The sequence below is a fragment of the Chenopodium quinoa genome, unplaced genomic scaffold (genome assembly GCF_001683475.1).
Source record: "Chenopodium quinoa cultivar QQ74 unplaced genomic scaffold, ASM168347v1, whole genome shotgun sequence".
Lineage (NCBI taxonomy): Eukaryota > Viridiplantae > Streptophyta > Magnoliopsida > Caryophyllales > Amaranthaceae > Chenopodium > Chenopodium quinoa.
In genome coordinates, this window is record NW_018744062.1 from 75,104 (window position 1) to 147,192 (window position 72,089).

Consider the following 72,089-nt stretch of genomic DNA (forward strand, 5'->3'; position numbering starts at 1 on the left):
CCGTTCAGGAGGCCACAAAAGAGACTAGCAGCGATGAGGAGCCCACATATAGGATGGGTTCCATACGACGCCTGAGTGCTATGAGAATGATAGCACCTCAAGGAGAACCAGAAGTCCGATATCTTTCGGCAATGCGAGTGACGGAGCCTGAGAAGAAGGCAACATCGAAGAAACAAGCTCGCACCAGAAACCCAGAGAAGCGGGAGATGAAGCCCATGGAGTTGGCAACATCCCAGATACACACCCGCGAAAACCAGAATCAGTCACAAGGTTCGAAGCAAAGAGCGACGAGCCCAGAGACACCAAAGAGACACCAAAGAAGAACCTCCCAAGAGGGAGGAAAAACAGTGGTTGAGCAAACAACGCAGGGCGCGTGCAAGGGATTACAAAGAAAATGGTCACCCAAGAGGCACTAGCCACAACTTGAAGCTTTCCACCACAGTCTCAAGGAAGCAGCTCCCCAACAGATGATGGTGGAAGCAGCTGTCCCCCTTAATTCAACAGATTCCACTCCCAGGAGGAAATTTAGAGATGAAGCTCTCAACAAGATGTTCAAGCCGAGCGACTCCAGAGACAAGCTCCTCGTCAACAAAGAAGATCCAGCTCAAGAGTCAGATAAGATTCCAGAAGATAGCCGCACCAACGGCGCATCCGAAACTTGAGATAGTTTAGGGTTTTCTAATTTTGATTGTAACTTTTGTAAGTTAACGAGGTCGTCGACAGCTTAAGTGGGGGAGGATGTTAGAATCCAACTCCTTTTGATGTATTAGATTCCATTTAAGTGCTTTCCTAGAGTTTAGGTTATGTTTTCTTAGCTTGAGGTCCCATTATTGTGTTACTGTCAGATCAGTGTTCACTAGGGATTCTCCTTGTATGTCATTTAAAGCTCTTTAGAGGGCAAATGATTAATGAAATCTTGAAGCCTTCTACCAAGTGTTGCCTTGCTTTTATGCTTGTTTGTTGTTAGACCTTTATAGATATTGTGTCTTACTTGCATATTAGCTCCCCTCCAACCCAACTTGATGCGCTAAGGACTCGTGGTTCGGACCCGCTTGTGCCCGCTTTGAAGTATCGGCCGTCACAAGCCCCGACCACCCGCACTCCGTCGCCCAGATAGACGTGAGTGCTCCTGAGATTTTATTGCCCGCTTGTGTTGCTTTGTGCTCACAAGCCCCTCTTCCGCTCAAGGCTAGCGTTCTTGCCGCCAAAAGGCTAGAGCACGCCGCACGTTTCGGGGTCCAAACTCCCGGACCGTGACAGTTGGTATCAGAGCCGAGGCTCAAACCTCGTCGCAAGCAACCCGTGTAGGCACCAAGGAGGGCTACACGAAGATGGAATTCGTAGAAGAAAGGCTCGCTTGGCTCGAGGAGAAGGCGGACAAATGGGCCGAGCTCCAAGTCATTGTACACGAGCAAGCCGAGCAAATTGTGAAATTGATGGCTGACAGAGATGCCCTCCGCGAACAATTGCAATTTGTTCAAGGAAAAGCCGACGAAGCACTTGAGAAATGTGCTACCTTAACGCGCGCTGTGGGCAGAGACGCACTGGGTGTTGGTGCGGCGAAGATAAAGCCGCCCAAACCTCGCGACTACAGTGGCGCTAGAGATGCGAAAGAAGTTGATAACTTCCTCTTCGACATGGAGCAGTACTTCCGAATATGTCAACTAAGTGACGATCAGAAGGTGGATACTGCCATCATGTACTTGTCCGAAGATGCTAAGCTGTGGTGGCGCACCAAGCACGCAGACATCGAAGCAGGAAGGATCAAGATTGATACATGGGCGGAGTTCAAAGAGGAACTCAAAGAACAATTCTACCCCGTCAACACAGCGTTTGTTGCACGGATGAAGTTGCAAGAGTGCCGCCAGAAGGGTTCTGTTCGCAACTATGTTAAGGAATACTCGGCGATAATGTTGGACATCACAGACATGAATGAGAAAGATCGTGTGTTCAACTTTGTCAACGGGTTAAAGGAATGGGCGCAGCGAGAGATTTTGAGGCAGAATATTGATACCCTCGCTGCTGCTATGTGTGCTGCTGAGAGATTGATGGACTACTCAGTCGGGAAGCGTCGTCAATCCGAGAAGGATTCAAGTGGGACGTCAACACGCTCTAACAGTCCGTCTCCAAGCTCTCCAAAGGGTACAGAGAACGGCTCACGAGTATCGTCCAACACCATTAATAAATATCATAGAAGAAGTGGAGGAGGTGATGCCCAGAGACAAACATCTACCCCCTCCCACAACTCAGGAAACTCGAGGGCCGGCGCATCCTCGGCAAACACAAGGGCAATAAACTGCATACTTTGTCGAGGTCCACACAAATGGTGGGAAGCATAAAGAAGAACTTGACAAGATCCAAAAGAGATTGTCATCCATGTCCGTTCAGGAGGCCACAAAAGAGACTAGCAGCGATGAGGAGCCCACATATAGGATGGGTTCCATACGACGCCTGAGTGCTATGAGAATGATAGCACCTCAAGGAGAACCAGAAGTCCGATATCTTTCGGCAATGCGAGTGACGGAGCCTGAGAAGAAGGCAACATCGAAGAAACAAGCTCGCACCAGAAACCCAGAGAAGCGGGAGATGAAGCCCATGGAGTTGGCAACATCCCAGATACACACCCGCGAAAACCAGAATCAGTCACAAGGTTCGAAGCAAAGAGCGACGAGCCCAGAGACACCAAAGAGACACCAAAGAAGAACCTCCCAAGAGGGAGGAAAAACAGTGGTTGAGCAAACAACGCAGGGCGCGTGCAAGGGATTACAAAGAAAATGGTCACCCAAGAGGCACTAGCCACAACTTGAAGCTTTCCACCACAGTCTCAAGGAAGCAGCTCCCCAACAGATGATGGTGGAAGCAGCTGTCCCCCTTAATTCAACAGATTCCACTCCCAGGAGGAAATTTAGAGATGAAGCTCTCAACAAGATGTTCAAGCCGAGCGACTCCAGAGACAAGCTCCTCGTCAACAAAGAAGATCCAGCTCAAGAGTCAGATAAGATTCCAGAAGATAGCCGCACCAACGGCGCATCCGAAACTTGAGATAGTTTAGGGTTTTCTAATTTTGATTGTAACTTTTGTAAGTTAACGAGGTCGTCGACAGCTTAAGTGGGGGAGGATGTTAGAATCCAACTCCTTTTGATGTATTAGATTCCATTTAAGTGCTTTCCTAGAGTTTAGGTTATGTTTTCTTAGCTTGAGGTCCCATTATTGTGTTACTGTCAGATCAGTGTTCACTAGGGATTCTCCTTGTATGTCATTTAAAGCTCTTTAGAGGGCAAATGATTAATGAAATCTTGAAGCCTTCTACCAAGTGTTGCCTTGCTTTTATGCTTGTTTGTTGTTAGACCTTTATAGATATTGTGTCTTACTTGCATATTAGCTCCCCTCCAACCCAACTTGATGCGCTAAGGACTCGTGGTTCGGACCCGCTTGTGCCCGCTTTGAAGTATCGGCCGTCACAAGCCCCGACCACCCGCACTCCGTCGCCCAGATAGACGTGAGTGCTCCTGAGATTTTATTGCCCGCTTGTGTTGCTTTGTGCTCACAAGCCCCTCTTCCGCTCAAGGCTAGCGTTCTTGCCGCCAAAAGGCTAGAGCACGCCGCACGTTTCGGGGTCCAAACTCCCGGACCGTGACACTTGGGCAGCTTCACGAATCAGCAGGGGAGCTTGCAGTAGGACCAGCCCTGTCAGCACTCTGACAACGTACTAATTGCTATCACGAACAAAATTAACCCAGTCCCTTGCAAATCCACCGCGTTGAAGGATTTTTGCTCATAAATAGTCATGTTCCTACAGTGCCAAGAAGCCCACGCAAGAGTAGAAATTGACACCAACTTACTTCTTGAAACGTTCTTTGACAACCATAAAAAACGCTCCAAAAAATTAGAATCAAGGGCTTGTTGAATATGAGTAAGATGATGACTGGTAGCCCAAATTTCTTTTGCAACATTGCAATAAAAAGTGGCGTGGATAATGGATTCCTCCAAATAATTGCATATAGAGCACACTTTATCAGGAAGCCACGCATCGCTCCATACCTTAATATTTCTGCCATTTCCTACTCTCCATTTAAGGCCCTCAAGAAGCAACTCCTTTGCACCCCACATACTCCTCTAAGCGTAACTTGGATCAAAACCGATACTAGCCTCAAGAACATCACAATATTTGAAATATTTTGCTTTTAATATTGAATGGATAAGCGTACCCAGATTGTGATGAAGCCTCCACATTTGTTTGGCTAATATGTCTTTATTAAAGCATTTGAGGTCTCGGAACCCCATCCCACCAAAGGCCTTTGGTTGAAAAAGGAGCTCCCATTTTTGCCAATGCATCTTACTCGCAGTCTCAATCAAACCCTACCAAAATCGAGCAAGCATAGCATGAATTTCATCAATTAGGCCATCAGGGATCTTAAAGATACTCATCATGTACGTCGGAATGGCTTGTGGAACAGCTTTAATGAGGACTTCCTTGCCCGGTCTAGACAACAATTAATTTTTCTTTCCACCCTGCAACGTTTTCCATAATCAGTCTTTCAACAAAAATAGCTTTCTTCGATCTCCCAATGATAGCAGGCAAACCCAAATACTTCTCATGACGTTCAACTTCTCGAATACCCAAAATATCAATAATTTCTTGCCTTCGACTTCGACATACCTTTTTACTAAAGAAGACTTCCGTTTTGCTCAGATTGACACTTGTCAGGATGCTATCTCGTATTTGCTAATAATATTAGCAATAGTTGAGCATTCTTGCAAACTAGCCCTCGCAAAAAGTATACTGTCATCAACAAAAAATAAATGGGAAACCCGGGGAGCATTCTGGCAAATTCTAGCACCATGGATAAGCCCAGCATTCTTCGCCTTGGTGATCAAGGGCGAAAAAGCATCCACAGATAACAGGAACAAGTACAGAGAAATCGGATCACCTTGCCTTAACCCCTCGACGGAACCACAGACCCAGCAATACGACCATTGATCTTGAAAGCAAAGGAAACACTGTTAATGCAACACATAACACGGTGAATCCAATTTGCCGAGAACCCCATCTTAACAATAACTTGCTCCAAGAAAACCCATTCAACATGATCTTATGCCTTGCTCATATCCAGTTTCAAAGCAATGTTACCCTCTTTCCCTTCCCCGCCACGTTTCATAGCATGAAAAATCTCAAAAGCTACAATAACATTATTAGTGATAAGTCTCTGCGGGACAAAAGCGCTCTAATTGGGGGATATAATATCACCCAAAAAAAATTAATTTATTTGCTAGCACTTTTGACACAAATTTATATATGACATTGCATTTTTAATACATGTATAGTGCTAGCATTTGGGAATTAGCTATGTTTGTATGTATATATATACTATATACATATATACATATATATACATATATATATATACATATATATACATATATATATACATATATATAATATATATACATATATATACATATATATACATATATATACATATACATATATATATATATATATATATATATATATATATATATATGACACATTACGTTAAACAAGCATAAGTAGTAAATCGTTAAATTGACGATATAATGATAAAGTGGATGATTTCAACCACCTAATGTGTCCAAACAAGGTGTATAAGGATTCATGGGAACAAAGTACCACCACCTATTTACTTTTTGAGTCTAAAACACTTACAAAAAAAAGTACCACCACCTATTTACTTTTTGAGTCTAAAACATTTAAATTATTTTTTCAATATTAAATGATCTGTGAGATTAGATAAATTTATAGGTTTCTTAACGTGATGTCGAAACCTTTAGGGTGATACAGTTAATGTTGTTTGGAATAATTTATGACTATTAGCCGGTCACATAAAAGTCAATGATAGCCTTGATTTAATGAAATAGCGTAAGTTTTAAATGGTTAAATAAATAATTTAAAGACGAAGCGGGTTGCAACCATCCAATTGGTCTCCCGAATCAAAGTGTCCTGGGGGGTTTTGCATAGGAGGCAACCCAAATTGGTGTTTTTTTTTCCAGGTTTGAAAAGTTTATATACCAAACTAAAATCTATAATCAATGAAAATGGCCATTATAGTGTTTTCAAGATTTGATGATGAAAATTCACTGGTATATAAGGGATGGATCCCAAAATCATATAATATTGTAAGAATTATTAGTTAGTCACATATAGGGTCATGGAGGCCTTAAGTGAATGAAAATAGAGGAAAGTTCAAACCAATTCCGAAGTCGAGTCCTAAATTAATTTTTGTATTTACCTAAATTGTTTTTTCAAGTCAATTAACTAATTGCCAATGTTTAAATTCATAAAAATATCATCAAGTTTTATCTATCATGTATTAATTTTTTATTGCATGAATTGTACTTTGCCAATAAAAGGCAAAGAAGGGTATTTTAGACCTTCAATAGAATACCAATACTTTTTACTTCCCCTCTAAACTTATATAATAGAGGGACATTTTGTCAAAATTTACCTAATAAAACCCATATTTTGTGATAAACTACCTAATAAAAAATGTTGTAATAAACTACCTAATAAAGATAAAACGTTGTAAAAAAAAACTACCTTTAAAAAGGTAAAATATTGTAAAATACTACCTATACCAGATTTCCACTATTGACGGGCCTTAAGATACTCTTGAAACCACCACTTTCATTCCCAAAACTAATACAACTTGCTTGAAATCGCCTCCACCAGTCCTAAACCACCCTTCAACCCCCAAATGACCACCTCTACCCCCAAAAACCAATATCCGAAGCACTAATTTACCCTTAATTACCAATTCGAAATATCCTCCAACCGCCCCGAAAACAACCTTACCACCTTGAAAACCAACCTTCACGGTTGTTTCCGGGGTGGATTAACGTCGTTAAATTAAGTCGACGATGGAAATTCGGTCAAAAGTAGAATCTTACAACATTTTACCTTTTATGGTAGTTTCTTATAACTTTTTTTTAATTAGATAGTTTCTCACAAAATTTAGGCTTTATTAATTAGATAGTTTCTCACAAAAAAGTCCATAGATATATGGCAAAATTGAACTCAATAGTACAAACTTTTAACAAGACGCATGTAGTAGCATGAACTTTGACTAATAGCTACTCCCTCTGTCCCACAATACGTAACACAGTCAACATTGCACACATGCATGCCAATGCACTAGTTTGACTTTATTTTTATATAATTAAATATTAATAAAAATTATTAATATTATGAAACTTTTTTTATTAATTCCTATGTAACAACATATTTTATGATAAAATATGTTTTTTTTTTTATTATGTGATGCGGTTCCAAGGCATCAATATTGTTATTATAATTATTTTTATTGTTATTTTTAGTTTATTATTAGATGACCGAATTTATTAGGATATTTTTGTTAGTTTAATTCGGTTAGTATAAGATAAGCTTATCTTTAAAGATCATATTTGCAAAATATTATCTTTACAAGTTAGATTAGTTTCCTAGTTAGATTAGAATTTGTTTTACCGATTTTTAGGCTAATTATTTAGCTTATAAATACGTGATGGTGTTTAACGAAAAGTATGATTGATTGATTTGAAATTTATAAAGTTTTACGTAAGCTTGTGCTTGTGTATTCTTGGCCTAGTTTAGGTTTTAAGCTCGTGTTGCTTAGCGTTTCTTGACCGAGACTCAAGATTCCAAACCTTTCAACTGCGATTGAAGGTTATATCCATCAAAATTCATATCAAATCCCAGCAGCCACACCAATTTGATATGAATTTTGATGGATATAACCTTCAATCGCAGTTGAAAGGTTTGGAATCTTGAGTCTCGGTCAAGAAACGCTAAGCAACACGAGCTTAAAACCTAAACTAGGCCAAGAATACACAAGCACAAGCTTACGTAAAACTTTATAAATTTCAAATCAATCAATCATACTTTTCGTTAAACACCATCACGTATTTATAAGCTAAATAAATAGCCTAAAAATCGGTAAAACAAATTCTAATCTAACTAGGAAACTAACTCTAACTTGTAAAGATAATATTTTGCAAATATGATCTTTAAAGTTAAGCTTATCTTATACTAACCGAATTAAACTAATAAAAATATCCTAATAAATTCGGTCATCTAATAATAAACTAAAAATAACAATAAAAATAATTATAATAACAATATTAATGCCTTGGAACCGCATCATACTCCCCCTCTTGAAAAAAACTTGTCCCAAGTTTTAGCAAATCATGGAACCAAGATATCATCCAAATTAATCGAACATGAGCTAAAAGAATAAGTCTCCATCCAACCACGTCATGCTTATATTTTACACCAATGAATGCACCACAAACTTCAATTGAATGCTCCAAAATTTTAATTGATGACACACCTTTGTCAATGCAATCAATATAATGGAAATAATACGTGAAAATATTTGTATCCCAATTATCACCATAAAAGGAAGTTGTAGAAATTTGACTTTTTGCTACCAACTTAGATAGTTCAAATGTAACCTCCTCGTCAACAAAACTAGACAAATATACACTTTTGTGCTCCATAATTTCTTTTTCTTCTACTAGTTGTTCATGAGATTGCTCTAAAATTGGATTTGTAAGATTATCACTTGGTAAAGATACAATCTTTTCCTCGTATATAGCCTCAACAATTGGTTGCTCTAGTGTCTCTTTCTCATAAGACATATCTTGTACACCACATCTCACGTCACGAATTTGAAAACGAGCATCAATTCTATCCAAACATTCATTCATTTTCTTGATTTCCATCATAAATGCTTCAAACCAACTTTTATTTTCCATGTTTATGTCGATGAGAAAACACACAAAACCAGTCCAGAAATTGATCGAAAGTACGAGGACCAAAACCCAATGAAGACCCCTCGAAAAATTCTGAAATTTTGTATACTGCTATCCCTATATGTCTATAAGACTCGAACGAAAATTCAGCAAAAAATTCCCAGCCAAGTAATCGCAGTTTATTTTTTTCTCACCAATGGCAGATTAATTTGATTTTTGACCAGGTGTAAAGAACGAACCCAGTTTAATAGCTATGCTTCTCGAAAAGTTCTCAAATCTTGCAGGTGAAAACTAGACAAAAAAATTAACCAATTTAAAAATAAGAATCAACTCAAAATCTTTAGAAACGAAGGAGAACCAAGTCGATCAATATGACATTCGAAACTGAGTTTTTTGACACAAATTGTCAAACTCGTCCCTCGTCAAACAGCAGTCACACCAATTTGATATGAATTTTTGATGGATATAACCTTCAATCGCAGTTGAAAGGTTTGGAATCTTGAGTCTCGGTCAAGAAACGCTAAGCAACACGAGCTTAAAACCTAAACTAGGCCAAGAATACACAAGCACAAGCTTACGTAAAACTTTATAAATTTCAAATCAATCAATCATACTTTTCGTTAAACACCATCACGTATTTATAAGCTAAATAAATAGCCTAAAAATCGATAAAATAAATTCTAATCTAACTAGGAAACTAACTCTAACTTGTAAAGATAATATTTTGCAAATATGATCTTTAAAGTTAAGCTTATCTTATACTAACCGAATTAAACTAACAAAAATATCCTAATAAATTCGGTCATCTAATAATAAACTAAAAATAACAATAAAAATAATTATAATAACAATATTGATGCCTTGGAACCGCATCATTATGTTAGTAAAAATTATGGTCAAAGCTAATACATGAATAGTGCAAAAATATCCAACGTCTCATGTATTCTGGGTGTCTGGGACGACGGAGGGAGTATAACAACACAAACTTATTTATTGGAAGCAAAAAATATTGTAAATGAAACTTGACACCTGGAGGGAGTATAACACACAAACTTATTTGTCGGGAGCAAAAATTATCATAAATGAAACTTGGCACCAGATATTTTGTCAAAGACAGGGTATATAATATTGTAAAAGTTTAATTTGTGTCAAAGAAAAAAAAAGTATATATATTGTAAAAGTTGACGAAGTATGATAATTAATTTGTCAAAGTAAGGTTGTAGTAATTCTTGTAAACAATGGCAAAAGTAAACGTCAAACTGAAACTTAAAACTAAGGAAGAGATTGCTTTTTTTAGGGTAGAAGTAATTAAAATGAGGGAAGAAAGAGATCAGATTACTACAAAGTAGGAAATAACAGGCCTAACTAACTATCATATTCATATATATCTAGAATAATATGTAAAGAAAATCTTAAATTGGTTAATTTTGAATTTAAATGATAACCATTGTTAAGGAGAAGGAAAATAGCCAGATTATCCTAAGCAATTCATTAGGGAAATACCTTTCTTAATCGGATATATGCTAAAAAAAGACATTTGAATTGCACTTTACAAGCATAACCATTGAAACTAGGACGTGTAAATAATATTTCAAACATTATAAAAGAAGAAGCAAAAATAGAACAACTTATTACATAATTATTTTTTTGAGATAGTAACTTGAAGACCTTATATTGTTTTAATATCCTTATATTTTATGTTTATCCTTTAGTCTACTTTAATTTCTTCCATGGCATTCTCCTCGTTGCTTCAATGGTGCTTGATCTTTGTACTTTTCCGGTCGGCATTCGCACAATTGTCTGAAGACTACTATGCATTAACATGTCCACAGGTTAACTCTATTATTAAAGATGAAATGACAAACATCTTAAGGAAAGAACCTGGCATGGGTGGATCTCTTGTACATCTTCATTTCCATGATTGCGGAGTTAGTGTAAGTCTAAGATCTTAATTTGGTTATATATATACGTAGCTTGTGCATACAATAAGTCTTATATAAGGATCTTAATAGTGGTTCTAGGTTAAACAAGGAACACTTAATTGATCTCTCCATGCATAAGTTAGTGTGCTTATGATGTCAAGATCCTCATTATTCTTATAAAAAATCAATGAGGATATGATGTCTATGATACATTCAGATGTAATTATACATCCTTCCACATTCTCCTCCCCACAAACACATTCGAGGGAGGGAAAATGTAGAAATGGTGATCGATCCATTGCTTGTTTGTATAGGGCCGGGTTCAGATCTTGTTAATTCGAGTTTAGGTTGATTCAGGTTTTATTTTGGGTTGGGTCGCTTTATATTCAGTTGACAATATTCTAAATTTGATAAAAGTGTTATTATTAAACATATGGTTTTGTTAAGGTTCAGTTAATATTGAATGGGTCAAGTGATTTCAAATTGTGTTAAAGTCATGTAATCAAGATCAAGTATTTCGAGTTGAATGATCCACTTAGAGTCGATTACACCTGATTTAGAATATGAAATTTTAATTTCTTACACCATGAATTTTTCACGAAATAATAGGTGATATAATGGTCCCCTTTTTTTTTTTTTTTTTTTTGTGAGGAAACCATACAAAACCAAATGTTACCATTATAGAGAGTATAAAACTACTTTAATTTTGAAGTTATTATTTTTGTTAGTCAACTAAATGATTGCAGTGTTAACTTGTTGTATAATTAGGGATGTGATGCATCAATTTTGCTCGATGATACACCAAGTGTGGCTGGGGAGAAATCTGCCGCACTTAATCAAAATTCAACATGGGGATACGAAGCCATTGACCAGATTAAGGCCCGGGTAGAAAAAGAATGCCCAGGTATTGTATCATGTGCTGATATCTTAACCGTGGCTGCTCGAGACTCAATTGTTGGGGTATTGTTACCTTATAACTTCTTTATTTCCAAAGTTAAGTTATTTTATTGAATTTTCTCCTTGATTCAGTAAATTTTTTGAATTGATAATGAATTTTCCAGCTTGGTGGACCAACTTGGACAGTACCGTTAGGAAGGAAAGATTCGCTTGAACCACATAGATTTATGACTAACCTCTTAGGTGCTCTCTTTATTGGGAATTTAGAAACACTGATTCTTGCCTTTAAACTAAAAGGCTTCTCAACTGAAGAATTTGTGGCTTTAACAGGTTTTTTTTTTCTTTTATTCACTTGGGGAAATTCCTTATCTAAAATAATCTGTCGTTTATATCAAACTTTTTACGATCTTCTATGTGATACTCGATATTAATATAAAAATATAAAAAGGTGTGTGTTACAAGTATAAATAGAACAATAAAAGTGTGTTTTTATGAAAATGTAGACGTGATGTGAGATATTTACTCAAAACTATATCGAAAGAGACATAAACTATTACGTTTTGGCTAATGTTTATCTCAAATACAGGCTCTCACACAATTGGTAGGGCAAGGTGCACAACCTTTCGAAAACGTATCTACGAGGAAACAAACATAGATCCTAGCTTCGCGAAGGCAACGCAAGTACATTGTCCTAGGCAAGGCAACGATGGCGATCGTATACCAATCGATTGCACCACTCCATACGTGTTTGACAATGCATACTTCAAAAACTTGATGCAACAAAAAGGTCTTCTTGACATTGATCAAGAGCTATACACCGGAAAGGGTGGGCCCGCGGATGCCATTGTTGCTAATTATAGTGCAAATCAAGATAACTTTTTCAAGGAATATACCACAGCAATACTAAAGTTCGGACAAATAGGTGTTCTTACCGGAAACGATGGAGAGGTTAGAATTAATTGTAGGAAGGTCAATGCTCCGAAAGCTTGAAGCTTGCTATAGAATGTTCAAGTTCTTGTATTTAGTTAATACGAGCCTTTGAACGTGTGTCATGCACGTGTTAAATATAAAAGAAAACATGTATGATTATTACTTGTATGATTGTAAATTTGTAATTTCAATCATCGAAAAGGTGTACACAAGTTACTATCTCTATTTCTATTCAAAAAAAAAAAAAAAAAAAAAAAACCCTATATTTGGTGATACGTACTTTAATTTATTTCAATATGTTTTATTATGAAACTCTATTAACGTTGAGTTAATTGCTCAAATACAACTTATGCATACTTTAATGCAAGAAGTGAATTAAGCTATTAAGACATTTGCAATACATGCAATACATTAAGGGGCCATTTGGTTCACACGGGGTAAATGGAATGGAATGAACATAGGGAATCAAAGGGAATGGAATGAAACCCTTTCCATATACTATGTTGTTTGTTTTTAAAAATCAAAGGCAATCACTACCACCATTGCACAACCGCTCTTTCCCACTTCTCCAACCACTCAACCGCCCAGCCACCACCTCACCGCTTGTTGCAGTACCTCCCCCATCATCACCGCCCGTCTTCGCACCCTCCCCACCTCTCGCCGCCCCTCCATTCCCCTCCAGAAACCTTCCCCCACCCACGAAAAACCCTTGAAACCCAGCCTCATCCCCTTATAATCGCCGAGTGTCGCTTCCCTTACCCTCGAAACCCTATCCGCTAGGGTTTCGAGGGTAAGGGCAGCGACGACCGACGATTTTAAGGGGACGAGGTTGGGTTTTTGTGGACAAGTTACGTTTTTCCGACGAGGGGAGAATTCTTCTGAGGGAGGTGCGACGGGTTCCAATTTGGAGAAGGGAAGGTGCAGAACCTGCCGGTGAGGACTGGGCGAGCTTCGGCGAGATCCGACGAGGTGGCTGTGAGGTGGGGGTAAGTGGGTGTTAGTGGCTTAGGAAAGGGAATGGAAAATTCTAGGGGGGTGGGGAATCAAGATAGAAGGATTTGGGGTAAACTTAAAAATAAAAATGGGTAAAGGGAATAAAAAAAATGACAAACAAACAACAAAAAAGGGAATGATGCATGTTAAGTCCCTTTCCCTTTGATTATTAACCCCAACCAAACGACCCCTAAAAGACATTAGGTAGTATATCTTTTAATCTTTATGCAATTACATTAAAACACGTTATATCTTTTAATCTTTATGCAATACATTAAATGATGTTATAGGAGTATCTTTTAATCTTTTATAAATCCTCCCCGTTGAATAAGCAAATTATGCTCCTTTTCAAAGTTTGTATAAGAATAAACTTAGCTGTCTAAAAAATAGGTTATAATCGTCAAAGAATATAAAAAGCAAAATACTATACATCTTATATATGAAAAAGGAAAAATTGACAATAATAATCCCAACTTTACCTCATTAGCCCAAAATAATCCCAACTTTTGATTATTTTTTAATAATCCGAAGTTTAATATCCATTTGCTTTTAATGGTCCCAACCGATTATTTAACTTCTTATAACAAGTTAGCTGACATAATTGGTCAAAAAAAAGAAATTTTAAAAAAATTATAAAATAAAATAAAATTCAATTAATTAACTAAAGACCACCACCACCTCCAGCAGCTCCAGCCACCCTCCGGCACCACACTCCCTCCGCAATACCGACGGCCAGATCCACCACCTCGCACCGTCCGGCAATGTCGCCGCCCTTTCCTCTACTCCTGATCGTCTTCCGCCACTCCAAAACCCCCGAATCCTTGAGAAAAAACCTCTCCGGCCGCAAAAACCCCCAATTTCCACCTCACCCATTCTCGGAAACCTAGCGAAAAGAGGTTTCGAGTGTTATGGGAGGGGCGATGGGTAGTTTAAGTGGTGGGGAAGGATTTTTTTAAGGATTTTAAAGGGAGGGAAGGGGTTTCGTGGTGGGCCTATGGTGGTTCAGGGCGACGGCGGGGGCGGGGCAGGGGAATGGGTCTGGGAGCATTGGGGTGACGGGTTGCTGAGCGGTGGGTAGGGGTCGGGGAGGTGGCTGGTGCTAGTCGCTGGTAGGTGGTGTTGGTTTTCATTTTTTTTATTTTTTTTAAATTGGTAGTTAATAATATTAGTTCAGATTTAATTAGCAACTAAATTAAAAATTAAACTCATTTTGACCAATCAAGTAATGACACATGTACATTAAACTTTTTTTAAAAAAAATTACCTGTTGAATAGGTTAAAGGTCACTTGGGACCATTGGAAGCAAATTGATATTAAAGTTCGGATTATTAAAAAATAATCGAAAGTTGGAATTATTTTGAGTGAATGGGGCAAAGTTGGGATTATTCTTGTCAATTTTTCCTTTGAAAAAATAGCACATACCTTATAAATGATTTGAAATGTAATCGTATATAATTACCAGAGCCATACAAATTATCACATTAATTGTGTCCTTAAGAAAATTGAACTTGCTTCCTCTCTAATACCAAAGGTTGTTGAGAAGATATATAGAATGAATTCTGTTTCTTATAAAATGGTATTCTAATTATAAGGAAACGGCAAACAAACTAGATTAGATTAGTTGCTACTATATGTATGTATTTAAGAGAGATTAATTCAAACTGAACACCCAAAAAAAAAAAAAAGGAACAACAACTATGTATAGAAAATGAAATACTACATGAAAAGTTGCAAGTATACAGAAATAATAATACAACCATTGGAAATAACTTATGAAAGGTTATAAATTCCAATTACAACAACTAAAGTACCCATATAAATTCCAATTAATCATACATATCACACGACAATACAACAAAACTACATATTTTTATCTGAAAGATACATTCTTCGATTCTTCACTAACACAAATATTATTTAAGAATAAATCATCAATAATCCCCCACATTAATGAAGAATCTCATTTACAAAAATTGAAATCTAGCTAAAAATTATTCCCACAATAATGAGAAAGAGGCATCATGTAAACATCATGCATGATATATATTATGCAATAGAGGTTACTCAATGAAAAACAAGTTCATTGAGATTATTAGTCAAAGACTTTGAACTACCCTAAGTGAAGTCTATCGAGCTTACTCAGTCAATCAGTAGTATTTTTCAACTTTAACAACCACCTTTTAAATTTAAGCTTGGACAATAGAAATTACACAAATATTTCCTTAAAATAGTTTGATCTCATGTTCATTCATGTCCGTTTTGGCCAAGGACACTCCCGATTCTACAAGTGTCTTAGAGTATTCTCATAGAAGTGGCCTGTCCTCACACTCATCACATAGGTCACTTCTAAACCTCTCAATAGAAATTATTAAAAATATAAGACAAATATATGTATAATAATAATAATTATGCTTAAATGTAACCTTTTTCTGTATGGGCACCGTATAGCTCTTAGGAATGGCCGAATGGGTTAGAATTTTGTACTTTATTGTGCTTTTACTATTATCATAACTTGGTTGTCCCGAACCTAGATCTTGGGAATCTCCATTCAACTAGGTTGGGTAAGCGCTACAATAATTTAAATTATTGACAGGCCTTAACCGCATCTCCTTGATGAATTATCTACTAAGTGTTATGAAATATTGTATGGATATCCATTATCCTCCTTTATCATTTCGGAATGTTCTAGAACTAGGGTTTATTGTTAACTAAGCAAACCCTAGTTATACATATATATATATACATATATATATATATATATATATATATATATATATATATATATATATATATATATATATATATATCCCCACTCTATGGAATAATATAGACTGATCTATTCTCCCTAATTTCTCCTATTTCTCTTTAATTTTATAACACGTTTTCAGCACCAAAACTCTAAACCATTGATTAAATTAGAATCCAATCTGAAGAATTTTTTTTTTCTTTGGCCACATGATTGACGAAGCCTCGATGGGCTTGATCTCGTGCTAATGGGGGCTCGTTTACATAAATCGGCATATTATGCAATTAATACAATCTTTAAAAGCTTTTAGAATTTGCATCATCATTGATCTATCTTTGCTGGCGCCAAGTGTCGACCATAAACCCTAGTTTTGTCAACTAATCATTAATTAAATAAAGAAGCCCACTTGCTTTGATATTGTTTTTGGTGGGATTCATATTAATTTATCCTAAGGATTGAGAAATTTTTATTTATTTATTTGAATAAAGAACATGGTGACTGCATTTATCTCAATGAAGTAGTGTCACAATTGAATATTGAATCTGTCACCAATTATGGAGGAAAATATGTATTTCCGATCCTGCTTGTACTGTACAACAACTAGCGTGTAATATTCTCGCGGCCGAAGCTTTTGTTAGCTCGCTGATTTTTGGTGGACATTGTGTCATCAAACTCGTCAAAATCCTTGTTATAGGCACCCTACATCAATTGAGAACGAAGGCACAATGTTGTGTTAAACGTGCTCAAAATCAGGGAAGTCCTCGACTCAGAGTTATGTTTGGCTTTAATTCTAACTTGTCTAGTTAATTGTCTACCTAATATACTGTATTTATTATTATGTGCCCCTCTACTTTGCATAATAATTTGTTATTACGAAATTTTGTACTGCTATGTGGGCTGGGTGAGTTAGATTTTGTGAACTAGTGAGTTTGAGATGGAAAACTTTCACGACTCATTGTTTTCCAAGCTAATGTGCTAGTTGAATGGTAGAGTTGCATGTTTTATTACTTCGGCTAATTTGTTATCCCATCGATTCATTGTGTTTTATTATGGACTTTGTTATATGTATTATCCTTCATAGAACATATTAGGGATATTATTCTAATATTTGGAGTATAATCTAAGTTTTATCTTATTTATTTCCATATTAGTTTATAAGGATGATTAGTTATTATTGGTGAATTTAGCCTTTTATTAAACTTGAAATGTATATACTTGTTAGAGGTGTAACATTTATTTTTCTTGATACAGATAGTACCTATTATACCTCCATGTTTGATAACAGAAGTGAAAAGCTCGGTTCAATAAAATACCAGTAAGCAAGGTTATACAAAGGTTAGTTTGTAAAAAGGAAGTTTGAACCTCTATTTCTTGAATACTTGTGATTATTTATATGGGGTAGTAAATCTGTTTTAGTGATTTATACATAATATATGTTATTTATCCAAGATGTTAGTTATGATTTTCTTATTCACATGTCATATGCATATTGTGATGCATAGGGTTCTTTTAACTATGAAGAGCATAACGCATAAAAGTTATAAAACTATGATTGATGTGTACACTGAATTATGCACTACATAAGTTTATATATGACCTTGATATAGTGAATTCTGTGAAATATCTAAGTATGTTTTTCTTCATTTTGCTGACATGGCATATATGTTAACAACCTTATAAGTTGATATTATCATAAAATGTACTGACATGATTTCTATATTGAAAAAGTTATTGATGTATGATTAAAATAGATTATATATGATATTATATGCCTACATGAAGTTGGATTATGGGAATGATGTGTAAATTGAACATAGAATTCTGGGACATTTGGGAATGAACATAGAGTTCCTTAAGTTTATATGGGTCCTTCTAGAACAATTTATAAATGTCTAATAGTATTTGAAAGTATGTTGACTGGATTATTCTCCGTTCACAAAACTAATGTGTTCTAATATATGTCATTCGAGACTTATTACCTCATTTTTGGAATGAATGAGAAATCTCATGATTATTAAATAAATAACAAGTATATTTGTAAGTTGTTTTCTTGATCATATATAAGTAATATAACTTATGAAAAAGTTCATAAGTATTTGAGCAAAGAATAGTGTTATGAGTTCAAGAAATTAATTAAACATGCTATTTTGAGAAAATTACTTGAAGAATGTATTATGCCCATAGTTTACAGAATTTTCAACATAAAGATTAATATAATTTGGCAAGTGGAACAAGTAAGAGTTTTATAAGAATATTTTTCTTTGCTTGATACATGACATTACCAAAAGAATTTATGGCTGAAATGCAAGGGACTTCAAGGATGTTAGATGACTTAATTTATTTCATATCCCCACATGCAAGTATTAGGGGGGAGATACTATTCATTTCTTTATTATATGTAATCCTTGCACATAAATTGTATGATATATTGATGGTCAGTAGTGCATACATTAGTATTAATATCAATGTCAATAATTTATTTAATAAAAGCGACCACATAATATTACATATTAACAAATGACACCATCCTGAAGATGGATGTAAATAAATGAATGTCATTGATCATTACTAGTTGTAAATGCTCCAATTAAAATTATTGTCCCAGAAGGACATCGATTACTAATGAAACCTAAAGCACGGCTGAAAGCGTTGTAGTCCAATAGATTAAAAAATAATAATAATAACAATAACAATAATAAGAACCTTCGAAAAAAGGAATTGAGCAACTATTGACAATGACAAATTTGAGGAAATGATAAATCCCATTACATTTCGAAAATAAAATTATTTTTAGGAAAATCAATATGTCTCATGATTATATAAAAGTCTCCAAAACAGTATGAAATATCCAACAAGATTAATTAACATGTATCAAGATTATAGTCAAAACTCCAGCAGAGTATATATAATTAATTATTGGATAAAATATTAGTTGATTGTCTTGCCAATTGTATAAAGAAACACATGTTGGTGTTCTAATATCACATCACATTCATGGCCATGCATGAAATAAGTTTAATAAAGTGATCACTAGTGTTGGAAAACTGACCAAAGTTCAAATCTAGAGAAGTGATTGGATGTGATAATTAAATTAGGTCATCCGGGTTTAATAAATTCCCGTTATGAAAACCTGAAGTTTCATTTGATATGAAAGAAATAATGTGCTAACGCTCTCTCATGTTAAATATATGAAATTAATTGAATGGCAAGACAAAACATTGACATTGAGCTATATTTAGATTGTGATTTTTAATAGTTTGTGTAAAAAGAAAAGTTCAAGAGATAATATATTGGTTTTTCTGAATAATTGGTGACCAGAAGTTCACTAGAATAATTATATGTTCAAATATTAGGTGACCATAAGCTCACCACGTACAAGTTATATGTAAAAATTTTAAGTAACTAGTATTACTACCAATGTTTTCTAGTGATCCCGAAGATCACCACCTAGTGAAATTACAAGAAAATTTATATTTGTATAACAATTCTCTTGATTGGGCTATTGTATGTCAGCACATAAGGAATAGAATAAGAAATTAGCAACTACACAATTTATTACCCCCTATTAATATCGATCTCTAGAAGAGAACAAAATTTCATTATTCTCCAGAAGAGATAGAACTTTGTTGAATATATATGATTATCCTACGAGATGAAATTTGTTGCATATGAAATTATATTCTAAGTTGGTGAAGAATTGCCCCAACATTATTTGAGTTATTTTACCAACTTAGGGGGAAGAATTGAAGTAAGTTGGCAAAATTATAATACTATAAATAGTTGATCCCTCTAATGATACTTTGTAAAGTTACATGCCAACTTTTGTATCAACATATGTTGCACATCTATGATTTGATTAATATACCTTTATGACCCATCTAGAGGAATAGAGAGATATATTTTGATTATGGTGATAATGATATTATGTGCATACATTAAGATAGATCTTGTCAATTTACTTTAAATCACTGCACCTGAAGTGTAGTTTGTATGATCGGTTCCAATATAAATATGCGATATACGGCAAGATAGTGTAGTTGATACTTTTAAAATATAATAATAGTATATTAATACCATAGTGTGAGAAATACCCTTAATGTGTGGTATGGATATCTGAATTATTTTAATAGATGGCCTATTATGTAAGAAAAGTTATGATGGAACCAATGAGAAATGCATTCAGATATCATAGTAAAATAGCATGCGAAATATACGTTATAGGAATTTTACAATACCGGCACACAATGGAACCGATAAATAATATGCATATGCATGATATAATGGACTAGTGAATAAGGGATCTGGAATATATGTCCATTTTAATGTCGACATAATGATAATAATTAAAGTTTATCATGGACCAAAAGTCAATGAAATATGGATTTTAAAATTCACACTGTACAGTGTCTTGCATTATTTAGAGTCTTATTATGTATGTTCATGTACATGTGTGAGTCATGGGTTAATGGATTATTCATTGCATATATTGAAAGTTGTTAGATGCATTACTCATTATATATATTGTTTTCTATATCTCATATTGATGCATTAGTTTTATACAATAATTGTGGTATATGTGAACGTCTGTTCAAAATATAATATATATAGTATGGCGTATTTGTAACTTTGAAGGAAAATTACAAAGAAAAATTTATATGTTGTGATGAAATTATTGAAAACGTCGATTTAATAACATGTCATGAATCATGTAAGAAGAGTTCCTGAAGAACTTATATACGACGTATTTAAATAACCAGCCCTACAAAATTTTGAATATTACAATTATCAAACTCTTGAAAATTTTATGTGACTACATCATTGACATCTCAACATGAAGTTTGAGTATATAAGAGTTAGTGAGATTTACTATTTGTATTCGTAGAAAAATTATCGTGTAGGTTAATTATGAAACGTCTAAAGAATATCAATGGATCACTTATGCGTGACAATGTTTTCTTATGGTCCAAAAGAACCATGATTAGCATATATAATTACATCTGTTATATTATAATTCATATGAGAAGAATGATATTAACAATATCAAGTTTTGTCATCAAATTATTACTCGTATTAATGAATTTTTGATCAAATAATGATCATCAATATTTATTATTAACGACTTCCAGAAGAAGTCATAACCGCATAAGTTTAATTTTTAAATCAACTATTAAACAGAGATTTGAAATAATGATATTAGAGATAAACACATGTATGGTGAAATGAAGACACTTCACATGTTCACGTGAAGCCTTGAAGAATTGAAGATGCAACTTCAGCTTAGGAGAGTCGAAGATCAACGAATGATACTTTACTTACTACATATGAGAAGATATCCAAACATAGTGGATTCATCATTGCGGCACTAGAAGATCTCAAGTTATGTATTCATCAGGAGGAGAAAATACGCGCTGCACTCTTTTTCCCTTGACCATGGTTTTGTCCCGAATTGGGTTTTCCTGGTAAGGTTTTTAATGAGGCAACATCTCGAGCGTATTACGAAGAATGATGTACTCTTTTTTCTTCACCATGTTTTTATTCCACAGGGTTTTTCGTAGTAAGGTTTTAATGAGGCAGTCTTCGATAATGGACATCCAAGGGGGAGTGTTATGAAAAATTGTATGGATATCCATTATCCTCCTTTATCATTTCGGAATGTTTTAGAACTAGGGTTTATTGTTAACTAAGCAAACCCTAGTTATATTGTATATATATATATATATATATATATATATATATATATATATATATATATATATATATATATATATATATATATATCCCCACTCTATAGAATAATATAGACTGATCTATTCTTCCTAATTTCTCCTCTTTCTCTTTAATTTTATAACACTAAGTCATTTGTGTTGGAAATTTTAATATAAAGTGAAAGATAAGAGTATATAATTCATTCATTGCTTTCTTACTTAAACAAAACATCACTGCCTTGCCTTATATAGGCCAATATCACGTATAAAACAAAGCTAAAAAATATGGCAACTAATAATTAGTAATAGGAGCATGACTCCACTAACAAACCCACTATCTCCTAATATTTCTCAACAATAAACATGAAATTGACTAATAAACAAATTGACCCACTAACATACTCCTAAAGCCTTTAGGCATGACCAATTACACGTAACTACTACTCCTAATAAATAGGCATAACTATTTTGAATCAATCACACAACAATTTGTTAATGGTTCCACAATGTTATCTTTTTTACCTCTCTATCATACTTCCTCCATTTCTTTTTATTTGACACGTTTCTTTAATCACGTTTGACAATGCACATATTAAATCATTAATATCTTTAATTATCGATTGCAAAAATTATAAAAAGTTGATATTATAAAAATATACATTGTGACTAGAGATGGCAATGGATCGGATTCGGATCGGGTGGAGCTTCGCCCGCATCCATCCATTACTTTAATCGCTCCATCCATATCCATCCATCATCCGCTTCACCTATCATCCATATCCGTCCGTCCATCATCCGCGGATGAAACGGGTGGAGCGGATGATTAATGGATAAGTATTAAAATGGAAAAAAAACTCACATAAACTCTAAATTCGGTTATTTGTACTATAATTTTTTTTATTTTATTAATTAAAAATGAAACAATAACAATATATGTTTGAAAAATTAATTTGCAACATAAAAAATAAGTAATTTTCTTGCACATTTCATATTTTATTATTAAAATTCTTAAATTAAAAAATCTAATATATGTTAAATGGGTGGGTGGATGGTTAGCGGATGAAAAAAGTATCATCCACATCCGATCCGATCCATCACCCGCTTCATCCGTCACCCGCTTTTCATCCATTTAATTCGGGTTTTCGTCCATATATTTATAGCGGGTGGAGCGGGTTTGTGGATATCCACTTAATATTGCCATCCCTAATTGTGACGAATCTAACAAGATTCCACTTGACTGTATTTTTCCATGCATATAAATCACAAAACATGATCAAAGGGAGGTGTGTGAATAGTGCTAAAGTCAAAACGTGTCAACTAATAAACACAAAGGTAGTAATAATTTTCCATGAGAATAGTTCTTTAATGGAATCATGTCTAAGACGTATATGTCTAGGCTTTCTGTTATACATGAGTACATGACATTTCTTGCCCTTCAATTCCTTTTTCTGCTTGACAAATGAAATTATATCTAGGTTTTGGCCAACTAGGAATATCTTCTAAAAAGTTTCGAATCCACTCATCAGCTTCTTAATCAGCTTATAAATTCGAACTCCATGGTGAATCAAGCCATTATACAAGTTTGCTTAGATGTCTTTCAAGACATCGCCCCTCGACCTAGTGTAAATACATATCCAATGGTGGATTTCGAATCCTTGGGGCCAGTACGTTATCCAATTTGCATCACTATATTCTTTAAGAGTACAACACGATATTTAGTGTAATGCAAACAAAAGTTTTGTGTTTGCTTTAGATAATCCAATTCACATTTTTAATGCTTCCTAGTGATCTCCTTTGGATAAACGACTTAATTTGTTAACAACAAAAGCTATATCATGTTTAGTACAATTGATGATGTACAATAAACTACCTAAAATACGAGCATATTCTTTTTGAGATACACTTTTATTTGGCGGTTGTTCTAGACAAGGTGTTGATCCCATTAATATTTATGGTTGTGTTCATAGAATTTATGTCAAAATTCTTAACTAATTCCAAGTTAAGCTACTCGGAGCTTATATTTCTGCCTCTAGAAAGTTTTGGGTCAACAGTTTATCATTTTCATGAAATATTATTTTCGTTCTTTCTTTTGTGAAGTATTAGACTACGTATTACGTACATGATACATGTACTACATTAATATCTTAATTGATAAGATAGACTTGCTAGCTAAGATGCATTGCTCATATTAGTTGTTTATCAAAGATTACCTTTTTTTTTTTGTTGAGTCAAAAACCCAAAAAACGTTAAATTTGACAAGTTCATAATTAGATTAATGCTAAATAAAGGGATTTGCATTGCACTTTACAAGCTTGGTCATTAAATATAGAGTGTGTAGATAATTTTTAAACACTATAAAAGAAAATACAAGTTTAGATCGATATAACATTATTATTTGAGATAGTAACTTAACTTTTTTTTTTTATTATTATTATTATTTTCCTTATATTTTTTTATGTATAATCTTTAGTCTATTTTTATATTTTTTTTCCATGGCTGCCTACTCGTTGCTTCAATTATGCTTGATCTTTGTAGTTTTCGGATCGACATTTGCTCAATTGTCCGAGAACTACTATGCAAAATCATGCCCCCAAGCTAAATGCATAATAAAAGATGAGGTTAGGAAAACCTTAAAGAAAGAACCTGGCATGGGTGGATCTCTTCTTCATCTTCATTTCCATGATTGTGGAGTTGGTGTAAGTCTATCATCTTAGAAGTTAGTGTTCAATTTTTCGTTATATAAGTTGTGCACAATAAAGCTAATTTACTAGGAATCCTAAAATTGGTCCTAGGAGAAAAAAATATGTGAACAAAAATTAATTGATTTTTCCATGCAATATTGATTCATGTCAATATCCTCGTTATTACTCTTTAAAGTTAGAATTCTAATCATAAATTAAAGTGATGTCTATTATACATTTGAATGTAATTATTTAATCTTCCACACTCTCTTTAATACACGACACATAAGAAGGGTCATTTTTGTCAAGTTTAGGGGAATGTGATATATTATGAAATTTCAAGGTGACATACGAAGTATGTACTTAAGATTCAAAATCTTTAATTCCTTTCATCAAATCATCCTATTATTAAAAAGAATGGTAAATTTACTTGTTTATTTAGCAAAGAAAAAAAAATAGCATTTTGTATCATTAGTTTTTTTAAAAAAAATATTGCAGCTTAATATATTTGTTTAATATATAATCAGGGATGTGATGGATCGATTTTACTCGACGACACACCAAAGACACCCGGGGAAAAGTCTTCATTAATAAATGTAAATTCAACTTGGGGATACGAAGTCATTGATAGGATCAAAGCTCGACTAGAAAAAGCATGTCCTGGTATTGTATCATGTGCTGACATCTTAGCAGCGGCTGCTAAAGACTCTATTGTCACGGTATGATTATCATAACTTGTTGCACCTTAAGTCCTTGATCTTCGTTTTTTTTTTGTTAATTTATTGATAAATAATATGAATTATTTACTATATGATGAATCTTCTAGCTTGGTGGACCAACATGGCCATTACCATTAGGAAGAAGAGATTCAACTGAACCACATAAAGCGTTGACTGACACCTTAGGTGCTCTCTTTAATGCGAATTTACAAGCTCTAATTATGGCCTTTAAACAACAAGGCTATACAACGGAAGAATTTGTGGCTTTGACAGGTAAATTCCCTTCTTTTATTCACAAAAAAAAGGAGGCAATTTTATTTGCTTATCTAGTATTCAGTCCATCCTATGATATAGTGATTTATTCTTTTCTTTTTCTTTTTGTTTTGGAAGCATAGTGATTTATTCATTTTACTATAGTACCATTATTAATTATACCTTTTTTATTTACTTGTAGAAATTACCATATTTTAAAAGTTTATATGTAACTTTTTACATTTTTTTTTTTAAATTTCCCATGTAAAATAACCTTGTAAAAATATTACACTTCTTAAACTACGAAACATGTCTCTTGTGAAAAATGGTAAGTGATTCTATATAATGAGATGAAGACAGTATAAACATTGTAATGATATGATACAAGTGATGAGAGATTGTGAAATTTGACTAAAGTTGACTAAAGTCATAGATTGTGAAATTTGACTAAAGTTGTTTCTTTTTTTTTTTGGTGCAAGACTAAAGTTGTTTCTTGAGTACAGGTTCTCACACAATTGGTAGGGCAAGATGCTTAACCTTCCGAAAGCATATCTATGACGATAAGAACATAAATCCTGCCTTTGCAAAGGCGATGCAAGCTCATTGCCCTAAGGTAGGAAACGATAGCGAACGCATGCCAATCGACTCCACCACTCCATATGTGTTTGACAATGCATACTACAAAAACTTGTTGCAACAAAAAGGTCTCCTAGGCATTGATCAAGAGCTATACACCGGAAAGGGTGGACTCACAGATGCCATAGTCGCGAATTATAGTTCAAATCAGGATTTGTTTTTCAAGACATATGTTACAGCAATAACAAAGTTTGGACAAACTGGTGTTCTTACTGGCAACAAAGGAGAGGTTAGAACTAACTGTAGGAAGGTCAATGCTCCAAAAGCTTGAAGCTTGCTATAGATGAATGTTCAAGCTCTTGTAGATAGTTTATTCGAGTCTTTGAACATGTGTGATGTATGGACTAAATATAAAAAAGAGTATATGTAAGATCAATCGTATGATTGTAATTTTAATCATGGAAAAAGGTGTATACAAGTTACTATCTCTAATAAAATACTTTATTCCAATATATGGTTTTGGACTAATAAGTTTTACTATGCTATATGATACTATATATTCGAGTTATATTATATATATGCTAAATTTACTATAAATTTAGAAGACATAATCTTTCTTGAACCCGGCATCTACTCAAATAAGGGTTTTTTACCGCCTTATAAACTTGATTACTTGACTTAGAAAAACTCAAATATATATTAACCCTTTTAAAGTTTTAAGGCTGCCTATTATATCCGTCTATTGAAAACCGATTGAACAAACTATATAGCAATCTATATGGTGCAAAATTAAGTTAAAAGTAAGAAACATGATCGTGTGATTACATTAACTAACTAAACCCAGGCCACGACTATTATATGACACCAAGCCACTAACACAAACTAGTCACTTTGAAGAGAAAATTCCTAGGCATTAGGAGTAAACTAATCTCTAATAATTTTAAGCAAATATTCAAACAATATTCCACGTATTCCAAAAGCAAAGTCTAGTTACATTCTGGGACGTTGTCAAAATAATCTCAAAGTCTTGTTCCTCTCATTCATCATCAATCAAATATTTATACACATCTCTTAGAAACCTAATCAACGTAGGAATCTAATTCATATCTATCTTAGGAAATATTTAGTAAATACTATCCTACCTAAAGATAACACAATATAAACACAAATATATCAAATATATTCCCTAAGATATTCTTCTTATCTTAACATCCCCCCTCAAGTTGGAGCATGGAGGTCACGAATGCCCAACTTGGAAAGTAGAGTCTCGAATTGAGCCTTCCCCAAGGCTTTGGTAAAAATGTCTGCTAGCTTCTCCTTCGTAGGTACATACGAAGGTGAAATAAGTCCCTCCTGAATTGCATTTCTTACAAAATGCAAATCAATTTCAATATGTTTCGTCCTTTCATGAAATACTGGATTTTTGGCAATGTACAAAGCTGACTGGCTATCACAAAATAATTTCATACCCTGCGGATGTTATACACCCAAAGCTCTTAGTAGTTGTTTCAACCACTTTAGTTCACATGTCGTAGCCGCCATTGACCTGTATTCCGCATCCGCAGATGATGTAGCAACTGTGGGTTGTTTCTTGGTCCGCTATGATATTGGGGAAAAACCAAGTAACACAAACCAACCCGTCAAAGACCTCCTAGACAAAGGACAACTAGCCCAATCAGAATCACACCAACCTTCAAGTTGCAATTCACTATCTGAGCGAAGAAGTATTCCTTGCCCTGGATGTTTCTTCAAATAACGCAAAACTCTAAGTGCGGCCTCCCAATGTGCTTCCTTCGGATTCTGCATAAATTGAGATAAAATATGAACAGAATATGCTAGATCCGGCCTAGTTACACATAAATAAATCAGACGACCAACAAGCCGTCTATATTTCTCCACATCCTCCAATACTCTGCCTTCCGCAAGAGCTAATTTATGATTTTGTTCCATCGGGAAATCTGCAGGCTTGCTCCCAACAAACCAGTTTCAGAAATAATGTCTAATGCATATTTCCGTTGACAAATATAGATGCCCTACTTACTTCTCGCAACCTCGAGTCCTAGGAAGTATTTTAATACTCCCAAGTCCTTCATCTTAAAATAATCTCCCAAGTATGCCTTAAATTTTGATAAGGCTACTTTATTGTTCCCTGCAACAATCAAGTCATCAACATATATAAACACATTCAACTGCAATGTTCCTTTGGTAAATGTGAACAAAGAATAATCTGAGTAAGATTGTTTAAATCCATATTTCTTCAACGCCGCAGTTAATTTTGCAAACCAACATTTAGGAGCTTGTTTCAGACCATACAATGATTTTTTCATCCTGCACACAAAATCAGAGTTATTTTTATTGAAACCTGGAGGAATTTTCATGTAAATTTCCTCCTCCAATTCTCCATGTAAAAATGCATTTTGCACATCCATCTGATGTACTTCCCAATTCTTCACTGCTGCTACTGCTAGAAACGTTCGGATTGTAGTCATCTTTGCAACTGGTGCAAATGTCTCATTGTAATCAAGGTCTTCCACCCGATGATTGCCTAATATTACTAATCGAGCTTTCAACCTCAACAAGTTTCCGTGCTCATCACGTTTCTCTGTGTACACCCACTTACTTCCCAAAGCTTTCTTCCCTGGTGGAAGTTTCTGCAGAACCCACGTACCTTGCTCTTCTAAGGCTTTTATTTCTGCAGCCATTGCATCTCACCAACCGGCATGTTTCATTGCCTCTTTGAAAGATCTAGGCCCATTCCCTGCTGTTATAGCTGCAATATACTTTTTATGTTTCTCAGAATAACGTGAGCAATCAACAAAATATGTGAGAGGATAAGGAGTAACTGAGGAAGATGATGCAATTGGCGTGCTTGACGATGGACTGTATTTTTGAATTGTATGAGTGACAAAGTCTCAATATTTGGTGTTTGGAATTTTGGTCCTTTTTCCTTTCCCAAACTCCTCCTCAGTTTCACGCATCATCACCTCCACTTGCCCTTGCTCACCTTCATGCTCACGCTGCAGCAGTACCTCACTCACTACCTCCTCTCTTTGCTGCTCACTACTCACACCCACATTCTGTTGATGCTACTCGCTACTGCTTGGCTCAGCGCTCGATGGAATTTCTGCGGGCTGAGCAGTAGCAGGTCTTGGCTACTGGAAGTTGCTGCTAGCACCTGCTGGGGAGCCTACAGGCTGGTCAGTGTACAGAGGTGGTTGCTGCCTCCCTCGACCAGCACCTGCTGGGTCTCTGGTGGGTTGATCAGTCCCACGCTGAAGCTGTACCCACTCATCATCATCACTAAACATGTCCCCTGCCTCCAATGTCGGTTTAGAAACATTGGGCACCTTATTTACATGTGTTGGAAATGGAAAAATGTCTTCAAAAAATCGTACATCACGGGACACAAAAATTTCTTCGGTCTCCAAATAAAATACCCTCCATCCTTTCTTCCCAAATGGGTATCTCAAAAACACACACTTTCTACTCCGACTCGCAAACTTATCTCCCTTACTTCTTTGATTATGAGCATAACACAAACAACCAAATACCCGAATATACTCGTATGACGGAGGTTTGTTGAATAATACTTCAAATGGTGTCTTATTGTCAAGCAATGGGGTCGGGGTCCTATTAATCAAATGACATGCTGCTAGAACACACTCCCCCCAAAATTTCAAAGGCAAATTTCCTTGAAATCTCAAAGCCCTCGCCACATTTAAAATATGTTATTGTTTTCTCTCGACTCTCCCATTTTGTTGAGGTATTCCCACACAAGATGTTTCAAATAAAATGCCATTTGTCAAAAAATAATCTCTCAATGAATTAAATTCCGTCCCATTGTCACTTCTAACAACTTTTATTACTTGATCAAATTGGCGTTTAACCACAACAACAAAATTCAAAAACATCAATTCAACATCCGTTTTATTCCGCAACAAATAAATCCAAACACCTCTAGAAAAATCATCAAATATTGTTAAAAAATAATGAGCCCCACATGAAGAAGGTGTTTTATATGATCCCCACAAATCTACATGAACAAGTTCAAATATGCGACTGGCTTTATTTTCACAAGTTGGGACACTACACCTAGATTGTTTTGCCCGAGGACAAATATCACATGCTTTATTATGTCTCCGAAAAGAACTACTCACAGTTGGAATCATTCTCAACACCGATTCTGAGGGATGTCCCATCCGTTGATGCCATAGGTCAAACGATGATGCTCCATCCACTGCTAGAGCCTTCACTTGAGGAACACTGCGGAAAAAATACAGTCCATCCTCACGTTCACCCACACCAATCACCTTCCTCGCCTGCGGGTCCTGTATCAAACATATTTTGTTAGTAAATTGCATTATACATCTGGATTCATCACTTAATTGAGTCACAGAAATTAAATTGCAAGTTAATTGTGGCACATATAGCACATTATCAAGTTTTAATCCTCCTGGCAATATCACCATTCCTAATTCATCTGCATTAGCCGATTGCCCATCTAGCAAACCAACGAGACAATTTTGTATTCTCTTCACATTTTTTAGCACCGTAAAATCACAAGTAAAATGATTTGATGCACCCGTATCCACAATCCAAGGTATCAAATTTGACTTCCCTTGCAATTGCTTATTTTTCGGATGTAAAACATCCATAATCTGTTGAATTTGTTCTGCCGAAACACCAATTAAACTTGATGCATCATTTTTAGTGGTCAAAGACCTCTGCTCGTGCATGCTTCCTGCCACTTTATCACCCATCTTCTGCAAGATTTTCTACATTTTTTTTTCACTCAATTCTCACGAAAAAAATAGGGTTTCTTTAACCTGGCTCATGATACCATGTCAAAATAATCTCAAAGTCTTGTTCCTCTCATTCTTCATCAATCAAATATTTATACACATCTCTTAGAAACCTAATCAACGTAGGAATCTAATTCATATCTATCTTAGGAAATATTTAGTAAATATTATCCTACCTAAAGATAACACAATATAAACACAAATATATCAAATATATTCCCTAATATATTCTTCTTATCTTAACAGACGTTGATCAATTATAGCTAGATAAAGTTGCTCGGTAAAAATAGTCATGAATGATGACTCGTTTAAAAAGCGAGTTGATGAGCTAGCTTTTTTCAAGAGCAAACTTTAATTTATATGAGCTTCTTCAATGAATCGAATGAGCTTTAATTTATATTTTTGTCATTTGAAAATCTCAAAAGTACCATCATAAAAAAACCTTAATTATAAAATTTGGACTAAAAATAATAACTGTTAGTTGGTATGACAAATTAGGGGTAAAGAGTTCATAGTATGACTTTAGTATTATTAACCAATTGGTATACAAAACCTATACTCACAAGGTAGGGAATAATATTCTAAAACATATACTATCATAACCATTTTTATTTTTATTTTTTTTTAGCATAACCATATATCATAAAGATACATTGACTAAATAATATATATTGACATAAATAATTTTAAATCTATTATTTTCTAATAATATCAACACAGGAAAATATATCACACACATATTTTGTGATATCGATGATATATCATATCACTAATAATGTAAAAAAAAGTTATAAAATGATGAATTCTATCAATGCAAAGTTGTATTTTACATCAAAGCACTTTGTATTTGACATATCACATCTTATTCTTTTTTGTTTGTTATTTTCCTTGATTTCGTTTCTTCAAATAATATACATGTATATTATGAAAGGAAAAAAAATGAGAGTTCATGTACATAAATAAACGATTGAATAAATAAACGAGTTCGTTGTTCAAGTTCGGCTAATTTATTAATTTATATTAACAAACATATGCGAGCTTCAATAATCAAGCTTGAGTCTGAGTAGTTTATTTATCAATTTAGTTCATGTACACACCTATCTAGTGATACCATACTGTTCCTAATAAGGAGGTCGGGCCTAGGCCACACCCACTACAAGTGTCTTTTTTACTCGACCAAAGAGGTTCAACCTCAAAACCATACTGCAATGAGGGGAGTAGCCCCTTAGCCTTATAAAGTGGACATAATTATCTTCTTTCTTCAATATGGGATACACATCCCAATACAAACTCTCACTTATACACTCAATTAATGTGGGAAAACACACCACTCCATATGGGTTTTCTCATTATACTCTCCCTCATGTTGATGAAAAGGAAGGCTTATCCTCTTACTATCAAATCTCTTCAAAGAAGGGAGCAAAATAGTAGGCTAAGGCCGAGCCATTGACAGCGAGAAGGAGAGTCAGTTTGCAGCTGAAATTCCTATCCTACCAAAGATTTTAAGTTCATTGGCGGAGATAATAAATTATTATATGGTTTCTAGGAAAAAATGTTAATTACTAACTTAATTAGCAACTCTATCCAATCTAGCCTAAAAAAATCCATTTTATATTTTGACTTGTAAGGACACAAAGTATTAATTTAGCATTACTCAACTATGAAATAGATTTATAGAATAGGTCTAACCCGATCCAATTGAACCAGACTCAAATACCCACCAACTTGACAACTTTATGTAAAATACATGTCAAATAAGGGGATTTACATAATTGCTTATCACAATTCTTGCAAAGTATATGCCCTAAATAGCAAGTGTAACCTTAAATAAAAAAAAAAATGGAGAGAGTAACTTTTTTGGCTTAATTTTCAAAACCAGTTTTTGGATAGAGTAGATCGCTCTTGGTTGGGCTCTAGGCAATTATGAATTGGGCCTAAATTTTAGTTCGAATTTTTTTTTTTTGGTTTTTCTAAACCTATAAACAAACCAAATTGCAAACTGCATTTTTTTATTTTTCAAAACCAAACCGCATCTAAAAAAAAAAAAAAAAACTTCGTATTTCTTATTCAGTTCGGTTTTAAACTGAATTACTTTCACCCCTAGTCTTGTCCACTTTATAAGGCTAGAGGGTTAATCCTTTCTTTGTAAAATAATCACTCATTTTGTAATAATTGCAATAGGCATTGTACAAACTGAAGACCAAAGAAGATAATTATTACATTGGTAACTTTCAACATTGCCTTATGTTTTTTGAGTTAAAACCTTCTTGGACTTGTAAGTGGATTTTTGTAGCAGATGATGGGAGCAACTTTCATCATTTTCATATTGAGGTTAAAACCTTCTTGGACTTGTAAGTGGATTTTTGTAGCAGATGTTGTGTAACACCCCAATAATTCTCTCTTAAAAACCTGTGAGAAACCTGTATATAACCTGAACAATTTCAAGAGAATTACTGGCGTGCTACCGCCACGTGTTCAAACGTTAAGGCTATCTCAGAAATTAGCAGCGGAAAACTAAAACAGTTATGAATAAACTTCAAGGTAAAAGGATTAAATCAAAATAAGTGTTACAAGTTGGAACCATTAAGGCCCTTATTCAAAACCCAATAAAAGTAGTAAGTGATCAAATCCAGTGTTCGAATAAATTCAAACCCAAAAGAATTAGTGTCAAATAAAATCAAATTAAAATAAATTCAAACTTGCAAAAGAAATAAAATGCAAACAACCAACTCTCTACTCAAGATCCCACAACCCTGATGAATGCTGCTTGTGTAAGAACCTGTGGTTATTCTGCTCCCCAATATTACAAGTGTAAAAATTGGATCGTCACAGGGTCATTGAAAGGCGAAGGCCATGACCAAAGAAAGACACGCACAAAAGCACGCAGTCAGCAAAGCTGAGTACATACAAGCTGCGAAATAAATTAAGAAAATACCTAACATGCTACTAATAATCAAGCACAAGCATCATTAAGTACAGACTCAACTCATGACTCAATTATCAAATTTATTAAGACCTCACTAATTGATATTAACTGACTCACTTATTTATTTCATTGGATTTAGCAATAGACAAGGTTGTCCAACCCATGTCCCATTTGGAACATCAATAAAAGAAAAACCTCATGCCTCCTTCCGGAAACATCAATAAACATCCAACGACCACGAGCGCGACTCCGTGACCGTAGTTAGTATGAGATCTCACCTAACTCCTAGTTTTAGAAAAATAATATTTGAAATAGGAGACTCGTAGATCAAACGGCCTCGATAAAAGTACACGACTAATACCCCATGAACCCGAACCCCTGATTGTCATTACTCCAGATGTGCACCATTCCAGAGTTTTATTGCTCATCCATCTTGCACTTTACGTGATTTACAGGTTTAGTCTTGGTGACGACTCATATACATTACAATACAAACATTCCAAACACAATTCAATCAAACATGGCAAATTCTCAATTTAAATTCTTGATTTATTAGTGACAAACAACATTTATTAATTATTCCTTTACTACCTCGGTGTATAAACACCTTGAGTGCATAAGGCACCCCAAAACCTTAACCTTGTCTTACAAGATTTGAATTTCTCCTTTACTCATCCTGTTTGCATAATCATGAATGAGTAATAATTTAATATTTACACCAATCACATATCTTTGCCTTTAAGCGCACCTTGCATAATTAGAGCACAAATAATACTTGCATTATAAACTAGTGCACATCATTTGAAATTCACAATGTATAACCAGACAATTTAACCCAGTCAATCCTATACATGATACTAAGTTCTCGATCCGTCCTTAAACATGCACCTACAAGCAAGGTTTCATAACTTGTACGTACCTTGTGTAAACAATCCGGTTTGCCACTTTAAAACTAGAAGTCGCCTTCTACAAAGTCCTCTCCTAAACCAAACAATTAGAAATAAATCAATACCAAAGCAAATAAATTTACAGCAATACTAAACTACTTTAAAACCTCTTAAATCATCAAAATAAAGCCTTTAAATTGTCCCCAATAATCAAAGTTAATAATATAACATCCCAACTTAATTACAGCAACTTTAAAGTAAGTAAATAAATCTGGAAATTTATTTTAAGTATATTAAATAACCCCATAAGCATAATTACTTGAAATAATCATTATATAGCAAGTTAGTGTGTTAAAAACCCAAAAAATATACCAATTCAATGCAATTAGAGGCTTCAAAATAAAAGTATAAAATCTGAAAATTTATTCTTGAGATTAGAATTTTAAAGTTCAAAGCTTTTTTAATCATAAAATACCCACAATGATTATTTTATAAGACTAGAAGTATAAAAATATGAAATTAACACAACTTGTTCATAAAAATTGAAACTTTAATAAATCTGAAAATTTGTATATGATTAAAATAATTATACCTTAACGTAATTTAAATATAGTATGATTAGATAACCCAATTAACACGTTTTCAAGCCCTAAACACATGAAAAATCAATGTTTAAACCCTTATTTTCTTAATTAAACAAATCTAAAATTTTCTATAATAAATTAAACATGTCAAAACTCATAAATTCATAATCTTTTACAACCCAAGTATAATATCAAACCATAATAACAATCATTTAGAATAAAAATTAAACAAAGATTACAACTTTAAATCAATTTAAATAAAATAAAAAGAAGTAAAGAAAAGGGAAGAAGAAGGGGCAAACTGCAGGGGGCGCGGCTGGCCGACGGCCGGTGAGGGGCGGCGATGCAGGCGGCCGGTAAGGAGGTGGTTCGTGTGGCTGGTGCGGCGGCAGGAGCTTCGAGGGTTTTTTTTTTTGTTTGCTGTTCGTGAATGCAGGGAGAAGAAGGAGAGTGAAAGCTAATTATTATTATTTTTTTTTTTACGTGAGAAAGAGGAAAAGTGTGAGGGTTTTTGAGAGTTTTATTTGGGCTTTGGGTTTCCTAATTAGATTAGGAGTAAAATTTGAGGTTTTGGGCTATTAAGTTAAAAATTGTTTGTAAATTAGTCAAAAACATATTAGTTTACTTAAATCTTTTCATAAAAATAATTTATTCAATGAAATTGACATAAAAATAATTGTAAGAATAATATATAAATAAATTATAATTAAGTTGAAAATATGGGGGATTACATGCTGGGAGCAACTTTCATCATTTTCATATTGAGGTAAAACCTTCTTGGACTTGTGAAGTGAATTTTTGTGACGGGTGTAGCCATTGGCGGATCCACGTAGTGACCCGGGGGGGCACGTGCTACCCCCGAAAAAAAAAAAATTGTTTACAAAAAGACCTTCTGTAAAATAGCTTATAAAGATTAAAAATGCTAACTTGACAATATTATTGAAGTTTTTCTAGTATCCTTGGAGTCTTACGTTCGAATCTCCTCCCCCTAACCCACGATGTTTTTTTTTTTTCAGTTCATTTATATGACTTTTTTTTTTTTTTTTTTTTTTTTGAAAATCATCAATGCTTTATTATTATTTTTTTTATCTCCAAATTACTTTCTAACTCTCATAAAAAACTGGTTAAGAACAATTAATAGTATGGAATAAAATTTGTTCGTGAAGAAAATTAGTTATTTCTTATTAATTTGACTAATTTTATTTGATTGTAATACCAAATATTTTGATATATATTGTTCATAATTTTATCCGTAATCATAACTTGGTGCAAAATCTATAGTTATTTGAAAAATTGATGGTAACTTTTTCTACAAAATCCCATTACATTAAGCAAAAAACTTGGCGTGTTATTACTAGCTTAAATTTAGCTCTTTTTTTTTTAGTCTCAAGTTAGTAGGCTAGTAGTTGTATATTATTTTTCCCTATTATTTAGTGCTACCCCTACTTTGAAATCCTGGATCCGCCACTGGGTGTAGCTATATTGTGGAGTTGAGTATGATGATTTATACTCATTGTGATAGCTATATTCCTTTTTTTAATGTAAATTATTGTATGTTCAAACACTTTATGTATACAATGATTGAATGCCTTATATTGAATTTCCACGGATTATTTTAAGGCTTAACCAATTAGCAATAAAGACAACGATAGAAAATTTGAATGTAATTGTTAGAAATATAAGATATCAAAAATTTTGAATGTAATTAATGTTGGGGTATGTATATTTAGCAGATTTATTCGCTAACTCTAAATTTATAGAAAATTATAGTAAAATTGCACCTAACAAAGAGAAAATTATATGACAGTATATTACACTACATACATGACTAACATGACCAACTAATTTAATTCACTAAACTTCAATGCAATTACAAAATATAACATTTTTATTTCTTAGCCGATTATTACATATGTGTGCAAAATATTCACGAACACACATCATGCGTGGTTTTATACTTCCGTTACACCCTAATGCATAAGCAACCACACAAACGCTAAATGTTTACAATGTTCAAAAATTAATATAAACCAAGATCAAATAAACCAACTAATAACCAAGCTAAAATAATATTGAATAAATTTGACAATTTCATAATTAGATATGCTAAATAAGGGAATTGCATTGCACTTTACAAGCATGGTCATCAAAAATAGAGTGTGTAGATAATTTTCAAACACTATAAAAGAAAATACAATAGATCCATAAAACATAATAATTTGAGATAGTAACTTAACAATTATTTTAATTTATTTCCTAATATTTTATGCATATTCTCTAGTCTATTTAAATATCATCCATGGCTTCCTCCTCGTTGCTTCAATTGTGCTTGATCTTTGTAGTTTTCGGATCGGCAGTCGCTCAATTATCCGAGAATTACTATGCAAAATCATGCCCCCAAGTTAAAAGCATAATTGAAGATGAAATTAGGCAAACGTTAAAGAAAGAACCTGGCATGGGTGGATCTCTTCTTCATCTTCATTTCAGTGATTGTGGAATTGGTGTAAGTCTAATATCTTAGGACTAAGTGTTTAAAGTTTTTATACATACATATATAACATGTGCACAATTTAAATAATTTAGGGATCACAATAAAACAACAATTAATTGATTTTTTCCATGCAATATTAATTCATGTCAATATCCTCCTCATTACTCTTATTAGAGTTAGAATTCTAACCATAAATTAAAATAATATCTATTATACATTCGAATGTAATTATACGATCTTCCATGTTCTCTTCTCCGTGGACACATGAGAGGGAGGGTCAGTTTTGTCAAGTTTTGGGATATGTAAGTAATATTGTGAAATTTCAATCTGATATATGTAAGCTTTAATTAAATCCTTTTTTTTTTTTTTTTCCTTTTCATCATAGCTTCATATTAGTAAATAAATGGTAAATTTACTTCTTAAAAATTTGTTTTATTTTGGAAGAAAACAGGAGCCAATCAAGTTTATCCATCATTACATAGGTAGAGATAGGGATGGGGGTGGGGGTGAGGGTGGGGGTGGCTATGAATTTCCCATATAATTTACTTTTTAATTTAGGAAAAAATATATATATAGATTTTTGTAATCATTAGCTTAAAAAAAACAATTGTAGCTTAATTTTTTTATTTAATACATAATTAGGGATGTGATGGATCAATATTACTCGACGATACACCAAATAAATCCGGGGAGAAGTCTTCTTTTATAAATGCAAATTCAACTTGGGGATACGAAGTCATTGATAGGATCAAAGCTCGACTAGAAAAAACATGCCCTGGTGTTGTATCATGTGCTGATATATTAGCATCAGCTGCTCGAGACTCTGTTGTTACGGTATGATTATCGTAATTATTTTCATGTTCCACCTTAATCATTATTTTGTTTGTTAATTATTGATAAATTTTATTAAGTTACTATGTTAAATTTTTCCTTTAATTCATTTCTTTTTTATTGATCATGAATTTCTAGCTTGGTGGACCAGCGTGGCCATTACCATTAGGAAGAAGAGATTCAACTGAACCACATAAGATGTTGACTGATGCCTTAGGTTTTCTTTTTAATGCGAAATTACCAGCTCTAATTATGGCCTTTAAACAAAAAGGCTATACAACAGAAGAATTTGTGGCTTTGATAGGTAATTTCCCTTCTATTATTCACTAAGGAGGCAATTTCTTTTTCCTTTTTGTTTTATTTTATTTTTATTTTTATTTTTATTTTTTTTATTTTTTTTTTTAGAACAGGAGGCAATTTCTTTAATAATAAACCTAATTATTTTTATGTGATAAGTTATTTGTTTATCTAGTACTAGTATTTAGTCCATCCAATAATATAGTAATGGATTCATTTTACTATATTACCTTTAAGGAAAATTTGTAAGGAAGGTCCTTTTAAGTAGACCTTTTTGTGACAAAGGTCCTTTTATAAAAAAGGTGACACAAAAGGTCCTTATATCATGTTTAGGTTGTGAGGAGGGTCCTTTGACCATTTTCCGACGTTGACTTTTTATTTCCCGGCCAAAAAAAGTCACATCTAAGTTTCCTTTTTTAACCCTCCTCTTTTCCCTCGTTTTCCCCTTTTTTCCCTTATCAAACCCTAATTTCTGAAAACAATTAACACCGAAACTTCAATTGTAATTCCATAAATTAAAAGTAAAGGCTATTCAAAGTAATTCAAGACTAATCCTCCCCACAATGAGAGAAAATAGGGAAAAAAAGGAACTTAATAAGTCACTTGCTTTACACGTTGCTTTTTTTGACCTGAAAATAAAAAAGTCAGTGCCGGAAAATGATCAAAGGACCCTACTCACAACCCAAATATGATATAAGGACCTTTTATGCCACCTTTTTTATAAAAGGGCCTTTGTCGCAAAAAGGTCTACTTAAAAGGACCTTTCTCACAAATTTTCCTACCTTTAATTACCTTATTTTAATATAATAATTACCATACATACAAAGCTTATACTTCGTCTCTTGAAAAATAATAAGTGATCCTATATTATGAGATAGAGAGAGTACACGTTATAATTTTGTAGACACAATGAGAGATACTGACCTAAAATAATATGAAAAGTCACAAATTGTAAATTTTGACTAATGTTGTTTCTTGAGTACAGGTTCTCACACAATTGGTAGGGCAAGATGCTTAACCTTCCGAAAGCATATCTATGACGATAAGAACATAGATCCTGCCTTTGCGAAGGCGATGCAAGCACATTGCCCCAAGGTTGGAAACAATAGCGAACGTATACCAATCGACTCCACCACACCATACGTGTTTGACAATGCATACTTCAAAAACTTGTTGAAACAAAAAGGTCTTCTTGGCATTGATCAAGAACTATACACTGGAAAGGGAGGAATCACAGATGCCATTGTCGCGAATTATAGTTCAAATCAGGATAATTTTTTCAAGCAATATGTTACGGCAATAACAAAGTTTGGACAAACTGGTGTTCTTACCGGCACTAAAGGAGAGATTAGAACTAATTGCAGGAAGGTTAATGCTCCAAAATTTTGAAACTTGCTATAGATTAACGTGTGTATTGTATGGAATAAATATAAAAAAAGAACTAACTATAGGATGGTTAATTGTATGTTTGTAATTCCAATCATAGAAAAAGGTGTGCACAAGTTACTATCTCTAATAAATACTTGATTCCAATATGATAAACAGTTGCTATATTTAATTTACTATACGTTTAAAAGACATTATCTTTCTTGAACCCGAGATTTACCACTCTATCTTTTGAGAGAGAGAGAGAGAAGGGAAAAAAAAACCCCTATGACTCTAAGCCACTAACACCAACTAGTCACTTAGGAGAGTAAATTCCTAGACATTAGGAGTAAACTAATCACTAATAATAATTTTAAGCAAATATTCCAACAATATCCACATATTCAAAAAGTAAATTCTAGTTACTTTCTGGCACGTAGAGCGGTGTAGATAAATTTATATTGCTAGATTTTTAAACAATTTATGAATGGCTCGTTTAATAATCAAGTTAATCAGCGAGCTTTTTTCATCAACTAATTTAAATATATATGAGCTTCTTTAATGAATGACTTTTAATTTATATTTTTGTCATTTAAAAATCTCAAATTCCCCATCATAAAAAACCTTAATTAAAAAATTTAGACTTAAATTAAAAATTGTGAGTCAGTCACTAATAATTTATAAAAAGATAAAATGATCAATTTATATCAAAGTTGTATCTTACATGATCACATCACATTGTATTTGAGATATCAACTCTTAGGGCTTGTTCTGATTTACTAAACTGAACTGAACTCAACTGAATTGATTGGAGTTGAACTGAATATTTCATGAGAGAAGGAAATTAGGAACTGAACTGAACTAAAAATAAGCTGAAAATAACATGCCTTTATTCCTTTTTGTTTGTGATTTTAACTTCCTTGATTTCTTTTCCTCTTATAATCTAGAGATAAATACATGTATATTATGAGTAATAAATGAGTTGTTGACAGGCGGTCGAACACCTAACAAAAATAATAATAACCTAACTATTCCTCCTAATTATGTAGTAGGGTAAGTCGGGGTTGAAACCATAGAGAGAAGGTTATTTAACAATCAACTTTTACCTATTTTTTAAAGATTATACTTTATCCGGTTTTTCAATGCTTGTAACACTTCTCTAAATGAAAATGTCACAACACTTGCTATAATATAATTAGATTTTTTTTGGGGAGGGGGGGGAATGTTGTAATATTTTCTTTATTTAAAGCACATGACCTACTAAATTATTCTTCTAACATTGTCTTCACAAAAGAAAAATAATAAAAAAATTATTCTTCTAACATTGTCTTCACAAAAGAATAATTTTTTTATTATTTTTCTAACAACCGCTGGTTCGATTTTAAAGTATATATATATATATATATATATATATATATATATATATATATATATATATATATATATATTAGTTGCTATAAGAGATCAAAATAATTCCTTTATTACATTATGTGAAAATGTGAAATTAAACAAAGTCATGCGTACGTGTGTATGATGAAGACCACAAGTATAAAGAACTTGAAGTAAGCATGCAACTAATAAAGGATGATATCACATAAATGACTAGTTCTAATTGCTGAAAAGTCTGCTAATCAAACTAAAAAGATTTCAATTGTTAAATAACAAGTAGACATTGGTTAACTTTTGTTACTTGGGTGGCAAGTTAACTATACGTAATACTGTAATTTTTTCTCATTTCACAAGTTGAGGTTACTTATTTGTGTGGGAAACTCGAAGTTGACACGTAGTTAATAATTAATGTAGTTGCAACAAGGTTTTGTCTTAAGTTTATGTCTTCTCTTCTAAATTTTAACTATATTTATCTGGTTTGATTTGATCTAGTAAGTTATCAATAATAGTTTAAAAATTGAAGCTTAAGTCTTAACGTACTGCGCTTGATTCTACGTTTAATGTCCAAATATTAACAACTTATTCTGTTCTACTTATTCCATAAACTTAATACTTTTAGTATCAAATTAGTAGAAGGATTCAAATAAGACTAATGAATAGTTAAATATCAAATACAAATCATTGGATATTAAACTTAACGCCCTATCTCAAGCCGTTATTTATCCATCTTTCATCTGCCACTTATACCTTCCCTAATTCATATCTGTTGAAAACTTGAAGTATAAGCTTTCCAAAAGATAGATGTAAGTGTCCCACGCATAATGAAAAAAGAAAAGATAGTTAATCACTTTATAAGGCAAAGAGGGTACTCCAATCGCCATATAAATTTAGATTGGAACGCCCTTGGACTAGTAAAGTACGGAGTAGACTCTTCGTCTCTTGGTTGTGGGAAAGGCCCAGCAGACCCGTGGAAACGAGTAGAATATAAAAGAACAAAGGTATGGTAGTGTATGTATTTCAATAACTACAAAAACAAAAATCAATATTATTACACCTTAACCCATCAAAAGTTTGTTATCATCCATCAACGATAATTTTAATAAACTTTTAATTTCACTCATTTATTTTCATAAACTAATCAGCAAATTAATTTTTTGCATAAAAACTTCTTTATTATTTTCGTACACAATTTAAATATATTAAATAATATTATTTTTATCACACTTGTTGACGATAAAATAATAGTGAGTCCTTAACGTAGAGCCCTACAGTTACTTTTGATTGTTCCGCTATTGCCCGTTTGAACACCAAGCCTACTCATCTTCAACATTGCAGCTGCGAAATCATTGAAGAAAGCTCCCTCATTACTCGCATAGAGTCGAACCGCACGATCAGTTTGGCCTCCGCGACCGGTGAATAGTACTTGGTCTGAGTGAAGTAGACCTTCAAAATTGGTTAAACCCACAAAGTATTCATTGTTAAAGGCGTTCGGACTACGAACATCCAATGGACCAAGGTTGTTGTCACCACCATTTCGGGGGCATATACTTTGCAAGAATTGTGCGTAAGCGGGAAGAATGTTTCGTTCGTTGTAGGCTCGATCACGGAACCTTAGGCACCTAGCTTGCCCTAATGTGTGAGCACCTAAACATAAACATAATTTGTGTTAGCCAACTATACATAGATTAAGGCCCCGTTTGGTTTAATGTAAAACATTTTCAATGGAAAATTAGTTTTCATAGAAAACAAATTTTCAAGGAAAAACACAATTGCAAATTAGTTTTCCTTTGTTTGGTTGCATACAAGAAAAGTCCAAGAAAAATAAAAAATGAGAGTGGAAATGTAAGGATGAATGAGAGGGAAGTAAAAAAAGAGGTAAGGAGGAGAGAGGAAAATGTGGCTTCCCTTGTTTTTGGAAGGAAAATGTTTTCCATCATTAAGGATGGAATTTTCCACCCTTGAAAAATTGTTTTCCACTCCTTAACAAACCAAACAAAGGAAAATGGAAAAAAATAGAAAATTCATTTTCCATGAAAACCTTTTACATCAATCCAACCAGGGCCTAATTTGAAAGTAATTAACGTAAAGTCTTATAATAGGATTGCATTCCACTATTATATACTCTCTTTGTCCCATAATATATACATGACACGGTTAAACATTGCACACATGTCAATTTACTTAGCTAATTTGAATTTTTTTTTAATAATTAAATATTAATGAAAATTATTTTTAAAATTATATTATGAAACTTTATATTAAAACCTATCTAACAGCATATTTTGTTATAAAAAATATTTTTATTATGTTAATAAAAAATTATGGTCAAACCTAGTGCATGAATAGTGAATAAACTAAAAAAGGTCCAACGGAGGGAATATTATACTTTAAAATGTTAAACATAATCCTAAGGGTTATATTTAAGAAACTAAAAAAGGAAATTTTGAGTATATATTAACATTTATCACATCAATATACTCGTGATTTTGTCATGAATTCCTTAATTTAGTTCTATTTATATTTAATTCTTATATATAAAGGAATACATATATTATCACCATTTTTTAATGCAACATATTGACTTTTATACTATTCACATACTCTACTTTTACTAGTTTTGATCACAACGAGAAAATAGATATAAAAGCTAGATACGTCTCAATTTATACTTATTTAATTTTATAATTTTTACAGATTAATAATAAAATATACAGAGTATTAATGATTAAAATAACGCACTACTAGCATGAAATTAAATAATCTGAGAATTGTTACATTCAGAAGACAACTTAGGAAGTGTTACATAGTTTCCAATTTTTGTTTATATGAAACAAAATGTTGCGATATATTATCATATATAGGATAAGAACTACTAATATTAATTATATTATAACCACGCATTCATAATGGAAGACTATTTCTAAGAGTAGACCGTTGATGATTATAATAATTTTCTGTTTAGAATCAAGTTTTAGAGTTGAAATTTGACCTAATTCAAGAAATCGGACCGTTGAATATTATTTTTTAATTTCATATAATGTTGTTACGTATTAGCTAGTTTAATCTAACTATCTATCTTCACCAAAAAAAATTAAATTATCATTAGAGAATTGACAGGGTTAAAGAATAAAAACCTGAAAGAGCAACGATTTCTCGGACAGAAAAACCTTTGCGAGAGAACAAGGAGACGAGGTTACGGACGTTATCAGAACCGAAGGGAAGATTAGTATCAGCTGCACCAGCACTTGGTGTTGAAGTTGAGTCTCTTCTTCCAAATTCAAGATTCCAGCTTGGACCTCCAAGCTATAAATTCCAACAATCAATTACTATATTAGTTAACATAATTAGTTGGATCATATTATTAATTTCAATTATGTATCATTTATATTATGTTACATACATTGTTTCTCATATTATATCTTTAGCAATTTTAGGTATAAAAAAATATAATAGTCCTTTTATTTAATTTTATTTATTTTTTATTTTTTATTTTTTTGTCAATTTTATTGAGCGTGTTTAATTAGTAGCTCACCGCAACAACAGACTCTTTAGCAGCAAGTGCCACAATATCTGAGCAAGATACTACACCGGGACAAGTAGCCTCAACTCGTTGTTTGATGGAGTCTATCACATCAAATCCTTGCAGAGAGCCAACGTTGTGAACGGATTGTTTTTCACCACCTTGAATATCCACTAATATTGATGCATCACATCCCTGTATTTAAACATAAGTGACAACATGTTACAATTTCTTTTCATAACGAGTATTCACATTATTGGAAGTATTAGTGCTAACATGAATTTAAATGATTGTACAATGTGTATAATCTAGCTAGGTACTTACACCAACAAAGCAATCATGGAAATGAAGGCGAAGCAACAAAGCACCCATTCTTTGATCATTGGCAATAGCATCTCTAATGACCGATTGAACGATAGTGTTAAAATTAGGGCATCTTGAATCGTAAAAGTTTGTAGACAACCCGCTTTGAGCATGAGTTGTGGTGGTGAAGGACAAGACGAGAAGCAAGAACATGCAAAGACTAGCAAATGGAGCCATGTAGTTTAAAATAGCCTTAACTTGAATGAAATTACAAGTAATTAGCATTTGCTAGCTAGGAAAGCTTGTAACAATAAAGGTACTTTGAACTCAAATTTATATGATTTTTGTTGAACTCATAAAACTATGATTATATTATTGCAAATTGAAAACTGTAGAAGAGGTCCATGAATTATAATTTTCTTCAATTGTTACCATGTCCACGAAAAAAACCGACAACACTTATCGTATAAATTTTTAATTCATATTTATATAATCCATCAAATTGTAGGTTAGAAATCAATATCAAGAAATATGTAATATAATGATTCTTAGGAAGTTAATGAGCTGTATTAATGCAATTGATTGAGAATAATTCTTGCCGAATTGGTCAATCACATCACCGTGTTGATATATAATTGTCGTCTCTTTATAAAATATAGTAATGATAATTATCTTTACTATATTTATAATCGAATTCTTCATCAACTCTAAACTTAGCTTTCAATGAGATGAAAATCAAAGGAAAAAAAAAAAAGTCATGAAAAAAAGAAAGAGTATAAATGGAGTTATTTTTGTCATTGTATAAGCATAAATAATAAGTGGACAATAATATGTTGTATGAAATATGAATACACCATTTTGTTGCTAGGTCCAAATGAGTCATAAGGCGTTACAAATGGAAGAGGGAGATTTTCTAAGACTTTGTTTTGTTCACATAAGTGGTTTAATTTATTTAAATTGACAATTTGTTTTAATTAAAAGAGTCAAATTTGATTATAATAGTAAAGAAAGATTTAATCAGTAATATAAACTAGATTTGAATTTTTATTTTTTATTTTTTTTTTGGTGAATAAATTAGATTTAATTAGTATACATATAAAAGCATATGAAGTATGGATTATATGTTAAACGAGTCAATTGCCAATGGGCTTATATATGTCGTACGAATTAGCAAGGACATTTTGTACATGTATTATACAACAAGTCAACAACTACATTTGTTCTATCCTATTTTTGTTCAACAAAACCATACTAAACGTGGACGTTGAAAAAATAATAAACTAAAAAAGAAGTATGGGCTGAAAATTTGTCCTTTGATATACTCTTAACATTTATTATATAGATTTTTTTTAAAAAAAATGAAAAGAAGTTAGCTAGCCATCCCTAAACTCTGCACCAAATTGCTGATGATTAGACGTCATTAGGTAAGGGATCAATTTAGACGTTGTTAATAAGAAGTAAGCAAATAAAAATATTCAGCAAAACTTAGTAAGCTAGAAAATGTCGAGTAATTTCAGCAAATTTGAAAGAAAAAATTATTTAAAATAAGCAAGTACCAATGACAAATTGATACTGCAAGCTGTCTCATTTCTATTCTCGTGATTGTAGATTTTCGTTGACAATAATTTAGCTCGTGATTGAAAGCGAGGGATAGCTTAAGTGGTTAGAATTTTCCTTCTGTATTTAGAAAATGCTGCAATAGATTTTCACCACTTGTCTTTGTGGCTCTCTAAACATCTAAAAAAAAATTAATAGCTCGTGATTGTAGATGACTAAACAAACTAAACATTCCACTTCATTAGCCTAATCTACTTTGAGATATTCTTATATTTGAAGCATGATTTTTAAGTTATATTTATATTTCATGTCTCATTTTATCAAAAAAGTCAAATTTAGTTTACGGTATTTTTAGACAGTTTAAAACTTTATTTTATTAATTACTCCGTAAAATATAGGAATTGATGAAAACAATAATTTGTGGCAAAAGACGGAACTTGCTAAAATTGTACATTTGGCTTCATATTATGTCAATCTCCAAGTCTCCTACATGATCGAACTAAAGGTTTTTTGGTAAATCCCAAACCAGGTATATAAGAAATGTACTATGTTTTTAATTTAGCCTTACTTATTGTATGTGGGCTGCTATTAATGTAGTTAGCCTTTTATGTCTAATACTCTAAGCCCATTCTTGTAATTAGGTTTGACCCAATGAAATAGAAGGCAATAGAGTACATAATGTGTATATACTTCTTTACATGGTATTAGAGTCCAAGTTGAGTTGAGTTGTGATTTGTACTTAATTGCTTACTTGGTATATTATAGACAGTTCGCATGTGACTTCTTGACTGCGGTGTTAACCCCCGTAAACAAGTCTATATGAGAGTAGAAGTGTTGTCACACATTAAACAAACATTAAATCATAGTAACATTGCACCTAACAAAAAGCAAATTATATGATACAAATCATACAATACATACACGACCAACTAATTCAATAAACTTCGATACAACTGCAAAATATAACAATCTTATTTCTTCGTCAATTATTACAAATGTGTGCAAATATTCACCGATACACATCATGCGTGGTTTTATACTTTCGTTACACCCTAATGCATAAGCAACCACACAAACGCTAAATGTTTACAATGTTCAAATATTGAAATAAATCAAGATCAAATAAACGAACTAACCAAGCTAAAATACGGAGTATTGAATAAAAATTCCATAAAATCACCACTAAATTCCTTCTCTTCGGCTCCAATATCTATAACCTTCAAAAGATTTTCACCCGCACTAAAAACCATTTCAACCAAAAAACCAACATTTTGATTTCTTTTACTAATTTCTTGAAATAAACTTGTATCCAAGAACTCATTACAAACACCTTTTTTCATACTAATTTCACATTTTTTAATCTCATAAAGTGCTAATGTTTTAATATTAGTAAAAAATTTACTAACATTGGCTAAACTATAAATATACCTAAGATTAATTACCTTATTCCTTGCATCTTCAACTCCCATCTTAATTTCAAAATAATTCCTCTCACAAATTGTAACAATTTCCCAATTAATGCTCTCTTCTTTTATAATATTTATCGGCATGATCTTCTTCTTCACATTTTGTATGTAGTCCACATTTTCGTACAATGCTTCTAACAATTGATCTATGGCTACCCATGTCAATTGTTCGGGGTTGGTTTCGGGTTTGGGTATGTTATGTATGAAAATGGACTTGCAAGTGTCTGGATTTTGGGTTATGTTACATATGTTTTGGATAAAATTTTGTGTATCCGGGTCAATTTCATGATCAATGTTGCAAAATAATGGGGGAAGAAAAACTAGTAGAATTAATATAATTAATTTGTGATTAGAGTAGAAGAATGCCATTTTTTTTTTTTGGTCTACAAATGAAAGTTACTACTACTAAATTAATATAAGATACATATTTAAAGAATGATCATGATAATAGAGGCATTTAGGGAAATAGTCATGATTTTGTAACATTTTTAGAAAAAAATAATGTAGTTATTTATGAAGTAATGACCTAAAATAGAATCATAAGTAGTAATACACGGATACTAGTAATGGAATGGGAAAATGAGATATTTATTCATTAAGCGAAGACTAAATGGTATGAATGAGCGGATTTGTTACTCTCATGATTGACTTTATAATTAATTTTCTTATGTGTAAACCACATAAAACCGTGCACTCATAATAGAAATGAGAATGTGAAAGCGTACCAAAACCATTTCCAAAGATAATCTTGACATGTTAATATGTCTCTATCAAGAAAGTGGGGAATAGCTCCAATGGTTAAATCTTCCTACCTGATACCGAGAGATCATGGGATTGATTCTCATTACTCACTTTTATGGTTCTCTAAACACCAAAATATATCTCCATCACTCCATGTCTCCATCTTTGCTTTGAAACTACCTAGTTAGTGAGCAACTAAACCTAAAATGCAATATCTAATGGCAAACGTAATTGATGTAGATGTCTTATATATAGGGATTTATGCTACCAAAAAAAACAAGCTAAATAATTTCATTAATGTATATAGTAACACAATTAATACCTTATCGAATGTGTAAACACCACGCTTCAAATCTCAATTTCATTAAATTAAAAAAAAAAATTAAGAATTTGAGCATCAAAAAAAAAAATTAAGAATTTTTTTAAACAAACCTAACAATCTTTGGGCCGTCAGCCCATCACCTATTGCAATTTATTAGAACACAAGCTAGATAACAAATATGTGCTGTTGTATGTGGGCTTACTTGTACAGACAGTAGTACATAAAACTCTACCTAAATAATCCAACTTTATCCACCTAAAGGGTTCAATACTTACATCTTGCTGTTTGATGGGATCTTTTGTGAGCATTGTTCTTAGGGCTGGTAGTCCTGACCCGACCCAAAAATTAGATCCAAACCCAATTTGAAGTTACTGAAAAAAAATCTAAACTAGACTAACCAAACCCGAACTGTCCAATAAGACCCAAACATCATATATTTTTCAATAATATTAAGTTTTACACTATTTATAGTTTTTTTTAGCACAACGAATCATATAGTGGCATAACCAGAAATTTTACATTAAAGGGCCAAGATTAGGGGTGTCCATAATTTGGATTAAAACCGAAATCCAATCCAATCCACACCGAATTATCAAATCAGATCGGATCCGAATTTTAAATTGGATGACATATCGGATTGGATTGAGATTTTTAAAATAATGTATCCCCTTCGTGTTTTATTATGTGTTATTACAGTTTGACCAAACACACATGTCGAGACACAACTTTGACCATTAATTTATCTAATCATATGTTAATAAAATTATTGAAAGATTCATGTTATGAAAGTATACATTATAACGAATCCAACAATGTATTATATAATATCATTTTTTTATATACTAGTATTAGTGAATTAATCAAGTCAAAACTATTATGTGAATTGTGAAAAATGTAACACTCATCATGTTGAAGTTTAAAGTTTTGATGATGATAGACTTAAACTCAAGCAAACTTATCTCAATCTAAAGGTTTCTTTAAGTGTTTTACTAAGAACAGGTAAAGTAGACCTTGGTGGTGGAAGAGTAGCCTTATCTAAATAAGAAGAACGTGAAAAAGAAGAAGAAGTCTTTAAGAAGGTTAATCAAGATAAAAGAAGAGATACCTAACAGGAACTTACTTCTCTGACAAGAACTATTTCAGTTCCTTAACAGGAACTTGAAGACAGTAGTAACTTGGTCCTGGTCTGCGTGAAGCCCAAGAAATCCTCGAGTACAGAATAAATCGGCACAACAACTTATTTAGTTAAGATTTTATCTTCTACATTGGTTGTTAAATATGTTAAGTAGGGTTTGCACGAAACCTATTAGAAGCGTGACAAGTTGCTTGGTAAATCTAATTAAAACGAAAAAGATGAAAGATAGATTTTAAGTAAAGATTTTCTAATTGATTTTATTTCTTAAAATCCGTTTAACAAAAAGATATTATTCTTTTTGTTAAATCTTTCCTTATCTTATTTTTCCGAAAAGATTTTATTCTAAATGATTTACATTAAACCGTGTTTTGGGATTTAGTTAAATTAACTTATTTATCTTTGGAAAAATTGCTGGCAATAATCTGAACTTTGCCTCGTCCGCCCATATTAATCCCAACTTTCGTCTATTATGTATCACTCCCAACTTTAGGGGGTATTAATTTTCATTGCACCCTACAAGTTAAGCAACCTGCTGTAGCCTGTTCATAGCTGACGTGGCATCTCCAACGGATCTTTTTTTTTAATTCATGTTAGAAGGGTTGACCTTTGTCCTCTGTCTCTCCTCAACAAACAAACCCCTTTCTACATCTACCCTTTTGTATGTAATCAATTAAAAATCAAGGCTTTTCACCAATTTCGCTCAATGTTAAGTGGATCTTCTTCTTCAAGGGGTGCTGGGTTGATTTCGTCACGATTGAAGTGCAGATGTGGGGCTGTTGCGGTGGTGTGAAAGGCAAAAAGTGGTGATAACGCAGGGCTGAAGTTCTTTGGGTGCCCTAATTGGCCTGTGAGTTCAATTTGTCAATGAAATTCAATTGTTGTGTGGAATTATATGAACTAGGGTTTTAAATTTCAATTAAATTGGGGGTTTTAATTTTGCAGGTTGGTGATTGTGGGTTTTTCTAGTGGGTTAATGTGTCTAATGGAGGTGATGCCGAATTGTGATTTAAGCTATTTGAGAAAGACACTTCAATTGTTGAGAATGAGATGGAAGTTGAGTTCATGAAAGAGAAATTGAAGGTTGTGGAGAAGAAATTGGACATGAAGACAGAGGAATTGGATGATACAAAAATGGAGCTATCCCACACTAGAATTGAACTAATTAATGAAGGCTACTAGGAATGAAAAAAAAATTTCACTTGCACTGTTTGTGTCTTGGATTTTCTTTGCAATATTTCTAGTTTATTTGAAAACTTAAAATTGATTTTGTACTGGTGAAGGTGGTTTAGGTGGCTTAATTTAGGGATTATGACAGTTGTTGTTTATTAGCCACCTAACCAATCTAATGTATGATGTTCAAGTGATGAATAAATAAACATTGTTGTGAATATCATTCGCATTTCTTAATTGATAAGTAGTTAGCTAGTGCAAAATATTACAAAGTTATAATCATTGTTTGCAAAATACAATACATATAAACAATGTTTGCAAATTATGAGACAACACAACAATGTCACCAAAAATATTGATTAAAACAGAGTTTTATAACTATGCCTAAGTGAGACATCCATCCACTACTGAGTAGGCTGATGCAGGGTTGAGTTCTGGCTTGACTGACTCATCTGGAACCAAGCCATAGCTGATCTGTGCCCTGGCCTTGCACCTTCACCAGTTTGCCCTGACCTTGTTGTTGTTGATCTCAGCTGCCTTGTTGTCTGCAAACAGGACAAACCATAAAAACATAAGAACATGGGCTTTAGTGTTAGGTTTTGAGAAAAAAAAGGAAGAAAAGTTACAATGTCATAAACTTATTGAAGTTATTGCTGACCCATTAGGTGCAACCAGGACACCTACACCAACAAGAACCTGATTTCGACCTCTACCTCTGCCTCTTCCCCTTGCAGCACCAGCTCCCCTTGCTGCACCAGTTCCCCTTGCAGCACCAGCACCCCTTGCCGCACCAACAACCCCAGTTGCAGTAGCCCCCCTTGCTGCACCAGCACCCCTTGTTGCACCAACAACCCCAGCTGCACCAGAACCCCTTGCAGAACCAGATCCACTTGCATCACCACTTCCCCTACCAAAGCTAGAGCCTGGCCTGCCACCTCTTGAACCCCTTCCCATGTGAATCATCCTACCACCTCTACCTAGATGAGTAGGTTGTACTGTCATTGAGTGGCGGGCAGTAGATGGTGCAGCCTGAGAAGTTGTTGTAGCTTCTGCAACTACAGTCTCCTTCCTTGGCCTCCCTCTAGGTTTCTTAGCGGCTGGAGGAGGGGCTTGCCTAATGTCTTTCTCAGGACACTTTCTTTTGTTATGTGCCTTTATGTGGCATAAAGAGCATGTCATCTCAACCCCATTCCTGGTAATGGTTCCTGCCTTTTTGGGATTTTCAAAAGGATCCTTGATCCTGTTCTTCCTAGGTCTCCCAAGTCCAATTTTAATTGGAGGTGGGTCAACTGGCAAGGAGACCTTAGGCCAATGCCTTTCCCCTTCACATGGTGGAATAGATCCTAAACCATACAAACACACAATAAATACAAAATAAAAGACTAAGTTATAAAGTAAATAGTTTTCAGGTAGTTAGTTTTATACCTGCATAAGCTTTGAGGTAGGTTGCCTTGTGGTAGCATTGATCAACGTACTGCTCAGCTTCTTGTCTTATGTAATAAATAGAAGCCACTGCATGGCAACATGGAATACCAAGCATGTCCCATTTCTTGCAGGTACAGCTCCTTGTATCCAAATTCACCACTAGCTGGTCTAAGTAATAAGTGACATTGAATAGGGTTTCAGATGATGGCATAACCTCACATTCAGCTGCCTTTTGCTTCTCAATTTCCAACTTTGCTTGAATCCTTAGACAAAGAATGGTTGTGGCTTTCATCATTGTTTGTCTCTTCAGCACAACCCTCTACATCAAAGCTATTTTGATATCCTCTAGACAGTACATCAAATGCTTTGTTCTGGCTTGTATGATGTAGCCATTGAATGTCTCAACAATGTTACTTGTAATGGCATCTGTCTTGATGTCAGGTTTAAGGAAAGCCCTGCAAAATAGCTTGGGGTTGTGGGCTTTGAAAGAATTCATAGCATCCACATTCACCTTTCCTAGCTTCTCAAGGTTCTCCTCATAATCAGCCATGCTATAAGCTTTAGCAATCCTCCAAAAAAGCAACTTCAATTCATCTCCCCTGTATGTCTTGTGCCAGTGTGCAAAGATGTGTCTTGCACAGTGCATATGCTATACATTTGGAAACATAGTTGACACTCCATGCAAGATACTCTGTCCATGAGGCCAAGTTAAACATGTAAACTTCATTTTCAAACAAATGCAACTAAGCAAAACAGCATGAGAGTGAGTGGGTTCAAACTTGATGTTCATCTGAAATGATTTACCATGCCTTCCCCTTCATTCAGATCTAGTGTGGATTGCATTTGCTTGAAGAACCACTCCCAGGAGTCATTGTTCTCACCTTCAACAATGGCCCAACATACTGGGAACATCTGATCATTGTTGTCCCTTCCCACAACTGACATAAGCTGACCCCCCAAAAAAGTCTTAAGGAAGCAAGCATCTACTGCAAGCACCTTCCTACAACCCTCCTGCCACCCCACTTTTAACCCTTCAAAGCATATGAATATCCTCTTAAAAGTAGGAGGCTCCTTCTCACAATCAGATACCAACTCCAACCTAGTACCAGGGCTGCTTCTCTCCAATGCAGCCATGTAACCACCTAGCTTGTTGTAATGGTCATGCATAGAACCATGTAACATCCTATGAGCCTGGTACTTAATCTTGTATGCAAAGTCCCTACTCACTAACATCTTGAAAGCTTTTCTAACACACTCTTGAATTTCCTTTGCAGGCCAATGAGGCCTTGTCTTGAATACCTCAAGGAACTGTCCAGCTACCCAATTTGACTTAAGCTGCCTATTCCTCTTCATATTCCTCTGTCACCAATGTTCACCTTTCACAGTCTTCACCACTATACAAGCTCTCCTACTGTCCCATGAAGCATATACATAAAATGGGCAACCTTCAACACAGCACACACACCTAATATTTGTTGCCTTCCACTGTCACTGACTTTGAAATACACATCCCTGCCCTGCAAGATCCCATACTTAGCCACTGCACTCCTAAACTCAGCTCTGTTTGCAAATCTCTGCCCTACTTCCCAATGAAAAGTCCCAAAATTAATGTGTGCAAATGACACTAATTTGCTGGACTGTCTTTTCCTCCTTGGTTCCAGCTCCTCCTCACCACTGTCAGGTGGAGTATGCACCTCCTCATCACTATGCTCATAGTCACTCTCTGGACCAGAACCCTCACCTACCTCAGTTCCTGTCCCCTCACCAACTTCTACCCTTTCTTCTCCCTCCTTGTTTAAAGTCAAACACTGAACTGCCTCATTTTGGCTTTTCCTAGCATTGTCAAGTAACTTAGCTGTGGTATCTTTAACCCTTTGTCTAGCTAAAGTGTACTCCTCATCCTCAGTCTCTAATTCAAACTACAGCTCTTCATCCAATATTTCCTCCCTCTCTTCAACCTCTAAATCATCCAACCCTTGTACCTCTTCACCTCTTTCAAGGTCTTGTTCAAGACCCTCACCATCATCTAGTTCCTCCCCTGCTCTACCCTCACAAGCATCAAGACCCTCACCAACATCACTATCAACATCTGAATACACTTCACCAAAAAAAAATGGCTACCCCTTTTCCTTTCTCTAAAGCTGTCCCTTTCCCTTTTCTTGAACCTGACCCTTTCCCTTTGTCTAAATCTAATTCTGGTTCTGGTGGCTGGTATGGTGGATCATCTTTGTCACTCTCAGAACTGTCAGTTGGGATTAGCTCATTTATAGGAATAGGGCTATCAGGTCTTAAATCTTCCCACTCATAAGTGTTCACAAGCTCAGAGTTAGTTTGTGAAGCTGAAAGAAGGGGAGAGGCTTTTGATTTAGGGTTAATGACATATTTAATTTTGATACTACTATGGGTGGCTAAAGTACTGGTGGGTGGAATGGAAACAAAAGGGGTGGGCGCATCTACTTTGGCATTTAATCAGTTGTCAAGGGTATTTTGGGAAGGTTCAGAAATAGTCAAGGGAGGCTGACTTTTGTTCCTTGGACTTGTTCTCACTGGTGGTCCCCTCTTTACAGAAATGTTTTTGGGTGTCACAGTTTTGGGTTTTTTTGATGAGGTAGGCTGCTTTTCTTTTAGGAAGAGGACTGGGTCATTATCACCATGCAAAACATACACCTCAACAACCCTATTATTAATTGAAACATCTATCAACTCCCTCATACTGTCATCATCATCAACTCTCCTCAACCCACCTTTCAAACTCAGTCCTGGAACTAAGTACATAAACCCCTGTTGTAGGGAATAATTTCAAGCCTTAAATCCCACTAGTTCGAACCCCACTGTGATCATACACTAAAGTACGGTGGCGTCCAAAAGGGAAGAAGATAGAGCAAAAGAGTCGCCAACAAGTTTTTAAGGAACTTGTAAACCGTTCATAGGATGAAGGTTACACCCCTTAACAATCCAAGAGATCGTCAACTCCATAAGGTCATGAACCAAATAAGGGTCCGGGGATGAAGGTACAAATCCAACCTAAAAGAGATTGAACCTGCCTTAATAATAGGCCTCTACTATATTCTGATCGTATTCATGTGCGCTTTTTAATTAACATGCAATCAATAGGATTAACCCTAAAGCTGTTTATCTATGTTGGTTGAATATAATGCACAAATAAACTATTATTGGCGATCAATTGAATTTATAATCATATTAACCCTAAACAAGATTATTAATTATCTTATTAAGCATGATTACAAGTACCAATTCCCTTTAAACATGCATAAAAGGCATGATCAAGCAATAAAAAATAAATAATGTATCAAGCAACATAATCAATAATAATCATGAAGAATAATAGTAATCATATCATAATAATAATAATAGCAATAATAATCATAATCATAATCATGTTAATATTAAAGCATAATAAAAATAGCAAGATCCTAGGCATGATACTAACAAGATTAATAACAAACCCTAGCATGTCACTAAGCAATAAAAATCAAATCTTTAACCCTAACATGATACTAACAATCATAAATATTAGGAAGAGCATAGGAAGTATCACAACAATCATATTTAATATTAAAATTACCCTAGACATGATATTAGGAATATCATAATAACAATATAAACATGATTTCTACATCATAATATAAATAAATCAATTAAAGTACTTACTTTGATGCCTCGTACCTCTTTCTAATAACAAAATACACACGTTAGTAACTTCAAGGAAAATAATAATCAAAGCAATTAAATTAAATAATTGAAATAGAGATTTGGGACCAAACCCTAAGAAATTAAACCTTTCACGTCTAGGGGGAAGGCAACTTCGAATATGGTTAGGTGTATCTAGATCTTTAGAATGCGGAATTTTGTATGTGAAAACAAAGTTTAGAAAAGAGAGAGAGAGAGAGAGAATAATCAAGGAAATCTTGATGAGAGTTGGTGAATTGAAATAAGAATTGATGAAATCTATGGTTGTAGGTGATGAATGATTGTAGAATGAATGAATTGTGAATGAAGAGAGTTCGTGAAAATTGGTGATTGAAAACGGAGTTTTTGATACGATATTTATAGAGAAAATCATCCAAAAAAGATAATTTAACAAAACAGAGTCTGAAGATCGCAAAACAGGATTGGCGCCAACCCTGGCTAGCTGGCGCCAGGCACCGGTGGCTAGCGCCAGGCGCCAATAACTAGCGCCTGGCGCCAAGGCCTGAGGTTGGACGCCAAGCTGGATTTCAACGCGTTTTCGAAAATCTGATAAATTTCCCTTACTGGAAGATAAAATAATATAATTTCTTCGAAAATGCTATTTGATCTTGATTAAAACTCTGAAAAGTCAACAAAGTCAACTTATCAATGCTAATTGAATTAGGAATGAAAAGAACCTTCTAGAAGATTCTAGAAGACTAAAACCATTCCTAATTGCATTAGGAATGATAAATCATATTAGGCCCTCCCCTAGATCATTGGGCCGTACATAAAGCTCAAACCGGGCCCAGTTTAGTAAATTGGCCATAACTTCCTCAATATTCATCGGAATTGGGCTTATAATATATCGTTGGAAAGGTATTTGCAAGCCCCATCCAACTACACAACTATTGGTCCCATATCATGGACCAACCAAACTGGATTGACTGTTTTCTTAAAATAAAGTTTTCAAAAATAGAGAGAAGAGAAAAGAAATAAAACTTTCCGCAACACTAGACCTTTCCACACTTTCGTTTCATTCGATTATGATTCGACGTGTAAGGTACTCATCACTGGGTTTGGTTTTGGGGAGACACAAATGGGTGTCTACAGAAGCCCCCACTTTGACTGAGTTTGGAGAAACGCAAGTTTCGAAAACAAAAGTCAAAGTATCGATAGGGACGGAGAATGATTCAGAACGTTCTGCGATCCTAAATCACTCTTGTAACGCCAATACCTGCAAACTAGCGTTAGTTAAACAGATAAAATAGTTAAGAAACGCGTATCTTGCACCGTCGAGCACACGTCTCTGAGAGTAACCGGTTGTTTTGACGACCTCCTGAAAGCTAGAGAATGCCATCCCGCTTGAAAACCGCTACGCCCGTAACTGCTTCCAATTTGGAAGATTGCTTCGCCTGAAACGATCCTCCTCCGCTTTGATAATATTCCACATCCAAGGGAACACCGTTGAAGATTATTTCTCTCGAAACAATCCTCATCCGCATTGATAACAGTCCACGTCCAAGGGAATACTATCGAAGATTGCTTCTCTTGAAACAATCCTCAGTTGTTTGTGACAACTCTCCACAATCTAGGGAATGCCACCTTGTTGTTTCGATGTTCACTCGTCTCCGAACAAAGAGCTTCTTTTTGATATGTTCACGCGTCTCTGAACAAAGAGCTTCTTCTTTTTTTTGGATATGTTCACGCGTCTCTGAACGAAGAGTTTAATAATAGGATGCCCACACGTCTTTGAGCAAAAGAGCTTTAAAATAGGAAATTTCCACGCGTCTCTGAACAAAAGAGCTTGAAAATAGGAAATGTCCACGCGTCTCTGAACAAAAGAGCTTGAATGAAATGTCCACGCGTCTCTGAACAAAAGAGGTTGAATGAAATGTCCACGCGTCTCTGAACAAAAGAGCTTGAATGAAATGTCCACGCGTCTCTGAACAAAAGAGCTTTAATGAAATGTCCACGCGTCTCTGAACAAAAGAGCTTTGATGATATGCCCACGCGTCTCTGGAGCAAAAGAGCTTCTGATGGAAATGTTCACGCGTCTCTGAACAATAGAGCTTCGGTGCTTGAATGTTCGTTGCGATAATGTTTTGAAGAAAAATTTCCGAAGACCAACGTCTGTCGATCTCTAAAGCTCGCCTAAACTTTGCTTTTGCTAAAACCAGTATGTCGGTGTTTCCGTAATGAGCCATATCTTAGGCGCTTTAAGCTAAGCAAGACGATCTTTCATCAGGTCGACCACTTATTGCAATTGTAATCAAACTGACTACTTAATCATGTCAAATTGCTTATAGGGGCTAACTGGCGCACCAAGGAACCCAAAATTGTTGTATGAAGTCGAAATCACCTTTCTGAGAGGCTTCGAGCTCTGTTGTTGTTGAGATATTTCTGGCGCCAAGAATTGATTCTGTCGCCGAACGCTGTGATAGGGTCTTCCCTGTTCTGCTACACCTGTATTATTTTGACTATAGAACTTTGGCAATTTCTTTAATTATCTTAGGGTTGACCTAAGGCTTAATGTAGCTTGACTCATCGACTTGACACGACTCAAGGTATAAACTTGACTCGATATGTTTGACTGACTCGAGGTTGACTCGACTCAAAGTCACATGACACATGTGACTCGTGACCCGTGTGTGCATTGTAATGTGATCGTGCGACTCGAAAATGCAAAAAGCAAAAATTTTCCGTCATTTTTGTGGAGGGTACCGACTTTCTCCTGGAAAAAAAAAGGAAGCGAAGTTTGAAGATGAATGTTGAATGAGCTTAGTCAAATGTCATTTGATACTATCTCTCAAGGTGCAAGGATTAATCCATCCTAGGCTATCTCAACTGTTGACTCAATGATGAAAGTATTTGGGTATCTTAGGCACGGAGGCTAAGCACTTCATACTTCGTGATGCAATGACAATTATGGGTGATGTTGATATGATAAGGTATGCTTCAACGTTGTGTTAAGATTTCATGACAAAGGGTTCCTAAAGGGAAGTATATTTGGTCATGTATTTGTGCAGTGTGTGATAGTGACACTAAAGCTAGGCCACAAGAGCTAAGTGTGTGGAAAAACATATTGTTAGAAGAGCCAAATAATGGTGACTCTTAGGCTAGGTAAGCTAATGATGTAAGGACCAAGCCCCCAAGTCTAGCTCTAAGTGAAAAGGGATGAGCATTGGAGATTCCTTGATATGATCATGGTGCAAGTGTGTGAATGTGAATATGAATGCATGTTTATTACGGTCGCACCTCGATGTGAGGTTGCCTACGTATCCGTTAGGAATCAGGCCGAACGTAGCTCTAGCCGAACCTCGCACAAGTGTGTGTACCTCAAAAAGGTCTTTTAAGGGTTGTAACGCGGTTAGGCTAAAGGTTATAGAAGAAGGGGATAAAGGCTCAAGACCCTAGACAAGCCCCTAAGGTGTGCAACCTTGCTTCTGAATCTTTGTATTTTCATGCTTGAGTTTCTACTGTTTTTTTTTATCTCTCTTTGCTTTAGCATTTATTTTTATTTTTATAAGTGTGAGCAATATCGATCATGCGGTCTATTACTCACTTGGCATTCATGTTTCTCAGGCACGGTACCGAGCACTTGATAAGAGACGCAATCTGAGACGTGTTCTTATCGAAGATATTTTCATATCAAAGACATTGGAACACTTGCCCTTTTGTACACTTTTATTTATTTTTTTTGCTTATTTTAATTTTTTGAATTCACTCATGCTTTTTAGAATTGCATAAGTTGCACACCATCCCATCCCAAGGTTAGATAGATGTAGGTTAAAAAAAGAAAGGTCTATCGTTAGACGAGGCTCAAAGTGGTTTATGAAGAAAGGATTGCATATTTGAAAGGTGAAAGGAGATATGATGTGGCTACAAGGGGTGCCTCAAATCATTGGTATACCTTGTGTTTAATTCGACATTGTTTTTTTTTTAATACAATATAATGAAATGATCATAGGTAAGGAAATAAATGCTCATTTTATTAAAAAGGAAAAAGAAAAGAAAAACTACAAAAATAATCTAAAGGAAAAGAAAAGGTGCCTATGCTAGACTTATTGGGGAAAGGAAAAAATGAAAAAGAAATAGAAAAAGAGGTCATGAAATCTTGTCGTTGAAGCTCGCCTCTTGTCTTGTGTTGTTTCCTTTATCATCACTCGTTCTTCTTGTTAACTGGAGGTATGGGAAGCTTGTTATTATCAATCAAATGTTGGATAGCCTCCTTAAGCTTCCAACAGCTCTCAGTAGTATGACCCCTACCTTGGTGGTACTTGCAGTGTTCGTCTGGATTCCAACTAGGCAATCTTTTCTTAAGTGGGGGATCTTTAATAGGTCCTATGGGAGTAATGATTCCCTTAGCATGGAGTCGATCGAAAGCATCATCGTAGCTAATTCCGATAGGGGTAAATTCCCTTTTCGGTTGCTTTTGATTACTCATGGCTAGGATCTCACTAAGGTCGAAAGTACCAACACTATTACTGGAGTAGGTGTTTTCGGAAGAAGAAGGATAGTCGTTCTTCTTCTCTTTACAGCCACTGATACTATTGTTACTAATCTTCGCCTTCTTGTCGCGTGGAGGAACATGAAGGAGATTTGAATCAATGAGATCTTGAACAGGATCTTTGAGGGCGAGACATACTTCGGTGGTGTGACCACGACCTTTATGGTATCGACAATAAGAATTTGGATCCCAATTGGGAAACCGTTTTTCAGGTGGAGGGTCTTGACTGGGACCAATGGGGTGGATAAGACCTTGATCGTGAAGGTAGTCGAAAGCTTCATTGTAAGTCATTCTTATTGGCGTGTATTCTTCAACGGTCCGTTTTTCTTGTGGCTTAGGAGCATTGAGTTCTTCATTAAACTCTTGGCGAGAATTTTGTTCAATGGCCATCACCCGATTTGCTAATCCTTCTACCACATTCAAAAGCATGGCAATGACGTCTCGCAGTTTTCGAATTTCCTCTTTTAGACTTGACGAGTCTTCCTTGGTATTATCTAAGAAAATACTTTCATCCTCCTCAATTATGGCCACTTCATCGAGAGAGGTCATATAAGCCGTCTCGACCACGGGCTCTCCTACAGGTGTGATAAGAAGTGATGGATCAAAGGATGCTTGGTCATCTTCGATGGCTAGAATCTCGGAAGTTTCATTGTCATCGATCAGATCTTGAATAGCTTCTTTGAGTTTCCAACACTCCTCGGTGTCGTGACCCTTTCCTTGGTGATATTTGCAATGCTTATTAGGATCCCACTTAGGTGGCTTGGCTTATGGAACCGGATCTTTGATGGGCCCTATGGGCATGACTAGTCCTTTGTGATGTAGCTTCTCGAAAGCCGTTTCATAACTTATACCAAGTGGAGTAAACACCCTTTTTGATCTTTGGATTCGTGGTTTAGAGGTGTTTGTAGCATGTACCTCATTAATGGGAGAGGAAGAAGAAGGATGGTCGCTCTTCTTTCCTCTCGCACTATTATCTTTCAGAAGGTCATCTTCAATGTCAATGCCTATATTATAGACAGCTTTGAAAGTATTCAAGTTGTGTTGGTACTTTAAGTGCTTTGAATACTTCCCTTGGAGATTCTTGATAAACATCCTCACAGATTCTTTTTCGGTAGGAGCCTTGACCATATTAGCAGAAGTTTCCCTCCATTTAGTGAAGAAAGAAGTGAACCCTTCGTTTTCCTTTTGTTTTAACATCTCAAGTTGTCTGTAGTCTGTTTCGTCTTGGATGTTGCACTTATATCTATCTATGAAAGCGTTTGTTATCGACTCCCAAGAAGAGGTTTTTTCTTTCTCGAGAGAAAAGAACCATTGTTGACAAACGGTCTCGAGAGATAGTGGGAACAGAGAGGGCAAAACCTTCTTATCGATACCCTTAATGCTCATTATAGTTTCAAAAGCTCTTAGATGAAAGTAAGGATTATCCGTTGCCTTGAATTTTGGGATGTCGTTGGCAATGAACTTCTGCGGAAGAAGATCTTTATCCACTGATACCCCTTGTGATGTAATCTCTTGAAACTTGTAGTCGCTAGAAAACTTGCTTAAACTCTCTTGCATGAGGTCCATTTGTTGTTGCTTCACGGGATCATCAATCCTGAGTGCGAGAAGCTTCAATGTCTCAGTCACAGTAGCTAGTTGGTTCCTGAGCTCATTGACTTCTTCTTGAGTTGCCATTATCCTTTTAGCCTTCCTCTTTTGACGAATCGGTTTATCGAAAAGTGAAACTTGAATAAAGAGGTTGTCCTTGATTAATCACCCTTCTCTCCTCGACCAAGTACTGTGGAAAAGGAATTTGGGGATATTCATTATTAATTATTTGACTCAAACTTTATTCAACATGCAATGGATGGAGGAAGTGAAGAAAGATTGGAATAGAATGTAAAAGAAGATTTAGATGGAGGGATATGAAGAATTAGGAATAGAATGTACCCCCCAACTCAAATGACGGAAAAGACCGACTTGTGCATGAACCTAAGACATGGTCATGGTGATGCATACTCGAAGTGTGTGCTAAGACTAGTGAGTGTAGGTGACATGTTAAGACTCGTATCATGACCATGTGGCTAGACAATGTGACTAGACTCAAGCAAAGACTAAGTTAAGACTTCACGTATATGCATTAAACTGGACAGACTGTGGTATTTTAGTTATAACTTTTGATCTGCGACCCTGATTGGAATGAAACCAACTCCAAATTAAAGATAAAACTCGGGGATAAAGATCCATAGGTTGTAAGACTATTAGTTCTTCCTAGAACTCAGGCTATGACCAAAACAAGTTGACGTTTGTGCAGTATACGGGAATAAAAATCCGGGTTGACTTAAAGGAACTATGACTCGATTTTATGTTTATTTATTAGCTCAAATTAATTAATTAATTAATTAATTAAACAAAGTCCTTTAGTCATTAATCAGTTTATTTAGTCTTAACACAAGTCAAACAAACGGTTAGGAAAAATCACATAGAGTATGCACAACAAATAATGCACAATTAGTTAAGTAGGCACAATATGATGCAATGAGTTTGCAACCTAACCATGGCTCTAGTTCTCTAAAGTCCGGGATATGGTTTAGCCAATAGAGGGTCCATGGTTAATTGTCCGGATGCACTGCGCGGAATCCTAACCGTGAAGGGTTGGCGCAAGTGGATGGGACACCGCGAGTTTTAGAAAAAAACTCGCTTCCATGGTTTGGTGAATTCAACATCTCGGATGTACCCTTTGTTGCACGGAGCGTTCAATCGGGTAGATGGAGCAAGAATTCCCAGAGGGTTATGTCCATATGTAGAACACATATGGGTTTCAGAAAAGTGAGAAAAAATTCAATCAAGAAGTAGGATCGAGCAAACAATACGAAAAACTGGTCGAAATTAGAACCCATATTTCTGGCTCGGTATTGGGGGAAATTGGCGCCAGCAATCAGAGACTGGCGCCAACTTTTAACTGTAGCGCCAGGCGCCAATACTGGCATCTAGCGCTACGGCTAAAAGTTTGGCGCCAAGCTCTGGCCCCTGACGCTACTTCCCACATGCCTCAGCAGCTTTCTATGCTCGACAAAAATTTCCAGTTTCGCGTGGTGTTATTTCAGTCCTAGTTGTGAAAGACATTTCTCAAATTTCCTACGTGTAAGATCCTATGTTTTTGACTCATTACGGATGGTCTTTCCAATGAGAACCTTTTTTATGCATATGACAATAATGTTAATCGAAATTACGCACATGAAATACTTAGAACTTTTCGAGTCTCATCCACTCATTCTAAATCATTGCCGAAACAAATTCAGGAATTAAAATAGAAATCCTTCCCAGTGGAGCCGCCAAAAACTGTAGGGAATAATTTCAAGCCTTAAATCCCACTAGCTCCAACCCCACTGTGATCATACACTAAATTACGGTGGCGTCCAAAAGGGAAGAAGATAGAGCTAAAGAGTCGCCAACAAGTTTTTAAGGAACTTGTAAACCGTTCATAGGATGAAGGTTACACCCCTTAACGATCCAAGAGATCGTCAAATCCATAAGGTCATGAACCAAATAAGGGTCCGGGGATGAAGGTACAAATCCAACCTAAAAGAGATTGAACCTGCCTTAATAATAGGCCTCTACTTTATTCTGATCGTATTCATGTGCGCTTTTTAATTAACATGCAATCAATAAGATTAACCCTAAAGTTGTTTATCTATGTTGGTTGAATATAATGCACAAATAAACTATTATTGGCGATCAATTGAATTTATAATCATATTAACCCTAAACAAGATTATTAATTATCTTATTAAGCATGATTACAAGTACCAATTCCCTTTAAACATGCATAAAAGGCATGATCAAGCAATAAAAAATAAATAATGTATCAAGCAACATAATCAATAATAATCATGAAGAATAATAGTAATCATATCATAATAATAATAATAATAGCAATAATAATCATAATCATAATCATGTTAATATTAAAGCATAATAAAAATAGCAAGATCCTAGGCATGATACTAACAAGATTAATAACAAACCCTAACATGTCACTAAGCAATAAAAATCAAATCATTAACCCTAACATGATACTAACAATCATAAATATTAGGAAGAGCATAGGAAGTATCACAACAATCATATTTAATATTAAAATTACCCTAGACATGATATTAGGAATATCATAATAACAATATAAACATGATTTCTACATCATAATATAAATAAATCAATTAAAGTACTTACTTTGATGCCTCGTACCTCTTTCTAATAACAAAATACACACGTTAGTAACTTCAAGGAAAATAATAATCAAAGCAATTAAATTAAATAATTGAAATAGAGATTTGGGACCAAACCCTCAGAAATTAAACCTTTCACGTCTAGGGGGAAGGCAACTTCGAATATGGTTAGGTGTATCTAGATCTTGAGAATGCGGAATTTTGTATGTGAAAACAAAGTTTAGAAAAGAGAGAGAGAGAGAGAATAATCAAGGAAATCTTGATGAGTGTTGGTGAATTGAAATAAGAATTGATGAAATCTATGGTTGTAGGTGATGAATGATTGTAGAATGAATGAATTGTGAATGAAGAGAGTTCGTGAAAATTGGTGATTGAAAACGGAGTTTTTGATACGATATTTATAGAGAAAATCATCCAAAAAAGATAATTTAACAAAACAGAGTCTGAAGATCGCAAAACAGGATTGGCGCCAACCCTGGCTAGCTGGCGCCAGGCACCGGTGGCTAGCGCCAGGCGCCAATAACTAGCGCCTGGCGCCAAGCCTGGTTCCAGGCGCCAAGGCCTGAGGTTGGACGCCAAGCTGGATTTCAACGCGTTTTCGAAAATCTGATAAATTTCCCTTACTGGAAGATAAAATAATATAATTTCTTCGAAAATGCTATTTGATCTTGATTAAAACTCTGAAAAGTCAACTTATCAATGCTAATTGAATTAGGAATGAAAAGAACCTTCTAGAAGATTCTAGAAGACTAAAACCATTCCTAATTGCATTAGGAATGATAAATCATATTAGGCCCTCCCCTAGATCATTGGGCCGTACATAAAGCTCAAACCGGGCCCAGTTTAGTAAATTGGCCATAACTTTAATTAGTATACACTAGACCCTAGTGTAGGTACCATAACCTACACCCCCTACAAAACGCAGCGTTTTGCGTTTTTCCCCTACCCCCACAAACTACAGTAACTACCCCCACTAACCACAGTAAAAAAAAAAACTATCCATATCAAATTATTCTCTCTCTAAAAACCATCTTCTTCATTTTTGTAGAATTTCTCTCTCATCAACACCGTCGAATCGGAACGAAATTCTCTTCAAATTATTGCAAAATTGCTTCAAAACACTTCATAATTACTTCAAATGTCTGATATTCGAGATGAAATTAAACAATCGCAGCAGCATTTTGATAAAGAGTAAGTAATTTTGTTCATTTGATTACGATTTTAGTACAATTTTTGTATGAAGCATAATTTTGGTTCTTTTCCTTGTGATTGTAGAGTGATTTTGCAAAAAAACGCTTTAGAGAAGAACATGGAAGATAAAACTGGAAAATCAGAGCAAAATGTTACCAAAGAGTAAGTAATTTTGTTCATATTCTTGCGATGACAATTATAGTGCGATTTTATGTGTGAAACCTAATTTTTGTTCAATTTTTTGCAATTGTAGTATGATTTTGGAGAAAAATACTTCACAGACGAGTAATTTGTTGAAAATTTCTGAAGAAATGTATGAACCCTAACTTTTGTAAAACCTAATTTTTGTTAAAATTTTTTGCGATTGTAGTAATTGTTCTAAGATTTTACTGAAAATAACTAAAACATTAACAATTTATTAAATAAAACAGAGACGATGATGATGATGTACCTCTTCAGTCAAGAGTAGACAAATTGAAAAAAAACCGCCAAAATGATCCAATTGTAGATCCGGAACTTTTAAAAGATATTGACAAGTCAATTGGTACGGATTTAACAATGTCTCCACTACCAAGGTAATTAGTCATTTACAGAATATATTATGTTCATGTCTAATATGCTAGTTGTATTTGATAAAATTGGTTTTATCTTTGTTTAATATGTTATTTGTATATGATCATATTTGATACTCATAATGTTCATTTATAGATATAGTTATGATCATATATTTATATTTGTTCATATGAGTATTTATTGAGATTTAAAAACAAAAGTACATTTCATTGAAACATCATTGTATATGATCATATTTGATACTCATAATGTTCATTTATAGATATAATTATGATCATATATGTATATTTGTTCATTTGAGTAGTCATTGAGATTTAAATAACAAATATACATTTCATTAAATCATCATGCACATATATAAATATGATAATAATCATTTCAGTGATATGCATTCAAACTAATGTCATGTAATTAATTTATAATGTAGTGATGTGCCATTTAGAGTGATACACTTGCTTCAATTTAGAGATGGGAAATCTGAACCATTAACTCTAAAGAAGGTTATACAACAAAATGAATATGGTAATAGTTATGAAAGATACACTTTAAACAAGTAAGTTTATATGTATAAAATAATTGTTTTTACATTCAATTATTGTACATTGTATATATATACCAAACTTATTAGGTAATTCTTAAAATTTTAGTGAAAAAAAAAAGGTTCGAGTGAAATTTGTTATGTCAAAATCAAGACCACCAGAGACAAATCAAACAATAAGGTATAAAAGCTTTATACAAAATAACTAATTATCTTCTTCATTGTATAAATTAGTTCATACTTTAATATCATATTATATAAAATAATTCTGTTTTTTTTAAGTGAACAAAGTGAGAACATTCCTGCTACTAATGCAACAACTAAGAGTGTGTCTGCTACACATAACACAACTGACAAAGAGAGCAGGGATGAAAGGTATACTAATGATCAATTTTATATAAACAAATGTTCATTTTTATAACAGTATATTTTATGTACAATTTATGTGCATTTTTTATTTAAAGTATTTCTTAATATTGATTTCAGCAAGCAAGAAGAAGTTCAACCAAAAGTGCAAAGCAATCCAGTAAAGAATAGTCTTGGCCAAAAGTAAGAAAACTTAAATGTTCAATTTAGATAGACTATATGTTCATTTGAAAATCAGTACAAAAAAGTTTGCTCATGGCCAATAGTAATATAAGTTATATGTTCATTTTTTTATTTACTAATCAAAATTGTAAATTCAAACATATTTTTAATGAAATATCAGAAAACCCAAAGATGATTCAAGAATAACAACATTAAAGGACAAGATGCAAGAAATACATTTAGACATAGAGAGAAACCCAAAGTATGTTTAAATTTAAATAATTGAATTAATTTAATCAATTAATGAATATATTTCAAAGTTAATATCATACATTTACAGAAAGTACAAAGAATCGACAATCAGAATTATGAGAAATCTCAAAAGAATGGAAAAGGCAAGCAAGGAAATCAGGAAAGGTAAATGATCATATTTATTGAATATTTTTGTTTAATAGTCATAAATATCAATTTTAACAATACTATTACTTTTGAAGGTGAAGCAAAAAAGAAAGAAAAAGGGCCAATAGAAGAGAAAACTGTGGAAAAAGGTAAAAATTTTAAAATGTACATTTTTATTACAAAAAATGTTCATATTGGAAAAGCATAATATTAAATATTCAATAAGATTAAAAAAATTAAATTTTAACTAAATAAATTTTAATAGAAGTACAAGAAGGAAAAAAAGGGACTGAAAAAGAGAAAAGCCCTAAAGACAAAACTGTGGAAGATGTCTTTCCAAAGACAACAAATGTAGAAGGTAAAAATTTATAAATGTACATTTTTATTACATAAAATGTTCATATTGGATCTACATAATATTGAATGTTCAATAAGATTAAAAAAATATATAAATATTAACTAATTAAATTTTCATAGAAGGACAAGAGGGAAAAAAAGAGCCTGAAAAGGAGAAAATCCCTAAAGAGAAAACAGTGGAAGATGAGTCTACAAAGACAACAGATCCGAAAGGTAAATAGTGGAAAATGTACATATTCATTACCTGAAATGTTCATTTATATTGTATATAGTAAACTTTTGTCATCCAATTTAATAATGTTTATTTAATCTTTTATATTTGATCATTTCATATGCAGCACAAATTGCACCTGATTTTGTTCAAATTGAGGATGAAACTTATCTTCTAGATCAAGATGATGATAAAGTTTCCACAAAACTTAGTGAGGAGACAGCTCCATCATCACAAAAAAGTGATCAGTCAACCAAAATGAAAACAAGATACAAAATGGTTGCAAGGAAAAACAAAAACAAAAGCCTTGTTGTTGTGCCAAGTGGTAGAATTACAAGGAGCCAAGGTAATCATAATACTTTTCTGTTACACAATAAATATTACACTTTCAAATATACTAACATAAATTTTTTTAAAAACAATAGATGTTCTGTTAGATGAATCTAAAAAGGGAAGCCTGAAGAAGGATGTTGAGCCTGCTAAAGAAACCGCAAAAATAGGACAGAAGAGAAGAATGTCTACAAGGAATTTTCCTATTCAAAAGGAAGCTGATGCACCACCTCCAGCACCTACTCCAATAAAAAAAATGGCAGGTGCTCCTGCTGAATATCCTCCAGACCAAGGCAAAAAGGGTAAATGTTCAATCTTAATGTATAGAATGATCATTTATGATGGTATATCATTAATGTTCAATTTCAATATATAGGTGGGAAAAAGAAAACTCTAGAAGTGAAGAAAACTTCTAAGGTTGCTGGCAAAAGAAAAGCAGGTATATAATGATATATTATAAATGTTCAATTTCTATATATAGAATGATCATTTGAGAAAACAATTTTGTTCATTTTATCATTTGCTTACTGTACATTTTCAATACTTAAACAAAATTATATATTTAATTTTCAGATGTCAGTCCTGCCAAGAGAAATGCTGGAAAGAGAAAAAAAATACAAGAAGTACCATCAGATGAACCCTCTCAAGATCCTGACAGTGATGATGATAGTGAAGAGTCAGTTTATAGAGCAGAAGAAGAGCCTGTCAGTGAGGATGATTATGAGGTGGAGGAAGAGGAGGAAGAGGAAGAAGTAAAGCCAAGGAAGAAACAGGCAAAGAAAGGGAATTCAGTGAAGGCAAAGGTTGAAAAGGAGGAGCAAAAGATGGTACTGTATGATGAAGGAAAGATTGAAGGTAGGAGAAAAAAGAAAATGAAAACTGAAATGGTTCAAGCAATAGAAACTGATGAAGTTGAGGAAATTCAGGAAGATGAATTTGAGGAAGAGAAATCTTCAAAGAGAGGAGGACATGTGAAGTTCATTGCATGGATAAAAAAGATGACACCTACCCAAAAACAACAAATTATTGATATAGGGTTAGGATCACTTCTTGACATTAGTTTACCTCAACTTGATCAAAAGTTCTGTAACTGGTTATTGGGAAGTTTTGAAGAAAATAGCCAGTATTTTGAACTACCAAAGAATGAAAAAATAGAAATTGAGGTAGAGGATGTTAGGGTAGTTTATGGCTTGCCTACAGGAGAAATTCCAATTGTTGAGCCAAAGTCTGATAAAATTAGTGAGGAGTATGCAGAATTTCTGAAGAAATGGAGAAAATCATGGTCAGGAAAAACTCCATCAGTGAGTCAGGTATGATCAGTTTTAAATGTTCATTTTAAATACATTAAATGATCAAAAGTATAAATGTTTTGTTCATTTTGTTTGCAGATTGTGAATGGATACATAAATGATAAATTCACCAACAACAGACCACCAAGTGAACATTTCATTACTAACTTTTTAGCAGTGGCTGTGAACTGCTTGATGAAATGTGTATCAAACAATCAATGCCATTTCAAATTTCTTTATTCTATGATGGACAAAGAAAACATAAAAAATTTGAACTGGTGTCAGTTTGTATATGACTCACTTATCAAATGTCATGTTGATTGGAGAAAGCAGCAAGGCAAGGGGTTCTACAAAGGCCCTCTTCAATTTCTGATGGTATATTCTTAGATACAAGATGTTCATTTAAATTTAAATAAATGCACTTTTTTTTATTGTTTATGTTCTGTTCCATGTTTTCTTTTTTCTTGTAGTTGTTCTATTTTGATAGAGTTCAGAGGTTAGACAAAAGGCCTCCAAGAACAATTCCTATCATATCTGCATGGAATAGAGACATGGTTCTTGAGAGGTTGAAGATTGAATTAGAATTGGGATTTGGGAGAGGGAAAATTCTACCAAGGATTGCTGCAGAAGTTGAAGAAAGTCCTAAGGTTATAAAATGATCACTTTTGTTAACATAAATGTTCATTTGTATAATCTGAAATGTTCAACTGCATAATTTTTAATATTCATTCATATAGGTTTTTATGGATGATTTTGTTTCCCTGGTAAAAACAACTTGTTCAAACCTGTCAAAGCTTTCTTCAAAATTGGTGAAGGCAAAGGATATCTTCCCTGGAAATGACTTGG

General features: G+C 34.1%; 4 protein-coding genes across 4 annotated transcripts; 3 read left to right on the forward strand and 1 right to left on the reverse strand.

Annotated features, from left to right (window-relative positions):
* The first annotated feature begins 10,426 nt into the window (after positions 1 to 10,426).
* LOC110690634 (cationic peroxidase 1-like) lies at positions 10,427 to 13,272 on the forward strand. The gene is made up of 4 exons (XM_021867482.1): positions 10,427 to 10,721; positions 11,478 to 11,669; positions 11,771 to 11,936; positions 12,193 to 13,272. Exons 1-4 carry the CDS (start codon positions 10,518 to 10,520, stop codon positions 12,594 to 12,596), a joined length of 966 nt encoding a protein of 321 aa, XP_021723174.1. The 5' UTR covers positions 10,427 to 10,517; the 3' UTR covers positions 12,597 to 13,272.
* An 11,047-nt stretch (positions 13,273 to 24,319) lies between these two features.
* Positions 24,320 to 26,709, forward strand: LOC110690633 (cationic peroxidase 1-like). The gene is made up of 4 exons (XM_021867481.1): positions 24,320 to 24,676; positions 25,189 to 25,380; positions 25,488 to 25,653; positions 26,136 to 26,709. Exons 1-4 carry the CDS (start codon positions 24,473 to 24,475, stop codon positions 26,537 to 26,539), a joined length of 966 nt encoding a protein of 321 aa, XP_021723173.1. The 5' UTR covers positions 24,320 to 24,472; the 3' UTR covers positions 26,540 to 26,709.
* A 10,929-nt stretch (positions 26,710 to 37,638) lies between these two features.
* Positions 37,639 to 40,561, forward strand: LOC110690806 (cationic peroxidase 1-like). The gene is made up of 4 exons (XM_021867692.1): positions 37,639 to 37,910; positions 38,541 to 38,732; positions 38,868 to 39,033; positions 40,012 to 40,561. Exons 1-4 carry the CDS (start codon positions 37,707 to 37,709, stop codon positions 40,413 to 40,415), a joined length of 966 nt encoding a protein of 321 aa, XP_021723384.1. The 5' UTR covers positions 37,639 to 37,706; the 3' UTR covers positions 40,416 to 40,561.
* A 2,354-nt stretch (positions 40,562 to 42,915) lies between these two features.
* LOC110690635 (cationic peroxidase 1-like) lies at positions 42,916 to 46,000 on the reverse strand. Its single transcript, XM_021867483.1, has 4 exons — positions 45,625 to 46,000; positions 45,313 to 45,495; positions 44,915 to 45,083; positions 42,916 to 43,424 (listed from the first exon to the last, which is right to left on the reverse strand). The coding sequence occupies exons 1-4, from the start codon at positions 45,886 to 45,888 to the stop codon at positions 43,033 to 43,035; spliced, it is 1,008 nt and encodes a 335-aa protein (XP_021723175.1). The 5' UTR covers positions 45,889 to 46,000; the 3' UTR covers positions 42,916 to 43,032.
* Between the last annotated feature and the right edge of the window lie 26,089 nt (positions 46,001 to 72,089).

Coding starts and splice junctions, on each gene's coding strand:
- LOC110690806 (XM_021867692.1), top strand. CDS start 37,707: ATGGCTTCCTCCTCGTTGCTTCAATTGTGCTTGATCTTTGTAGTTTTC. Junction 38,733..38,867: donor CTCGAGACTCTGTTGTTACG/GTATGATTATCG, acceptor ATGAATTTCTAG/CTTGGTGGACCAGCGTGGCC. Junction 39,034..40,011: donor AGAATTTGTGGCTTTGATAG/GTAATTTCCCTT, acceptor TCTTGAGTACAG/GTTCTCACACAATTGGTAGG.
- LOC110690634 (XM_021867482.1), top strand. CDS start 10,518: ATGGCATTCTCCTCGTTGCTTCAATGGTGCTTGATCTTTGTACTTTTC. Junction 10,722..11,477: donor TCCATGATTGCGGAGTTAGT/GTAAGTCTAAGA, acceptor TTGTATAATTAG/GGATGTGATGCATCAATTTT. Junction 11,670..11,770: donor CTCGAGACTCAATTGTTGGG/GTATTGTTACCT, acceptor TGAATTTTCCAG/CTTGGTGGACCAACTTGGAC.
- LOC110690635 (XM_021867483.1), bottom strand. CDS start 45,888: ATGCTAATTACTTGTAATTTCATTCAAGTTAAGGCTATTTTAAACTAC. Junction 45,496..45,624: donor TCCATGATTGCTTTGTTGGT/GTAAGTACCTAG, acceptor GTTTAAATACAG/GGATGTGATGCATCAATATT. Junction 43,425..44,914: donor AGAAATCGTTGCTCTTTCAG/GTTTTTATTCTT, acceptor GTTTATGTTTAG/GTGCTCACACATTAGGGCAA.
- LOC110690633 (XM_021867481.1), top strand. CDS start 24,473: ATGGCTGCCTACTCGTTGCTTCAATTATGCTTGATCTTTGTAGTTTTC. Junction 24,677..25,188: donor TCCATGATTGTGGAGTTGGT/GTAAGTCTATCA, acceptor ATATATAATCAG/GGATGTGATGGATCGATTTT. Junction 25,381..25,487: donor CTAAAGACTCTATTGTCACG/GTATGATTATCA, acceptor TGAATCTTCTAG/CTTGGTGGACCAACATGGCC.